At 40.0% G+C, this 71,503-nt stretch overlaps 14 non-coding genes and 1 pseudogene across 14 annotated transcripts; all 15 read right to left on the bottom strand.

Moving 5' to 3' along the window:
- Positions 1-46,968: 46,968 nt before the first annotated feature.
- On the bottom strand, positions 46,969-47,132 carry LOC134987618 (U1 spliceosomal RNA). The gene has a single exon (XR_010193216.1). It is a non-coding gene; the product is annotated as a U1 spliceosomal RNA (small nuclear RNA).
- Positions 47,133-47,803: 671 nt separating this feature from the next.
- On the bottom strand, positions 47,804-47,966 carry LOC134987646 (U1 spliceosomal RNA). Its single transcript, XR_010193243.1, has one exon. It is a non-coding gene; the product is annotated as a U1 spliceosomal RNA (small nuclear RNA).
- Positions 47,967-48,118: 152 nt separating this feature from the next.
- LOC134987632 (U1 spliceosomal RNA) lies at positions 48,119-48,282 on the bottom strand. Its single transcript, XR_010193230.1, has one exon. It is a non-coding gene; the product is annotated as a U1 spliceosomal RNA (small nuclear RNA).
- Positions 48,283-48,966: 684 nt separating this feature from the next.
- Positions 48,967-49,108, bottom strand: LOC134987647 (U1 spliceosomal RNA; annotated as a pseudogene).
- A 152-nt stretch (positions 49,109-49,260) lies between these two features.
- LOC134987631 (U1 spliceosomal RNA) lies at positions 49,261-49,424 on the bottom strand. Its single transcript, XR_010193229.1, has one exon. It is a non-coding gene; the product is annotated as a U1 spliceosomal RNA (small nuclear RNA).
- Positions 49,425-50,085: 661 nt separating this feature from the next.
- LOC134987650 (U1 spliceosomal RNA) lies at positions 50,086-50,248 on the bottom strand. The gene has a single exon (XR_010193244.1). It is a non-coding gene; the product is annotated as a U1 spliceosomal RNA (small nuclear RNA).
- A 152-nt stretch (positions 50,249-50,400) lies between these two features.
- Positions 50,401-50,563, bottom strand: LOC134987652 (U1 spliceosomal RNA). Its single transcript, XR_010193246.1, has one exon. It is a non-coding gene; the product is annotated as a U1 spliceosomal RNA (small nuclear RNA).
- A 2,627-nt stretch (positions 50,564-53,190) lies between these two features.
- Positions 53,191-53,353, bottom strand: LOC134987640 (U1 spliceosomal RNA). The gene has a single exon (XR_010193237.1). It is a non-coding gene; the product is annotated as a U1 spliceosomal RNA (small nuclear RNA).
- A 152-nt stretch (positions 53,354-53,505) lies between these two features.
- On the bottom strand, positions 53,506-53,669 carry LOC134987628 (U1 spliceosomal RNA). The gene has a single exon (XR_010193226.1). It is a non-coding gene; the product is annotated as a U1 spliceosomal RNA (small nuclear RNA).
- Positions 53,670-54,339: 670 nt separating this feature from the next.
- Positions 54,340-54,501, bottom strand: LOC134987645 (U1 spliceosomal RNA). The gene has a single exon (XR_010193242.1). It is a non-coding gene; the product is annotated as a U1 spliceosomal RNA (small nuclear RNA).
- A 152-nt stretch (positions 54,502-54,653) lies between these two features.
- On the bottom strand, positions 54,654-54,817 carry LOC134987626 (U1 spliceosomal RNA). The gene has a single exon (XR_010193223.1). It is a non-coding gene; the product is annotated as a U1 spliceosomal RNA (small nuclear RNA).
- Positions 54,818-55,487: 670 nt separating this feature from the next.
- Positions 55,488-55,650, bottom strand: LOC134987644 (U1 spliceosomal RNA). The gene has a single exon (XR_010193241.1). It is a non-coding gene; the product is annotated as a U1 spliceosomal RNA (small nuclear RNA).
- Positions 55,651-55,802: 152 nt separating this feature from the next.
- LOC134987619 (U1 spliceosomal RNA) lies at positions 55,803-55,966 on the bottom strand. Its single transcript, XR_010193217.1, has one exon. It is a non-coding gene; the product is annotated as a U1 spliceosomal RNA (small nuclear RNA).
- A 671-nt stretch (positions 55,967-56,637) lies between these two features.
- On the bottom strand, positions 56,638-56,800 carry LOC134987641 (U1 spliceosomal RNA). The gene has a single exon (XR_010193238.1). It is a non-coding gene; the product is annotated as a U1 spliceosomal RNA (small nuclear RNA).
- A 152-nt stretch (positions 56,801-56,952) lies between these two features.
- On the bottom strand, positions 56,953-57,116 carry LOC134987627 (U1 spliceosomal RNA). The gene has a single exon (XR_010193224.1). It is a non-coding gene; the product is annotated as a U1 spliceosomal RNA (small nuclear RNA).
- Between the last annotated feature and the right edge of the window lie 14,387 nt (positions 57,117-71,503).

The following is a 71,503-nucleotide window of genomic DNA, read 5'->3' as shown; positions in this document are numbered from 1 at the left end:
AACAGGAGGCTTTAAAATTTTCATTCTAGTGTCCTTCGTTTGGGAGAAAAATGCAAAGGTACAAGACAGCTTTTCCTTGCCAATATCTCTCTTTTGCAAAGAGCTGCGCATTGGAAAATTCAGGGCTATGTCGTGTAGATGATGGCCTAACAGGAGGCTTTAAAATTTTCTTTCTAGCGTCCTTCGTTTGGGAGAAAAATGCAATGGTACAAGAAAGCTTTTCCTTGCCAATATCTCTCTTTTGCAAAGAGCTGCGCATTGGAAAATTCAGGGCTATGTCGTGTAGATGATCGCCTAACAGGAGGCTTTTTAAATTTTCTTTCTAGTGTCCTTCGTTTGGGAGAACAATGCAAAGGTACAAGACAGCTTTTCCTTGCCAATATCTCTCTTTTGCAAAGAGCTACGCATTGGAAAATTCAGGGCTATGTCGTGTAGATGATGACCTAACAGGAGGCTTTAAAATTTTCTTTCTAGTGACCTTCGTTTGGGAGAAAAATGCAAAGGTACAAGACAGCTTTTCCTTGCCAATATCTCTCTTTTGCAAAGAGCTGCGCATTGGAAAATTCAGGGCTATGTCGTGTAGATGATGGCCTAACAGGAGGCTATGTCGTGTAGATGATGGCCTAACAGGAGGCTTTAAAATTTTCTTTCTAGTGACCTTCGTTTGGGAGAAAAATGCAAAGGTACAAGACAGCTTTTCCTTGCCAATATCTCTCTTTTGCAAAGAGCTGCGCATTGGAAAATTCAGGGCTATGTCGTGTAGATGATGGTCTAACAGGAGGCTTTAACATTTTCTTTCTAGTGTCCTTCGTTTGGGAGAAAAATGCAATGGTACAAGACAGCTTTTCCTTGCCAATATCTCTCTTTTGCAAAGAGCTGCGCATTGGAAAATTCAGGGCTATGTCGTGTAGATGATGGCCTAGCAGGAGGCTTTAAAATTTTAATTCTAGTGTCCTTCGTTTGGGAGAAAAATGCAAAGGTACAAGACAGCTTTTCCTTGCCAATATCTCTCTTTTGCAAAGAGCTACGCATTGGAAAATTCAGGGCTATGCCGTGTAGATGAAGCACTAACAGGAGGCTTTAAAATTTTCATTCTAGTGTCCTTCGTTTGGGAGAAAAATGCAAAGGTACAAGACAGCTTTTCCTTGCCAATATCTCTCTTTTGCAAAGAGCTGCGCATTGGAAAATTCAGGGCTATGTCGTGTAGATGATGGCCTAACAGGAGGCTTTAAAATTTTCTTTCTAGTGTCCTTCGTTTGGGAGAAAAATGCAAAGGTACAAGACAACTTTTCCTTGCCAATATCTCTCTTTTGCAAAGAGCTACGCATTGGAAAATTCAGGGCTATGGCGTGTAGATGATGGCCTAACAGGAGGCTTTAAAATTTTCTTTCTAGTGTCCTTCGTTTGGGAGAAAAATGCAATGGTACAAGACAGCTTTTCCTTGCCAATATCTCTCTTTTGCAAAGAGCTGCGCATTGGAAAATTCAGGGCTATGTCGTGTAGATGATGGCCTAACAGGAGGCTTTAAAATTTTAATTCTAGTGTCCTTCGTTTGGGAGAAAAATGCAAAGGTACAAGACAGCTTTTCCTTGCCAATATCTCTCTTTTGCAAAGAGCTACGCATTGGAAAATTCAGGGCTATGCCGTGTAGATGAAGCACTAACAGGAGGCTTTAAAATTTTCATTCTAGTGTCCTTCGTTTGGGAGAAAAATGCAAAGGTACAAGACAGCTTTTCCTTGCCAATATCTCTCTTTTGCAAAGAGCTGCGCATTGGAAAATTCAGGGCTATGTCGTGTAGATGATGGCCTAACAGGAGGCTTTAAAATTTTCATTCTAGTGTCCTTCGTTTGCGAGAAAAATGCAAAGGTACAAGACAGCTTTTCCTTGCCAATATCTCTCTTTTGCAAAGAGCTGCGCATTGGAAAATTCAGGGCTATGTCGTGTAGATGAAGGCCTAACAGGAGGCTTTAAAATTTTCTTTCTAGTGTCCTTCGTTTGGGAGAAAAATGCAAAGGTACAAGACAACTTTTCCTTGCCAATATCTCTCTTTTGCAAAGAGCTACGCATTGGAAAATTCAGGGCTATGTCGTGTAGATGATGGCCTAACAGGAGGCTTTAACATTTTCTTTCTAGTGACCTTCGTTTGGGAGAAAAATGCAAAGGTACAAGACAGCTTTTCCTTACCAATATCTCTCTTTTGCAAAGAGCTGCGCATTGGAAAATTCAGGGCTATGTCGTGTAGATGATGGCCTAACAGGAGGCTTTAAAATTTTCTTTCTAGTGACCTTCGTTTGGGAGAAAAATGCAAAGGTACAAAACAGCTTTTCCTTGCCAATATCTCTCTTTTGCAAAGAGCTGCGCATTGGAAAATTCATGGCTATGCCGTGTAGATGATGGTCTAACAGGAGGCTTTAAAATTTTCTTTCTAGTGTCCTTCGTTTGGGAGAAAAATGCAATGGTACAAGACAGCTTTACCTTGCCAATATCTCTCTTTTGCAAAGAGCTGCGCATTGGAAAATTCAGGGCTATGTCGTGTAGATGATGGCCTAACAGGAGGCTTTAAAATTTTATTTCTAGTGTCCTTCGTTTGGGAGAAAAATGCAAAGGTACAAGACAGCTTTTCCTTGCCAATATCTCTCTTTTGCAAAGAGCTACGCATTGGAAAATTCAGGGCTATGTCGTGTAGATGATGGCCTAACAGGAGGCTTTAAAATTTTCTTTCTAGTGACCTTCGTTTGGGAGAAAAATGCAAAGGTACAAGACAGCTTGCCCTTGCCAATATCTCTCTTTTGCAAAGAGCTGCGCATTGGAAAATTCAGGGATATGTCGTGTAGATGATGGCCTAACAGGAGGCTTTAAAATTTTAATTCTAGTGTCCTTCGTTTGGGAGAAAAATGCAAAGGTACAAGACAGCTTTTCATTGCCAATATCTCTCTTTTGCAAAGAGCTGCGCATTGGAAAATTCATGGCTATGCCGTGTAGATGATGGTCTAACAGGAGGCTTTAAAATTTTCTTTCTAGTGTCCTTCGTTTGGGAGAAAAATGCAATGGTACAATACAGCTTTTCCTTGCCAATATCTCTCTTTTGCAAAGAGCTGCGCATTGGAAAATTCAGGGCTATGTCGTGTAGATGATGGCCTAACAGGAGGCTTTAAAATTTTCTTTCTAGTGACCTTCGTTTGGGAGAAAAATGCAAAGGTACAAGACAGCTTTTCCTTGCCAATATCTCTCTTTTGCAAAGAGCTGCGCATTGGAAAATTCAGGGCTATGTCGTGTAGATGATGGCCTAACAGGAGGCTTTAAAATTTTAATTCTAGTGTCCTTCGTTTGGGAGAAAAATGCAAAGGTGCAAGACAGCTTTTCCTTGCCAATATCTCTCTTTTGCAAAGAGCTGCGCATTGGAAAATTCAGGGCTATGTCGTGTAGATGATGGCCTAACAGGAGGCTTTAAAAACAAATTTCTAGTGTCCTTCGTTTGGGAGAAAAATGCAAAGGTACAAGACAGCTTTTCCTTGCCAATATCTCTCGTTTGCAAAGAGCTGCGCATTGGAAAATTCAGGGCTATGTCGTGTAGATGATGGCCTAACAGGAGGCTTTAAAATTTTCTTTCTAGTGACCTTCGTTTGGGAGAAAAATGCAAAGGTACAAGACAGCTTTTCCTTGCCAATATCTCTCTTTTGCAAAGAGCTGCGCATTCGAAAATGCAGGGCTATGTCGTGTAGATGATGGCCTAACAGGAGGCTTTAAAATTTTAATTCTAGTGTCCTTCGTTTGGGAGAAAAATGCAAAGGTACAAGACAGCTTTTCCTTGCCAATATCTCTCTTTTGCAAAGAGCTACGCATTGGAAAATTCATGGCTATGCCGTGTAGATGATGGTCTAACAGGAGGCTTTAACATTTTCTTTCTAGTGTCCTTCGTTTGGGAGAAAAATGCAATGGTACAAGACAGCTTTTCCTTGCCAATATCTCTCTTTTGCAAAGAGCTGCGCATTGGAAAATTCAGGGCTATGTCGTGTAGATGATGGCCTAGCAGGAGGCTTTAAAATTTTAATTCTAGTGTCCTTCGTTTGGGAGAAAAATGCAAAGGTACAAGACAGCTTTTCCTTGCCAATATCTCTCTTTTGCAAAGAGCTACGCATTGGAAAATTCAGGGCTATGCCGTGTAGATGAAGCACTAACAGGAGGCTTTAAAATTTTCATTCTAGTGTCCTTCGTTTGGGAGAAAAATGCAAAGGTACAACACAGCTTTTCCTTGCCAATATCTCTCTTTTGCAAAGAGCTGCGCATTGGAAAATTCAGGGCTATGTCGTGTAGATGATGGCCTAACAGGAGGCTTTAAAATTTTCTTTCTAGTGTCCTTCGTTTGGGAGAAAAATGCAAAGGTACAAGACAACTTTTCCTTGCCAATATCTCTCTTTTGCAAAGAGCTATGCATTGGAAAATTCAGGGCTATGGCGTGTAGATGATGGTCTAACAGGAGGCTTTAAAATTTTCTTTCTAGTGTCCTTCGTTTGGGAGAAAAATGCAATGGTACAAGACAGCTTTTCCTTGCCAATATCTCTCTTTTGCAAAGAGCTGCGCATTGGAAAATTCAGGGCTATGTCGTGTAGATGATGGCCTAACAGGAGGCTTTAAAATTTTCTTTCTAGTGTCCTTCGTTTGGGAGAAAAATGCAAAGGTACAAGACAGCTTTTCCTTGCCAATATCTCTCGTTTGCAAAGAGCTGCGCATTGGAAAATGCAGGGCTATGTCGTGTAGATGATGGCCTAACAGGAGGCTTTAAAATTTTAATTCTAGTTTCCTTCGTTTGGGAGAAAAATGCAAAGGTACAAGACAGCTTTTCCTTGCCAATATCTCTCTTTTGCAAAGAGCTGCGCATTGGAAAATTCAGGGCTATGTGGTGTAGATGATGGCCTAACAGGAGGCTTTAAAATTTTCTTTCTAGTGTCCTTCGTTTGGGAGAAAAATGCAATGGTACAAGACAGCTTTTCCTTGCCAATATCTCTCTTTTGCAAAGAGCTGCGCATTGGAAAATTCAGGGCTATGTCGTGTAGATGATGGTCTAACAGGAGGCTTTAAAATTTTCTTTCTAGTGTCCTTCGTTTGGGAGAAAAATGCAATGGTACAAGACAGCTTTTCCTTGCCAATATCTCTCTTTTGCAAAGAGCTGCGCATTGGAAAATTCAGGGCTATGTCGTGTAGATGATGGTCTAACAGGAGGCTTTAAAATTTTCTTTCTAGTGTCCTTCGTTTGGGAGAAAAATGCAATGGTACAAGACAGCTTTTCCTTGCCAATATCTCTCTTTTGCAAAGAGCTGCGCATTGGAAAATTCAGGGCTATGTCGTGTAGATGATGGCCTAACAGGAGGCTTTAAAATTTTCTTTCTAGTGTCCTTCGTTTGGGAGAAAAATGCAAAGGTACAAGACAGCTTTTCCTTGCCAATATCTCTCGTTTGCAAAGAGCTGCGCATTGGAAAATTCAGGGCTATATCGTGTAGATGATGGCCTAACAGGAGGCTTTAAAATTTTAATTCTAGTGTCCTTCGTTTGGGAGAAAAATGCAATGGTACAAGACAGCTTTTCCTTGCCAATATCTCTCTTTTGCAAAGAGCTGCGCATTGGAAAATTCATGGCTATGTCGTGTAGATGATGGTCTAACAGGAGGCTTTAAAATTTTCTTTCTAGTGTCCTTCGTTTGGGAGAAAAATGCAATGGTACAAGACAGCTTTTCCTTGCCAAAATCTCTCTTTTGCAAAGAGCTGCGCATTGGAAAATTCAGGGCTATGTCGTGTAGATGATGGCCTAACAGGAGGCTTTAAAATTTTAATTCTAGTGTCCTTCGTTTGGGAGAAAAATGCAAAGGTACAAGACAGCTTTTCCTTGCCAATATCTCTCTTTTGCAAAGAGCTGCGCATTGGAAAATTCATGGCTATGCCGTGTAGATGATGGTCTAACAGGAGGCTTTAAAATTTTAATTCTAGTTTCCTTCGTTTGGGAGAAAAATGCAAAGGTACAAGACAGCTTTTCCTTGCCAATATCTCTCTTTTGCAAAGAGCTGCGCATTGGAAAATTCAGGGCTATGTCGTGTAGATGATGGCCTAACAGGAGGCTTTTTAAATTTTCTTTCTAGTGTCCTTCGTTTGGGAGAACAATGCAAAGGTACAAGACAGCTTTTCCTTGCCAATATCTCTCTTTTGCAAAGAGCTACGCATTGGAAAATTCAGGGCTATGTCGTGTAGATGATGACCTAACAGGAGGCTTTAAAATTTTCTTTCTAGTGACCTTCGTTTGGGAGAAAAATGCAAAGGTACAAGACAGCTTTTCCTTGCCAATATCTCTCTTTTGCAAAGAGCTGCGCATTGGAAAATTCAGGGCTATGTCGTGTAGATGATGGCCTAACAGGAGGCTATGTCGTGTAGATGATGGCCTAACAGGAGGATTTAAAATTTTCTTTCTAGTGACCTTCGTTTGGGAGAAAAATGCAAAGGTACAAGACAGCTTTTCCTTGCCAATATCTCTCTTTTGCAAAGAGCTGCGCATTGGAAAATTCAGGGCTATGTCGTGTAGATGATGGCCTAACAGGAGGCTTTAAAATTTTCTTTCTAGTGACCTTCATTTGGGAGAAAAATGCAAAGGTACAAGACAGCTTTTCTTTGCCAATATCTCTCTTTTGCATAGAGCTGCGCATTGGAAAATTCAGGGCTATGTCGTGTAGATGATGGCCTAACAGGAGGCTTTAAAATTTTAATTCTAGTGTCCTTCGTTTGGGAGAAAAATGCAAAGGTGTAAGACAGCTTTTCCTTGCCAATATCTCTCTTTTGCAAAGAGCTACGCATTGGAAAATTCAGGGCTATGCCGTGTAGACGAAGCACTAACAGGAGGCTTTAAAATTTTCATTCTAGTGTCCTTCGTTTGGGAGAAAAATACAAAGGTACAAGACAGCTTTTCCTTGCCAATATCTCTCTTTTGCAAAGAGCTGCGCATTGGAAAATTCATGGCTATGCCGTGTAGATGATGGTCTAACAGGAGGCTTTAAAATTTTCATTCTGTCATCTTTCTCCCATGCATCTGGAGAGGAAGTCATGGCCCTCATTCGTTCCTGTCCCCTCACCACCTCCCCACTTGACCCTATCCCCTCCCGCCTCCTTTGCCACCTCTCTTTTTCTACTTGTTCCCATCTTTCCCACCTTCTCAATCTCTCCCTCTCATCAGGCACTGTCCCCTCTGCCTTCAAGCACGCTCTCATCTCTCCTATTCTTAAAAAACCTACCCTTGATCCAAACACTCTCTCCAACTACCGACCCATCTCTCTCCTCCCTTTTGCCTCCAAACTCCTTGAGCGTATTGTCTACAACCGCCTTACTTCCTTTCTTTCCTCACACTCACTGCTTGACCCATTCCAGTCTGGCTTCCGTCCTCTCCACTCCACTGAAACTGCCCTTACAAAAGTATGCAATGACCTCCATGCTGCTAAATCTAAGGGACACTACTCTCTACTTATTCTACTTGATCTCTCTGCTGCTTTTGACACTGTGGACCATCCTCTCCTACTGCAAATCCTTCACTCCATTGGTCTGCGTAACACTGCCCTCTCTTGGTTGTCGTCCTACCTTTCTGACCGTTCATTCTCTGTCTCCTCTCATGACTCCACCTCCCCCTCACTTCCACTTACTGTAGGGGTACCCCAAGGTTCTGTCCTTGGTCCTCTTCTCTTCTCTCTCTATACGTCCTCACTAGGTAAGCTCATTAGTTCTTTTGGTTTCCAATATCATCTCTATTCCTCTCCAGACCTCTCCCCTACTCTCCTCACTCGTATCTCCAACTGTCTCTCTGCTATCTCTTCCTGGATGTCCCAGCGCTTTCTTAAACTTAACATGTCTAAGACCGAGCTGATCATCTTCCCTCCCTCCCGCATAATCTCACCTCCTACAATCTCATTATCTATTGATGGCACTACTATCTCCTCTACCCCCCAAGCGCGCTGTCTTGGAGTAATCCTTGACTCCTCCCTCTCCTTCAAACCACACATTCCGCACCTCTCACAAACCTGCCGTTTTCATCTAAAAAATATTTCCATGATCAGACCCTTTCTGACCCAGGATGCTACTAAGACTCTTATCCACTCACTGGTCATCTCCAGACTGGACTGCTGTAATCTCTTCCTGACTGGCATTCCTGACAAATACCTCTCTCCACTCCAATCTATCCTCAATGCTGCTGCCCGGCTCATTTTCCTCACCAAACGCACTACGTCCACCTCTCCTCTCTTACTAGTCCTTCACTGGCTCCCCTTCCCTTTCAGAATCCATTTCAAGCTTCTCACACTTGCTTACAAAGCCCTCACCCACTCCTCTCCCATCTACATCTCTGATCTTATCTCGCTTTACACTCCCACCCGTCCTCTTCGCTCTGCTAATGCACACCGACTCTCCTGCCTACGGATTACTTCCTCCCACTCCTACCTCCAAGATTTTTCACGTGCTGCACCACTTCTCTGGAATTCCCTACCTCTCCCCCTCAGACTCTCCACCTCTCTACAAAACTTCAAACGGGCTCTCAAGACCCACTTCTTCACCAAACCCAGCCAAATCTAATCCTAAACCTCTGTTCCATGCTCTCTATGTACCCCATCTATCTCACCCCTGTCTGTCTACCCCTCCCTTTTAGAATGTAAGCTCTCACGAGCAGGGCCCTCTTCCCTCATGTGCTTACTCTTTTCTTACTTTAATAATCTTCAGCTGCACCAAATTCAGCAGTCTTCTGCCACCTGATACTTATTCCAGTGTCATCTGCTGATGTAGCTATGTTTATTTACCCTGTACTTGTCCTATATTGTCGTCCTGAATTTTCCAATGCGTAGCTCTTTGCAAAAGAGAGATATTGGCAAGGAAAAGCTGTCTTGTACCTTTGCATTTTTCTCCCAAACGAAGGACACTAGAATTAAAATTTTAAAGCCTCCTGTTAGGCCATCATCTACACGATATAGCCCTGAATTTTCCAATGCGCAGCTCTTTGCAAAAGAGAGATATTGGCAAGGAAAAGCTGTCTTGTACCTTTGCATTTTTCTCCCAAACGAAGGACACTAGAAAGAAAATTGTAAAGCCTCCTGTTAGGCCATCATCTACACGACATAGCCCTGAATTTTCCAATGCGCAGCTCTTTGCAAAAGAGAGATATTGGCAAGGAAAAGCTGTCTTGTACCTTTGCATTTTTCTCCAAAACGTTATGAGCCCAGCATGCTTCCATTGCTGTACTCTGCTGCACATGTAAGTGCAAGAGATCCTGAAGCACTCACTCATCATGGGAAAGTACCAATGTGTTTCTTCGTTGGTTGATGGAAGAAACAACCTACAAAAACTCTCCAGATTATTGACTTTTTAAAGTTTTTCTAGGAAACGTTTTAGATGAATGCTTATTAGCCTTTGTCAGTATGGACTTTTGCAAAGAGTCTCTGTGGCGCAATCAGTTAGTATGTACGGCTATTAACCAAATGGTTGGTGGTTCAATCCCACCCAGGGACCTAATTGACCTTGTTATCAGATTTTGGTGATCTTTAAGTAGACAAGTCAAAATTTCAAACCCCCTCTTATGGTGTAGGGTACCTGGCCTTCTCTGATATAATCAGAGTTAGATTTGATTCATTGATTTTATAAAAACAGCTAGGAAGCACAATTTAGCAGTGGTTTGCAGAGAAAAAAAAATATGCTGGCAGAAAAATCCAATTGAGTGATTAAACAGCTCTTCATTTTCTGGCTTTATTTTTATGCTAACAAATTTGTTCTCTGAAAAGTGTCCACAAAGCCAAGTCTCTGATTAACACCTTTGTAAGGATGGTTTTTCACCTATTACTAAATTAAACTTGCTTCATTGGAAAGGCAGCAAGATGCATCCTCATTTCAATGTCTACTGAAATAATACAAGTTGACACCAGGAAACATTAACGCCACTGCAACCTTGCTGTTTTCTCATGTGGAAGTCTGTTTAATGCGAAAACAAGGTGATATCTAATTATCACACAGGTAAGGAATTAAGAAAATCTTTATTTAAGGGTGAAGATATTTCTCACAAAATCGTTGCCCCAATGCATCATTGAAATTCAAGCTGGAAAGATGATTTTAATATATCACTTGTACATTTTGTATTGCTCTTCTGGTGACAATGTAGTTTGTTTTTGTCAATTACCATTTTAATAATAGGGTAAAGAAAATTAAGTGGATTTTTGAAAGAAAACAATACTGTCAATATACTATTAAAACAAATTAAAATGGTAAAAGTTATTGTACTTTAAGAAAAAATAAAAGAGCCAAAATATCAATCCCAGTTTTGGATTACTTTAATTAACAAAAAAAAAGCATATAGCAGAGGATAGTTTCAATCTGCCTACCTCTGGGTTATGGGCCCAGCATGCTTCCATTGCTGTACTCTGCTGCACATGTAAGTGCAAGAGATCCTGAAGCACTCACTCATCATGGGAAAGTACCAATGTGTTTCTTCGTTGGTTGATAGAAGAAACATCTTACAAAAACTCTACAGATTATTGACTTTTCAAAGTTTTTCTAGGAAACGTTTTAGATGAATGCTTATTAGCCCTTGTCAGTATATAATTTTGCAATGTGTCTCTGTGGCGCAATCAGTTAGTGTGTACGGCTATTAACCAAAAGGTTGGTGGTTCAATCCCACCCAGGTACGTAATTGACCTTGTTATCAGATTTTGGTGATCTTTAAGAAGACAAGTCAAAATTTCAAACCCACTGTTATGGTGTAGGGTACCTGGCCTTCTCTGATGTAATCAGAGTTAGATTTGATTCAGTGATTTTATAAAAACAGCTAGGAAGCACAATTTAGCAGTGGGTTGCAGAGAAAAAGAAATATGCTGGCAAAAAAATCCAATTGAGTGATTAAACAGCTCTTCATTTTCTGGCTTTATTTTTATGCTAACAAATTTGTTCTCTGAAAAGTGTCCACAAAGCAAAGTCTCTGATTAACACCTTTGTAGGGATGGTTTTTCACCTATTACTAAATTAAACTTGCTTCATTGGAAAGGCAGCAAGATGCATCCTCATTTCAATGTCTACTGAAATAATACAGGTTGACACCAGGAAACATTAACGCCACTGCATCCTTGCTGCTTTCTCATGTGGAAGTCTGTTTAATGTGAAAACAAGGTGATATCTAATTAGCACACAGGTAAGGAATTAAGAAAATCTTTATTTAAGGGTGAAGATGTTTCTCACAAAATCGTTGCCCCAATGCATCATTGAAATTCAAGCTGGAAAGATGATTTTAATATATCACTTGTACATTTTGTATTGCTCTTCTGGTGACAATGTAGTTTGTTTTTGTCAATTACCATTTTAATAATAGGGTATAGAAAATGAAGTGGATTTTTGAAAGAAAACAATACTGTCAATATACTATTAAAACAAATTAAAATGGTAAAAGTTATTGTACTTTAAGTAAAAATAAAAGAGCCAAAATATCAATCCCAGTTTTGGATTACTTTAATTAACAAAAAAAATGCATATAGCAGAGGATAGTTTCAATCTGCCTACCTCTGTGTTATGGGCCCAGCATGCTTCCATTGCTGTACTCTGCTGCACATGTAAGTGCAAGAGATCCTGAAGCACTCACTCATCATGGGAAAGTACCAATGTGTTTCTTCGTTGGTTGATAGAAGAAACATCTTACAAAAACTCTCCAGATTATTGACTTTTTAAAGTTTTTCTAGGAAACGTTTTAGATGAATACTTATTAGCATTTGTCAGTATGTACTTTTGCAAAGTGTCTCTGTGGCGCAATCAGTTAGTGTGTACGGCTATTAACCAAAAGGTTGGTGGTTCAATCCCACCCAGGGACGTAATTGACCTTGTTATCAGATTTTGGTGATCTTTAAGTAGACAAGTCAAATTTCATACCCCCTGTTATTGTGTAGGGTACCTGGCCTTCTCTGATGTAATCAGAGTTAGATTTGATTCAGTGATTTTATAAAAACATCTAGGAAGCACAATTTAGCAGTGGGTTGCAGAGAAAAAGAAATATGCTGGCAAAAAAATCAAATTGCGTGATTAAACAGCTCTTAATTTTCTTGCTTTATTTTTATGCTAACAAATTTGTTCTCTGAAAAGTGTCCACAAAGCCAAGTCTCTGATTAACACCTTTGTAGGGATGGTTTTTCACCTATTACTAAATTAAACTTGCTTCATTGGAAAGGCAGCAAGATGCATCCTCATTTCAATGTCTACTGAAATAATACAAGTTGACACCAGGAAACATTAACGCCACTGCATCCTTGCTGCTTTCTCATGTGGAAGTCTGTTTAATGTGAAAACAAGGTGATATCTAATTAGCACACAGGTAAGGAATTAAGAAAATCTTTATTTAAGGGTGAAGATGTTTCTCATAAAATCGTTGCCCCAATGCATCATTGAAATTCAAGCTGGAAATATGATTTTAATATATCACTTGTACATTTTGTATTGCTCTTCTGGTGACAATGTAGTTTGTTTGTGTCAATTACCATTTTAATAATAGGGTAAAGAAAATTAAGTGGATTTTTGAAAGAAAACAATACTGTCAATATACTATTAAAACAAATTAAAATGGTAAAAGTTATTGTACTTTAAGTAAAAATAAAAGAGACAAAATATCAATCCCAGTTTTGGATTACTTTAATTAACAAAAAAAAATGCATATAGCAGAGGATAGTTTCAATCTGCCTACCTCTGGGTTATGGGCCCAGCATGCTTCCATTGCAGTACTCTGCTGCACATGTAAGTGCAAGAGATTCTGAAGCACTCACTCATCATGGGAAAGTACCAATGTGTTTCTTCGTTGGTTGATGGAAGAAACATCTTACAAAAACTCTCCAGATTATTGACTTTTTAAAGTTTTGCTAGGAAACGTTTTAGATGAATGCTTATTAGCCTTTGTCAGTATGGACTTTTGCAAAGTGTCTCTGTGGCGCAATCAGTTAGTATGTACGGCTATTAACCAAAAGGTTGGTGGTTCAATCCCACCCAGGGACCTAATTGACCTTGTTATCAGATTTTGGTGATCTTTAATTAGACAAGTCAAAATTTCAAACCCCCTGTTATGGTGTAGGGTACCTGGCCTTCTCTGATGTAATCAGAGTTAGATTTGATTCAGTGATTTTATAAAAACAGCTAGGAAGCACAATTTAGCAGTGGGTTGCAGAGAAAACAAATATGCTGGCAGAAAAATCCAATTGAGTGATTAAACAGCTCTTTATTTTCTGGCTTTATTTTTATGCTAACAAATTTGTTCTCTGAAAAGTGTCCACAAAGCCAAGTCTCTGATTAACACCTTTGTAAGGATGGTTTTTCACCTATTACTAAATTAAACTTGCTTCATTGGAAAGGCAGCAAGATGCATCCTCATTTCAATGTCTACTGAAATAATACAAGTTGACACCAGGAAACATTAACGCCACTGCAACCTTGCTGTTTTCTCATGTGGAAGTCTGTTTAATGCGAAAACAAGGTGATATCTAATTATCACACAGGTAAGGAATTAAGAAAATCTTTATTTAAGGGTGAAGATATTTCTCACAAAATCGTTGCCCCAATGCATCATTGAAATTCAAGCTGGAAAGATGATTTTAATATATCACTTGTACATTTTGTATTGCTCTTCTGGTGACAATGTAGTTTGTTTTTGTCAATTACCATTTTAATAATAGGGTAAAGAAAATTAAGTGGATTTTTGAAAGAAAACAATACTGTCAATATACTATTAAAACAAATTAAAATGGTAAAAGTTATTGTACTTTAAGAAAAAATAAAAGAGCCAAAATATCAATCCCAGTTTTGGATTACTTTAATTAACAAAAAAAAAGCATATAGCAGAGGATAGTTTCAATCTGCCTACCTCTGGGTTATGGGCCCAGCATGCTTCCATTGCTGTACTCTGCTGCACATGTAAGTGCAAGAGATCCTGAAGCACTCACTCATCATGGGAAAGTACCAATGTGTTTCTTCGTTGGTTGATAGAAGAAACATCTTACAAAAACTCTACAGATTATTGACTTTTCAAAGTTTTTCTAGGAAACGTTTTAGATGAATGCTTATTAGCCCTTGTCAGTATATAATTTTGCAATGTGTCTCTGTGGCGCAATCAGTTAGTGTGTACGGCTATTAACCAAAAGGTTGGTGGTTCAATCCCACCCAGGTACGTAATTGACCTTGTTATCAGATTTTGGTGATCTTTAAGTAGACAAGTCAAAATTTCAAACCCACTGTTATGGTGTAGGGTACCTGGCCTTCTCTGATGTAATCAGAGTTAGATTTGATTCAGTGATTTTATAAAAACAGCTAGGAAGCACAATTTAGCAGTGGGTTGCAGAGAAAAAGAAATATGCTGGCAAAAAAATCCAATTGAGTGATTAAACAGCTCTTCATTTTCTGGCTTTATTTTTATGCTAACAAATTTGTTCTCTGAAAAGTGTCCACAAAGCAAAGTCTCTGATTAACACCTTTGTAGGGATGGTTTTTCACCTATTACTAAATTAAACTTGCTTCATTGGAAAGGCAGCAAGATGCATCCTCATTTCAATGTCTACTGAAATAATACAGGTTGACACCAGGAAACATTAACGCCACTGCATCCTTGCTGCTTTCTCATGTGGAAGTCTGTTTAATGTGAAAACAAGGTGATATCTAATTAGCACACAGGTAAGGAATTAAGAAAATCTTTATTTAAGGGTGAAGATGTTTCTCACAAAATCGTTGCCCCAATGCATCATTGAAATTCAAGCTGGAAAGATGATTTTAATATATCACTTGTACATTTTGTATTGCTCTTCTGGTGACAATGTAGTTTGTTTTTGTCAATTACCATTTTAATAATAGGGTATAGAAAATGAAGTGGATTTTTGAAAGAAAACAATACTGTCAATATACTATTAAAACAAATTAAAATGGTAAAAGTTATTGTACTTTAAGTAAAAATAAAAGAGCCAAAATATCAATCCCAGTTTTGGATTACTTTAATTAACAAAAAAAATGCATATAGCAGAGGATAGTTTCAATCTGCCTACCTCTGGGTTATGGGCCCAGCATGCTTCCATTGCTGTACTCTGCTGCACATGTAAGTGCAAGAGATCCTGAAGCACTCACTCATCATGGGAAAGTACCAATGTGTTTCTTCGTTGGTTGATAGAAGAAACATCTTACAAAAACTCTCCAGATTATTGACTTTTTAAAGTTTTTCTAGGAAACGTTTTAGATGAATACTTATTAGCATTTGTCAGTATGTACTTTTGCAAAGTGTCTCTGTGGCGCAATCAGTTAGTGTGTACGGCTATTAACCAAAAGGTTGGTGGTTCAATCCCACCCAGGGACGTAATTGACCTTGTTATCAGATTTTGGTGATCTTTAAGTAGACAAGTCAAATTTCATACCCCCTGTTATTGTGTAGGGTACCTGGCCTTCTCTGATGTAATCAGAGTTAGATTTGATTCAGTGATTTTATAAAAACATCTAGGAAGCACAATTTAGCAGTGGGTTGCAGAGAAAAAGAAATATGCTGGCAAAAAAATCAAATTGCGTGATTAAACAGCTCTTAATTTTCTTGCTTTATTTTTATGCTAACAAATTTGTTCTCTGAAAAGTGTCCACAAAGCCAAGTCTCTGATTAACACCTTTGTAGGGATGGTTTTTCACCTATTACTAAATTAAACTTGCTTCATTGGAAAGGCAGCAAGATGCATCCTCATTTCAATGTCTACTGAAATAATACAAGTTGACACCAGGAAACATTAACGCCACTGCATCCTTGCTGCTTTCTCATGTGGAAGTCTGTTTAATGTGAAAACAAGGTGATATCTAATTAGCACACAGGTAAGGAATTAAGAAAATCTTTATTTAAGGGTGAAGATGTTTCTCACAAAATCGTTGCCCCAATGCATCATTGAAATTCAAGCTGGAAATATGATTTTAATATATCACTTGTACATTTTGTATTGCTCTTCTGGTGACAATGTAGTTTGTTTGTGTCAATTACCATTTTAATAATAGGGTAAAGAAAATTAAGTGGATTTTTGAAAGAAAACAATACTGTCAATATACTATTAAAACAAATTAAAATGGTAAAAGTTATTGTACTTTAAGTAAAAATAAAAGAGACAAAATATCAATCCCAGTTTTGGATTACTTTAATTAACAAAAAAAAATGCATATAGCAGAGGATAGTTTCAATCTGCCTACCTCTGGGTTATGGGCCCAGCATGCTTCCATTGCAGTACTCTGCTGCACATGTAAGTGCAAGAGATTCTGAAGCACTCACTCATCATGGGAAAGTACCAATGTGTTTCTTCGTTGGTTGATGGAAGAAACATCTTACAAAAACTCTCCAGATTATTGACTTTTTAAAGTTTTGCTAGGAAACGTTTTAGATGAATGCTTATTAGCCTTTGTCAGTATGGACTTTTGCAAAGTGTCTCTGTGGCGCAATCAGTTAGTATGTACGGCTATTAACCAAAAGGTTGGTGGTTCAATCCCACCCAGGGACGTAATTGACCTTGTTATCAGATTTTGGTGATCTTTAATTAGACAAGTCAAAATTTCAAACCCCCTGTTATGGTGTAGGGTACCTGGCCTTCTCTGATGTAATCAGAGTTAGATTTGATTCAGTGATTTTATAAAAACAGCTAGGAAGCACAATTTAGCAGTGGGTTGCAGAGAAAACAAATATGCTGGCAGAAAAATCCAATTGAGTGATTAAACAGCTCTTTATTTTCTGGCTTTATTTTTATGCTAACAAATTTGTTCTCTGAAAAGTGTCCACAAAGCCAAGTCTCTGATTAACACCTTTGTTATGATGGTTTTTCACCTATTACTAAATTAAACTTGCTTCATTGGAAAGGCAGCAAGATGCATCCTCATTTCAATGTCTACTGAAATAATACAGGTTGACACCAGGAAACATTAACGCCACTGCATCCTTGCTGCTTTCTCATGTGGAAGTCTGTTTAATGTGAAAACAAGGTGATATCTAATTAGCACACAGGTAAGGAATTAAGAAAATCTTTATTTAAGGGTGAAGATGTTTCTCATAAAATTGTTGCCCCAATGCATCATTGAAATTCAAGCTGGAAAGATGATTTTAATATATCACTTGTACATTTTGTATTGCTCTTCTGGTGACAATGTAGTTTGTTTTTGTCAATTACCATTTTAATAATAGGGTAAAGAAAATTAAGTGGATTTTTGAAAGAAAACAATACTGTCAATATACTATTAAAACAAATTAAAATGGTAAAGTTATTGTACTTTAAGTAAAAATAAAAGAGCCAAAATATCAATCCCAGTTTTGGATTACTTTAATTAACAAACAAAAAAATGCATATAGCAGAGGATAGTTTCAATCTGCCTACCTCTGGGTTATGGGCCCAGCATGCTTCCATTGCAGTACTCTGCTGCACATGTAAGTGCAAGAGATCCTGAAGCACTCACTCATCATGGGAAAGTACCAATGTGTTTCTTCGTTGGTTGATGGAAGAAACAACCTACAAAAACTCTCCAGATTATTGACCTTTTAAAGTTTTTCTAGGAAACGTTTTAGATGAATGCTTATTAGCCTTTGTCAGTATGGACTTTTGCAAAGAGTCTCTGTGGCGCAATCAGTTAGTATGTACGGCTATTAACCAAATGGTTGGTGGTTCAATCCCACCCAGGGACCTAATTGACCTTGTTATCAGATTTTGGTGATCTTTAAGTAGACAAGTCAAAATTTCAAACCCCCTCTTATGGTGTAGGGTACCTGGCCTTCTCTGATATAATCAGAGTTAGATTTGATTCATTGATTTTATAAAAACAGCTAGGAAGCACAATTTAGCAGTGGTTTGCAGAGAAAAAAAATATGCTGGCAGAAAAATCCAATTGAGTGATTAAACAGCTCTTCATTTTCTGGCTTTATTTTTATGCTAACAAATTTGTTCTCTGAAAAGTGTCCACAAAGCCAAGTCTCTGATTAACACCTTTGTAAGGATGGTTTTTCACCTATTACTAAATTAAACTTGCTTCATTGGAAAGGCAGCAAGATGCATCCTCATTTCAATGTCTACTGAAATAATACAAGTTGACACCAGGAAACATTAACGCCACTGCATCCTTGCTGTTTTCTCATGTGGAAATCTGTTTAATGCGAAAACAAGGTGATATCTAATTATCACACAGGTAAGGAATTAAGAAAATCTTTATTTAAGGGTGAAGATGTTTCTCACAAAATCGTTGCCCCAATGCATCATTGAAATTCAAGCTGGAAAGATGATTTTAATATATCACTTGTACATTTTGTATTGCTCTTCTGGTGACAATGTAGTTTGTTTTTGTCAATTACCATTTTAATAATAGGGTAAAGAAAATTAAGTGGATTTTTGAAAGAAAACAATACTGTCAATATACTATTAAAACAAATTAAAATGGTAAAAGTTATTGTACTTTAAGAAAAAATAAAAGAGCCAAAATATCAATCCCAGTTTTGGATTACTTTAATTAACAAAAAAAAAGCATATAGCAGAGGATAGTTTCAATCTGCCTACCTCTGGGTTATGGGCCCAGCATGCTTCCATTGCTGTACTCTGCTGCACATGTAAGTGCAAGAGATCCTGAAGCACTCACTCATCATGGGAAAGTACCAATGTGTTTCTTCGTTGGTTGATGGAAGAAACATCTTACAAAAACTCTCCAGATTATTGACTTTTTAAAGTTTTTCTAGGAAACGTTTTAGATGAATGCTTATTAGCCCTTGTCAGTATATAATTTTGCAATGTGTCTCTGTGGCGCAATCAGTTAGTGTGTACGGCTATTAACCAAAAGGTTGGTGGTTCAATCCCACCCAGGTACGTAATTGACCTTGTTATCAGATTTTGGTGATCTTTAAGTAGACAAGTCAAAATTTCAAACCCCCTGTTATGGTGTAGGGTACCTGGCCTTCTCTGATGTAATCAGAGTTAGATTTGATTCAGTGATTTTATAAAAACAGCTAGGAAGCACAATTTAGCAGTGGGTTGCAGAGAAAAAGAAATATGCTGGCAAAAAAATCCAATTGAGTGATTAAACAGCTCTTCATTTTCTGGCTTTATTTTTATGCTAACAAATTTGTTCTCTGAAAAGTGTCCACAAAGCAAAGTCTCTGATTAACACCTTTGTAGGGATGGTTTTTCACCTATTACTAAATTAAACTTGCTTCATTGGAAAGGCAGCAAGATGCATCCTCATTTCAATGTCTACTGAAATAATACAGGTTGACACCAGGAAACATTAACGCCACTGCATCCTTGCTGCTTTCTCATGTGGAAGTCTGTTTAATGTGAAAACAAGGTGATATCTAATTAGCACACAGGTAAGGAATTAAGAAAATCTTTATTTAAGGGTGAAGATGTTTCTCACAAAATCGTTGCCCCAATGCATCATTGAAATTCAAGCTGGAAAGATGATTTAAATATATCACTTGTATATTTTGTATTGCTCTTCTGGTGACAATGTAGTTTGTTTTTGTCAATTACCATTTTAATAATAGGGTAAAGAAAATGAAGTGGATTTTTGAAAGAAAACAATACTGTCAATATACTATTAAAACAAATTAAAATGGTAAAAGTTATTGTACTTTAAGTAAAAATAAAAGAGCCAAAATATCAATCCCAGTTTTGGATTACTTTAATTAACAAAAAAAATGCATATAGCAGAGGATAGTTTCAATCTGCCTACCTCTGGGTTATGGGCCCAGCATGCTTCCATTGCTGTACTCTGCTGCACATGTAAGTGCAAGAGATCCTGAAGCACTCACTCATCATGGGAAAGTACCAATGTGTTTCTTCATTGGTTGATAGAAGAAACATCTTACAAAAACTCTCCAGATTATTGACTTTTCAAAGTTTTTCTAGGAAACGTTTTAGATGAATGCTTATTAGCCCTTGTCAGTATATAATTTTGCAATGTGTCTCTGTGGCGCAATCAGTTAGTGTGTACGGCTATTAACCAAAAGGTTGGTGGTTCAATCCCACCCAGGTACGTAATTGACCTTGTTATCAGATTTTGGTGATCTTTAAGTAGACAAGTCAAAATTTCAAACCCCCTGTTATGGTGTAGGGTACCTGGCCTTCTCTGATGTAATCAGAGTTAGATTTGATTCAGTGATTTTATAAAAACAGCTAGGAAGCACAATTTAGCAGTGGGTTGCAGAGAAAAAGAAATATGCTGGCAAAAAAATCCAATTGAGTGATTAAACAGCTCTTCATTTTCTGGCTTTATTTTTATGCTAACAAATTTGTTCTCTGAAAAGTGTCCACAAAGCAAAGTCTCTGATTAACACCTTTGTAGGGATGGTTTTTCACCTATTACTAAATTAAACTTGCTTCATTGGAAAGGCAGCAAGATGCATCCTCATTTCAATGTCTACTGAAATAATACAGGTTGACACCAGGAAACATTAACGCCACTGCATCCTTGCTGCTTTCTCATGTGGAAGTCTGTTTAATGTGAAAACAAGGTGATATCTAATTAGCACACAGGTAAGGAATTAAGAAAATCTTTATTTAAGGGTGAAGATGTTTCTCACAAAATCGTTGCCCCAATGCATCATTGAAATTCAAGCTGGAAAGATGATTTTAATATATCACTTGTACATTTTGTATTGCTCTTCTGGTGACAATGTAGTTTATTTTTGTCAATTACCATTTTAATAATAGGGTAAAGAAAATGAAGTGGATTTTTGAAAGAAAACAATACTGTCAATATACTATTAAAACAAATTAAAATGGTAAAAGTTATTGTACTTTAAGTAAAAATAAAAGAGCCAAAATATCAATCCCAGTTTTGGATTACTTTAATTAACAAAAAAAAATGCATATAGCAGAGGATAGTTTCAATCTGCCTACCTCTGGGTTATGGGCCCAGCATGCTTCCATTGCTGTACTCTGCTGCACATGTAAGTGCAAGAGATCCTGAAGCACTCACTCATCATGGGAAAGTACCAATGTGTTTCTTCGTTGGTTGATAGAAGAAACATCTTACAAAAACTCTCCAGATTATTGACTTTTTAAAGTTTTTCTAGGAAACGTTTTAGATGAATACTTATTAGCATTTTTCAGTATGTACTTTTGCAAAGTGTCTCTGTGGCGCAATCAGTTAGTGTGTACGGCTATTAACCAAAAGGTTGGTGGTTCAATCCCACCCAGGGACGTAATTGACCTTGTTATCAGATTTTGGTGATCTTTAAGTAGACAAGTCAAATTTCATACCCCCTGTTATTGTGTAGGGTACCTGGCCTTCTCTGATGTAATCAGAGTTAGATTTGATTCAGTGATTTTATAAAAACATCTAGTAAGCACAATTTAGCAGTGGGTTGCAGAGAAAAAGAAATATGCTGGCAAAAAAATCAAATTGCGTTATTAAACAGCTCTTAATTTTCTTGCTTTATTTTTATGCTAACAAATTTGTTCTCTGAAAAGTGTCCACAAAGCCAAGTCTCTGATTAACACCTTTGTAGGGATGGTTTTTCACCTATTACTAAATTAAACTTGCTTCATTGGAAAGGCAGCAAGATGCATCCTCATTTCAATGTCTACTGAAATAATACAGGTTGAAACCAGGAAACATTAACGCCACTGCATCCTTGCTGCTTTCTCATGTGGAAGTCTGTTTAATGTGAAAACAAGGTGATATCTAATTAGCACACAGGTAAGGAATTACGAAAATCTTTATTTAAGGGTGAAGATGTTTCTCACAAAATTGTTGCCCCAATGCATCATTGAAATTCAAGCTGGAAAGATGATTTTAATATATCACTTGTACATTTTGTATTTCTCTTCTGGTGACAATGTAGTTTTTTTTGTCAATTACCATTTTAATAATAGGGTAAAGAAAATTAAGTGGATTTTTGAAAGAAAACTATACTGTCAATATACTATTAAAACAAATTAAAATGGTAAAAGTTATTGTACTTTAAGTAAAAATAAAAGAGCAAAAATATCAATCCCAGTTTTGATTACTTAAATTAACAAAAAAAAATGCATATAGCAAAGGATAGTTTCAATCTGCCTACCTCTGGGTTATAGGTCCAGCATGCTTCCATTGCAGTACTCTGCTGCACATGTAAGTGCAAGAGATCCTGAAGCACTCACTCATCATGGGAAAGTACAAATGTGTTTATTCGTTGGTTGATGGAAGAAACATCTTACAAAAACTCTCCAGATTATTGATTTTTTTATGTTTTTCTAGGAAACGTTCTAGATGTATGCTTTTTAGCAGTTGTCAGTAGGTACTTTTTGCAAAGTGTCTCTGTGGCGCAATCGGTTAGTGTGTTCGGCTATTAACCAAAAAGTTGGTGGTTCAATCCCACCCAGGGACGTAATTGACCTTGTGATCAGATTTTGGTGATATTTAAGTAGACAAGTCAAAATTTCAAACCCCCTCTTATTGTGTAGGGTACCTGGCCTTCTCTGATGTAATCAGAGTTAGATTTGATTCAGTGATTTTATAAAAAAACAGCTAGGAAGCACAATTTAGCAGTGGGTTGCAGAGAAAAAAAATATGCTGGCAGAAAAATCCAATTGAGTGATTAAACAGCTCTTCATTTTCTGGCTTTATTTTTATGCTAACAAATTTGTTCTCTGAAAAGTGTCCACAAAGCCAAGTCTCTGATTAACACCTTTGTAAGGATGGTTTTTCACCTATTACTAAATTAAACTTGCTTCATTGGAAAGGCAGCAAGATGCATCCTCATTTCAATGTCTACTGAAATAATACAAGTTGACACCAGGAAACATTAACGCCACTGCATCCTTGCTGCTTTCTCATGTGGAAGTCTGTTTAATGTGAAAACAAGGTGATATCTATCTAGCACACAGGTAAGGAATTAAGAAAATCTTTATTTAAGGGTGAAGATGTTTCTCACAAAATTGTTGACCCAATGCATCATTGAAATTCAAGCTGGAAATATGAATTTAATATATCACTTGTACATTTTGTATTGCTCTTCTGGTGACAATGTAGTTTGTTTTTGTCAATTACCATTTTAGTAATAGGGTAAAGAAAATTAAGTGGATTTTTGAAAGAAAACAATACTGTCAATATACTATTAAAACAAATTAAAATGGTAAAAGTTATTGTACTTTAAGTAAAAATAAAAGAGACAAAATATCAATCCCAGTTTTGGATTACTTTAATTAACAAAAAAAAATGCATATAGCAGAGGATAGTTTCAATCTGCCTACCTCTGGGTTATGGGCCCAGCATGCTTCCATTGCAGTACTCTGCTGCACATGTAAGTGCAAGAGATCCTGAAGCACTCACTCATCATGGGAAAGTACCAATGTGTTTCTTCGTTGGTTGATGGAAGAAACATCTTACAAAAACTCTCCAGATTATTGACTTTTTAAAGTTTTGCTAGGAAACGTTTTAGATGAATGCTTATTAGCCTTTGTCAGTATGGACTTTTGCAAAGTGTCTCTGTGGCGCAATCAGTTAGTATGTACGGCTATTAACCAAAAGGTTGGTGGTTCAATCCCACCCAGGGACCTAATTGACCTTGTTATCAGATTTTGGTGATCTTTAATTAGACAAGTCAAAATTGCAAACCCCCTGTTATGGTGTAGGGTACCTGGCCTTCTCTGATGTAATCAGAGTTAGATTTGATTCAGTGATTTTATAAAAACAGCTAGGAAGCACAATTTAGCAGTGGGTTGCAGAGAAAACAAATATGCTGGCAGAAAAATCCAATTGAGTGATTAAACAGCTCTTTATTTTCTGGCTTTATTTTTATGCTAACAAATTTGTTCTCTGAAAAGTGTCCACAAAGCCAAGTCTCTGATTAACACCTTTGTTATGATGGTTTTTCACCTATTACTAAATTAAACTTGCTTCATTGGAAAGGCAGCAAGATGCATCCTCATTTCAATGTCTACTGAAATAATACAGGTTGACACCAGGAAACATTAACGCCACTGCATCCTTGCTGCTTTCTCATGTGGAAGTCTGTTTAATGTGAAAACAAGGTGATATCTAATTAGCACACAGGTAAGGAATTAAGAAAATCTTTATTTAAGGGTGAAGATGTTTCTCATAAAATCGTTGCCCCAATGCATCATTGAAATTCAAGCTGGAAAGATGATTTTAATATATCACTTGTACATTTTGTATTTCTCTTCTGGTGACAATGTAGTTTGTTTTTGTCAATTACCATTTTAATAATAGGGTAAAGAAAATTAAGTGGATTTTTGAAAGAAAACAATACTGTCAATATACTATTAAAACAAATTAAAATGGTAAAAGTTATTGTACTTTAAGTAAAAATAAAAGAGCCAAAATATCAATCCCAGTTTTGGATTACTTTAATTAACAAACAAAAAAATGCATATAGCAGAGGATAGTTTCAATCTGCCTACCTCTGGGTTATGGGCCCAGCATGCTTCCATTGCAGTACTCTGCTGCACATGTAAGTGCAAGAGATCCTGAAGCACTCACTCATCATGGGAAAGTACCAATGTGTTTCTTTGTTGGTTGATAGAAGAAACATCTTACAAAAACTCTCCAGATTATTGACTTTTTTAAGTTTTTCTAGGAAACGTTTTAGATGAATGCTTATTAGCCTTTGTCAGTATGTACTTTTGCAAAGTGTCTCTGTGGCGCAATCAGTTAGTGTGTACGGCTATTAACCAAAAGGGTGGTGGTTCAATCCCACCCAGGGACGTAATTGACCTTGTTATCAGATTTTGGTGATCTTTATGTAGACAAGTCAAATTTCATAGCCCCTGTTATGGTTTAGGGTACCTGGCCTTCTCTGATGTAATCAGAGTTAGATTTGATTCAGTGATTTTATAAAAACATCTAGGAAGCACAATTTAGCAGTGGGTTGCAGAGAAAAAGAAATATGCTGGCAAAAAAATCAAATTGCGTGATTAAACAGCTCTTAATTTTCTTGCTTTATTTTTATGCTAACAAATTTGTTCTCTGAAAAGTGTCCACAAAGCCAAGTCTCTGATTAACACCTTTGTAGGGATGGTTTTTCACCGATTACTAAATTAAACTTGCTTCATTGGAAAGGCAGCAAGATGCATCCTCATTTCAATGTCTACTGAAATAATACAGGTTGACACCAGGAAACATTAACGCCACTGCATCCTTGCTGCTTTCTCATGTGGAAGTCTGTTTAATGTAAAAACAAGGTGATATCTAATTAGCACACAGGTAAGGAATTACGAAAATCTTTATTTAAGGGTGAAGATGTTTCTCACAAAATTGTTGCCCCAATGCATCATTGAAATTCAAGCTGGAAAGATGATTTTAATATATCACTTGTACATTTTGTATTGCTCTTCTGGTGACAATGTAGTTTTTTTGTCAATTACCATTTTAATAACAGGGTAAAAAAAATTAAGTGGATTTTTGAAAGAAAACTATACTGTCAATATACTATTAAAACAAATTAAAATGGTAAAAGTTATTGTACTTTAAGTAAAAATAAAAGAGCAAAAATATCAATCCCAGTTTTGATTACTTAAATTAACAAAAAAAATGCATATAGCAAAGGATAGTTTCAATCTGCCTACCTCTGGGTTATGGGTCCAGCATGCTTCCATTGCAGTACTCTGCTGCACATGTAAGTGCAAGAGATCCTGAAGCACTCACTCATCATGGGAAAGTACCAATGTGTTTATTCGTTGGTTGATGGAAGAAACATCTTACAAAAACTCTCCAGATTATTGATTTTTTAATGTTTTTCTAGGAAACGTTCTAGATGTATGCTTATTAGCCTTTGTCAGTATGCAATTTTTGCAAAGTGTCTCTGTGGCGCAATCGGTTAGTGTGTTCGGCTATTAACCAAAAAGTTGGTGGTTCAATCCCACCCAGGGACGTAATTAAACTTGTGATCAGATTTTGGTGATATTTAAGTAGACAAGTCAAAATTTCAAACCCACTCTTATGGTGTAGGGTACATGGCCTTCTCTGATGTAATCAGAGTTAGATTTGATTCAGTGATTTTATAAAAAACAGCTAGGAAGCACAATTTAGCAGTGGGTTGCAGAGAAAAAAAATATGCTGGCAGAAAAATCCAATTGAGTGATTAAACAGCTCTTCATTTTCTGGCTTTATTTTTATGCTAACAAATTTGTTCTCTGAAAAGTGTCCACAAAGCCAAGTCTCTGATTAACACCTTTGTAAGGATGGTTTTTCACCTATTACTAAATTAAACTTGCTTCATTGGAAAGGCAGCAAGATGCATCCTCATTTCAATGTCTACTGAAATAATACAGGTTGACACCAGGAAACATTAACGCCACTGCATCCTTGCTGCTTTCTCATGTGGAAGTCTGTTTAATGTGAAAACAAGGTGATATCTAATTAGCACACAGGTAAGGAATTAAGAAAATCTTTATTTAAGGGTGAAGATGTTTCTCACAAATTTGTTGACCCAATGCATCATTGAAATTCAAGCTGGAAAGATGATTTTAATATATCACTTGTACATTTTGTATTGCTCTTCTGGTGACAATGTAGTTTGTTTTTGTCAATTACCATTTTAATAATAGGGTAAAGAAAATGAAGTGGATTTTTGAAAGAAAACAATACTGTCAATATACTATTAAAACAAATTAAAATGGTAAAAGTTATTGTACTTTAAGTAAAAATAAAAGAGACAAAATATCAATCCCAGTTTTGGATTACTTTAATTAACAAAAAAAATGCATATAGCAGAGGATAGTTTCAATCTGCCTACCTCTGGGTTATGGGCTCAGCATGCTTCCATTGCAGTACTCTGCTGCACATGTAAGTGCAAGAGATCCTGAAGCACTCACTCATCATGGGAAAGTACCAATGTGTTTCTTCGTTGGTTGATGGAAGAAACATCTTACAAAAACTCTCCAGATTATTGACTTTTTAAAGTTTTTCTAGGAAACGTTTTAGATGAATGCTTATTAGCCTTTGTCAGTATGGACTTTTGCAAAGAGTCTCTGTGGCGCAATCAGTTAGTATGTACAGCTATTAACCAAAAGGTTGGTGGTTCAATCCCACCCAGGGACCTAATTGACCTTGTTATCAGATTTTGGTGATCTTTAAGTAGACAAGTCAAAATTTCAAAGTCCCTGTTATGGTGTAGGGTACCTGGCCTTCTCTGATGTAATCAGAGTTAGATTTGATTCAGTGATTTTATAAAAACAGCTAGGAAGCACAATTTAGCAGTGGGTTGCAGAGAAAAAAAATATGCTGTCAGAAAAATCCAATTGAGTGATTAAACAGCTCTTCATTTTCTGGCTTTATTTTTATGCTAACAAATTTGTTCTCTGAAAAGTGTCCACAAAGCCAAGTCTCTGATTAACACCTTTGTAAGGATGGTTTTTCACCTATTACTAAATTAAACTTGCTTCATTGGGAAGGCAGCAAGATGCATCCTCATTTCAATGTCTACTGAAATAATACAGGTTGACACCAGGAAACATTAACGCCACTGCATCCTTGCTGCTTTCTCATGTTGAAGTCTGTTTAATGTGAAAACAAGGTGATATCTAATTAGCACACAGGTAAGGAATTAAGAAAATCTTTATTTAAAGGTGAAGATGTTTCTCACAAAATCGTTGCCCCAATGCATCATTGAAATTCAAGCTGGAAAGATGATTTTAATATATCACTTGTACATTTTGTATTGCTCTTCTGGTGACAATGTAGTTTGTTTTTGTCAATTACCATTTTAATAATAGGGTAAAGAAAATTAAGTGGATTTTTGAAAGAAAACAATACTGTCAATATACTATTAAAACAAATTAAAATGGTAAAAGTTATTGTACTTTAAGTAAAAATAAAAGAGCCAAAATATCAATCCCAGTTTTGGATTACCTTAATTAACAAAGAAAAAAATGCATATAGCAGAGGATAGTTTCAATCTGCCTACCTCTGGGTTATGGGCCCAGCATGCTTCCATTGCTGTACTCTGCTGCACATGTAAGTGCAAGAGATCCTGAAGCACTCAATCATCATGGGAAGTACCAATGTGTTTCTTCGTTGGTTGATAGAAGAAACATCTTACAAAAACTCTCCAGATTATTGACTTTTTTAAGTTTTTCTAGGAAACGTTTTAGATGAATACTTATTAGCATTTGTCAGTATGTACTTTTGCAAAGTGTTTCTGTGGCGCAATCAGTTAGTGTGTACGGCTATTAACCAAAAGGTTGGTGGTTCAATCCCACCCAGGGACGTAATTGACCTTGTTATCAGATTTTGGTGATCTTTAAGTAGACAAGTCAAATTTCATACCCCCTGTTATGGTGTAGGGTACCTGGCCTTCTCTGATGTAATCAGAGTTAGATTTGATTCAGTGATTTTATAAAAACATCTAGGAAGCACAATTTAGCAGTGGGTTGCAGAGAAAAAAAATATGCTGGCAGAAAAATCCAATTGAGTGATTAAACAGCTCTTTATTTTCTGGCTTTATTTTTATGCTAACAAATTTGTTCTCTGAAAAGTGTCCACAAAGCCAAGTCTCTGATTAACACCTTTGTAAGGATGGTTTTTCACCTATTACTAAATTAAACTTGCTTCATTGGAAAGGCAGCAAGATGCATCCTCATTTCAATGTCTACTGAAATAATATAGGTTGACACCAGGAAACATTAACGCCACTGCATCCTTGCTGCTTTCTCATGTGGAAGTCTGTTTAATGTGAAAACAAGGTGACATCTAATTAGCACACAGGTAAGGAATTAAGAAAATCTTTATTTAAGGGTGAAGATGTTTCTCACAAAATCGTTGCCCCAATGCATCATTGAAATTCAAGCTGGAAAGATGATTTTAATATATCACTTGTACATTTTGTATTGCTCTTCTGGTGACAATGTAGTTTGTTTTTGTCAATTACCATTTTAATAATAGGGTAAAGAAAATTAAGTGGATTTTTGAAAGAAAACAATACTGTCAATATACTATTAAAACAAATTAAAATGGTAAAAGTTATTGTACTTTAAGTAAAAATAAAAAAGAGCCAAAATATCAATCCCAGTTTTGGATTACCTTAATTAACAAACAAAAAAATGCATATAGCAGAGGATAGTTTCAATCTGCCTACCTCTGGGTTATGGGCCCAGCATGCTTCCATTGCTGTACTCTGCTGCACATGTAAGTGCAAGAGATCCTGAAGCACTCAATCATCATGGGAAAGTACCAATGTGTTTCTTTGTTGGTTGATAGAAGAAACATCTTACAAAAACTCTCCAGATTATTGACTTTTTTAAGTTTTTCTAGGAAGCGTTTTAGATGAATGCTTATTAGCATTTGTCAGTATGTACTTTTGCAAAGTGTTTCTGTGCCGCAATCAGTTAGTGTGTACGGCTATTAACCAAAAGGTTGGTGGTTCAATCCCACCCAGGGACGTAATTGACCTTGTTATCAGATTTTGGTGATCTTTAAGTAGACAAGTCAAATTTCATACCCCTTGTTATGGTGTAGGGTACCTGGCCTTCTCTGATGTAATCAGAGTTAGATTTGATTCAGTGATTTTATAAAAACATCTAGGAAGCACAATTTAGCAGTGGGTTGCAGAGAAAAAGAAATATGCTGGCAAAAAAATCAAATTGCGTGATTAAACAGCTCTTCATTTTCTGGCTTTATTTTTATGCTAACAAATTTGTTCTCTGAAAAGTGTCCACAAAGCCAAGTCTCTGATTAACACCTTTGTAGGGATGGTTTTTCACCTATTACTAAATTAAACTTGCTTCATTGGAAAGGCAGCAAGATGTATCCTCATTTCAATGTCTACTGAAATAATACAGGTTGACACCAGGAAACATTAACGCCACTGCATCCTTGCTGCTTTCTCATGTGGAAGTCTGTTTAATGTGAAAACAAGGTGATATCTAATTAGCACACAGGTAAGGAATTAAGAAAATCTTTATTTAAGGGTGAAGATGTTTCTCACAAAATTGTTGACCCAATGCATCATTGAAATTCAAGCTGGAAAGATGATTTTAATATATCACTTGTACATTTTGTATTGCTCTTCTGGTGACAATGTAGTTTGTTTTTATCAATTACCATTTTAATAATAGGGTAAAGAAAATGAAGTGGATTTTTGAAAGAAAACAATACTGTCAATATACTATTAAAACAAATTAAAATGGTAAAAGTTATTGTACTTTAAGTAAAAATAAAAGAGACAAAATATCAATCCCAGTTTTGGATTACTTTAATTAACAAAAAAAAATGCATATAGCAGAGGATAGTTTCAATCTGCCTACCTCTGGGTTATGGGCCCAGCATGCTTCCATTGCAGTACTCTGCTGCACATGTAAGTGCAAGAGATCCTGAAGCACTCACTCATCATGGGAAAGTACCAATGTGTTTCTTCGTTGGTTGATAGAAGAAACATCTTACAAAAACTCTCCAGATTATTGACTTTTTAAAGTTTTTCTAGGAAACGTTTTAGATGAATGCTTATTAGCATTTGTCAGTATGTACTTTTGCAAAGTGTTTCTGTGGCGCAATCAGTTAGTGTGTACGGCTATTAACCAAAAGGTTGGTGGTTCAATCCCACCCAGGGACGTAATTGACCTTGTTATCAGATTTTGGTGATCTTTAAGTAGACAAGTCAAATTTCATACCCCCTGTTATGGTGTAGGGTACCTGGCCTTCTCTGATGTAATCAGAGTTAGATTTGATTCAGTGATTTTATAAAAACATCTAGGAAGCACAATTTAGCAGTGGGTTGCAGAGAAAAAGAAATATGCTGGCAAAAAAATCAAATTGCGTGATTAAACAGCTCTTCATTTTCTGGCTTTATTTTTATGCTAACAAATTTGTTCTCTGAAAAGTGTCCACAAAGCCAAGTCTCTGATTAACACCTTTGTAGGGATGGTTTTTCACCTATTACTAAATTAAACTTGCTTCATTGGAAAGGCAGCAAGATGTATCCTCATTTCAATGTCTACTGAAATAATACAGGTTGACACCAGGAAACATTAACGCCACTGCATCCTTGCTGCTTTCTCATGTGGAAGTCTGTTTAATGTGAAAACAAGGTGATATCTAATTAGCACACAGGTAAGGAATTAAGAAAATCTTTATTTAAGGGTGAAGATGTTTCTCACAAAATTGTTGACCCAATGCATCATTGAAATTCAAGCTGGAAAGATGATTTTAATATATCACTTGTACATTTTGTATTGCTCTTCTGGTGACAATGTAGTTTGTTTTTGTCAATTACCATTTTAATAATAGGGTAAAGAAAATGAAGTGGATTTTTGAAAGAAAACAATACTGTCAATATACTATTAAAACAAATTAAAATGGTAAAAGTTATTGTACTTTAAGTAAAAATAAAAGAGACAAAATATCAATCCCAGTTTTGGATTACTTTAATTAACAAAAAAAATGCATATAGCAGAGGATAGTTTCAATCTGCCTACCTCTGGGTTATGGGCTCAGCATGCTTCCATTGCAGTACTCTGCTGCACATGTAAGTGCAAGAGATCCTGAAGCACTCACTCATCATGGGAAAGTACCAATGTGTTTCTTCGTTGGTTGATGGAAGAAACATCTTACAAAAACTCTCCAGATTATTGACTTTTTAAAGTTTTTCTAGGAAACGTTTTAGATGAATGCTTATTAGCCTTTGTCAGTATGGACTTTTGCAAAGAGACTCTGTGGCGCAATCAGTTAGTATGTACAGCTATTAACCAAAAGGTTGGTGGTTCAATCCCACCCAGGGACCTAATTGACCTTGTTATCAGATTTTGGTGATCTTTAAGTAGACAAGTCAAAATTTCAAACCCCCTGTTATGGTGTAGGGTACCTGGCCTTCTCTGATGTAATCAGAGTTAGATTTGATTCAGTGATTTTATAAAAACAGCTAGGAAGCACAATTTAGCAGTGGGTTGCAGAGAAAAAAAATATGCTGTCAGAAAAATCCAATTGAGTGATTAAACAGCTCTTCATTTTCTGGCTTTATTTTTATGCTAACAAATTTGTTCTCTGAAAAGTGTCCACAAAGCCAAGTCTCTGATTAACACCTTTGTAAGGATGGTTTTTCACCTATTACTAAATTAAACTTGCTTCATTGGGAAGACAGCAAGATGCATCCTCATTTCAATGTCTACTGAAATAATACAGGTTGACACCAGGAAACATTAACGCCACTGCATCCTTGCTGCTTTCTCATGTTGAAGTCTGTTTAATGTGAAAACAAGGTGATATCTAATTAGCACACAGGTAAGGAATTAAGAAAATCTTTATTTAAAGGTGAAGATGTTTCTCACAAAATCGTTGCCCCAATGCATCATTGAAATTCAAGCTGGAAAGATGATTTTAATATATCACTTGTACATTTTGTATTGCTCTTCTGGTGACAATGTAGTTTGTTTTTGTCAATTACCATTTTAATAGTAGGGTAAAGAAAATTAAGTGGATTTTTGAAAGAAAACAATACTGTCAATATACTATTAAAACAAATTAAAATGGTAAAAGTTATTGTACTTTAAGTAAAAATAAAAGAGCCAAAATATCAATCCCAGTTTTGGATTACCTTAATTAACAAAGAAAAAAATGCATATAGCAGAGGATAGTTTCAATCTGCCTACCTCTGGGTTATGGGCCCAGCATGCTTCCATTGCTGTACTCTGCTGCACATGTAAGTGCAAGAGATCCTGAAGCACTCAATCATCATGGGAAGTACCAATGTGTTTCTTCGTTGGTTGATAGAAGAAACATCTTACAAAAACTCTCCAGATTATTGACTTTTTTAAGTTTTTCTAGGAAACGTTTTAGATGAATACTTATTAGCATTTGTCAGTATGTACTTTTGCAAAGTGTTTCTGTGGCGCAATCAGTTAGTGTGTACGGCTATTAACCAAAAGGTTGGTGGTTCAATCCCACCCAGGGACGTAATTGACCTTGTTATCAGATTTTGGTGATCTTTAAGTAGACAAGTCAAATTTCATACCCCCTGTTATGGTGTAGGGTACCTGGCCTTCTCTGATGTAATCAGAGTTAGATTTGATTCAGTGATTTTATAAAAACATCTAGGAAGCACAATTTAGCAGTGGGTTGCAGAGAAAAAAAATATGCTGGCAAAAAAATCAAATTGCGTGATTAAACAGCTCTTCATTTTCTGGCTTTATTTTTATGCTAACAAATTTGTTCTCTGAAAAGTGTCCACAAAGCCAAGTCTCTGATTAACACCTTTGTAGGGATGGTTTTTCACCTATTACTAAATTAAACTTGCTTCATTGGAAAGGCAGCAAGATGTATCCTCATTTCAATGTCTACTGAAATAATACAGGTTGACACCAGGAAACATTAACGCCACTGCATCCTTGCTGCTTTCTCATGTGGAAGTCTGTTTAATGTGAAAACAAGGTGATATCTAATTAGCACACAGGTAAGGAATTAAGAAAATCTTTATTTAAGGGTGAAGATGTTTCTCACAAAATTGTTGACCCAATGCATCATTGAAATTCAAGCTGGAAAGATGATTTTAATATATCACTTGTACATTTTGTATTGCTCTTCTGGTGACAATGTAGTTTGTTTTTATCAATTACCATTTTAATAATAGGGTAAAGAAAATGAAGTGGATTTTTGAAAGAAAACAATACTGTCAATATACTATTAAAACAAATTAAAATGGTAAAAGTTATTGTACTTTAAGTAAAAATAAAAGAGACAAAATATCAATCCCAGTTTTGGATTACTTTAATTAACAACAAAAAATGCATATAGCAGAGGATAGTTTCAATCTGCCTACCTCTGGGTTATGGGCCCAGCATGCTTCCATTGCAGTACTCTGCTGCACATGTAAGTGCAAGAGATCCTGAAGCACTCACTCATCATGGGAAAGTACCAATGTGTTTCTTTGTTGGTTGATAGAAGAAACATCTTACAAAAACTCTCCAGATTATTGACTTTTTAAAGTTTTTCTAGGAAACGTTTTAGATGAATGCTTATTAGCATTTGTCAGTATGTACTTTTGCAAAGTGTTTCTGTGGCGCAATCAGTTAGTGTGTACGGCTATTAACCAAAAGGTTGGTGGTTCAATCCCACCCAGGGACGTAATTGACCTTGTTATCAGATTTTGGTGATCTTTAAGTAGACAAGTCAAATTTCATACCCCCTGTTATGGTGTAGGGTACCTGGCCTTCTCTGATGTAATCAGAGTTAGATTTGATTCAGTGATTTTATAAAAACATCTAGGAAGCACAATTTAGCAGTGGGTTGCAGAGAAAAAGAAATATGCTGGCAAAAAAATCAAATTGCGTGATTAAACAGCTCTTCATTTTCTGGCTTTATTTTTATGCTAACAAATTTGTTCTCTGAAAAGTGTCCACAAAGCCAAGTCTCTGATTAACACCTTTGTAGGGATGGTTTTTCACCTATTACTAAATTAAACTTGCTTCATTGGAAAGGCAGCAAGATGTATCCTCATTTCAATGTCTACTGAAATAATACAGGTTGACACCAGGAAACATTAACGCCACTGCATCCTTGCTGCTTTCTCATGTGGAAGTCTGTTTAATGTGAAAACAAGGTGATATCTAATTAGCACACAGGTAAGGAATTAAGAAAATCTTTATTTAAGGGTGAAGATGTTTCTCACAAAATTGTTGACCCAATGCATCATTGAAATTCAAGCTGGAAAGATGATTTTAATATATCACTTGTACATTTTGTATTGCTCTTCTGGTGACAATGTAGTTTGTTTTTATCAATTACCATTTTAATAATAGGGTAAAGAAAATGAAGTGGATTTTTGAAAGAAAACAATACTGTCAATATACTATTAAAACAAATTAAAATGGTAAAAGTTATTGTACTTTAAGTAAAAATAAAAGAGACAAAATATCAATCCCAGTTTTGGATTACTTTAATTAACAAAAAAAAATGCATATAGCAGAGGATAGTTTCAATCTGCCTACCTCTGGGTTATGGGCCCAGCATGCTTCCATTGCAGTACTCTGCTGCACATGTAAGTGCAAGAGATCCTGAAGCACTCACTCATCATGGGAAAGTACCAATGTGTTTCTTCGTTGGTTGATAGAAGAAACATCTTACAAAAACTCTCCAGATTATTGACTTTTTAAAGTTTTTCTAGGAAACGTTTTAGATGAATGCTTATTAGCATTTGTCAGTATGTACTTTTGCAAAGTGTTTCTGTGGCGCAATCAGTTAGTGTGTACGGCTATTAACCAAAAGGTTGGTGGTTCAATCCCACCCAGGGACGTAATTGACCTTGTTATCAGATTTTGGTGATCTTTAAGTAGACAAGTCAAATTTCATACCCCCTGTTATGGTGTAGGGTACCTGGCCTTCTCTGATGTAATCAGAGTTAGATTTGATTCAGTGATTTTATAAAAACATCTAGGAAGCACAATTTAGCAGTGGGTTGCAGAGAAAAAGAAATATGCTGGCAAAAAAATCAAATTGCGTGATTAAACAGCTCTTCATTTTCTGGCTTTATTTTTATGCTAACAAATTTGTTCTCTGAAAAGTGTCCACAAAGCCAAGTCTCTGATTAACACCTTTGTAGGGATGGTTTTTCACCTATTACTAAATTAAACTTGCTTCATTGGAAAGGCAGCAAGATGTATCCTCATTTCAATGTCTACTGAAATAATACAGGTTGACACCAGGAAACATTAACGCCACTGCATCCTTGCTGCTTTCTCATGTGGAAGTCTGTTTAATGTGAAAACAAGGTGATATCTAATTAGCACACAGGTAAGGAATTAAGAAAATCTTTATTTAAGGGTGAAGATGTTTCTCACAAAATTGTTGACCCAATGCATCATTGAAATTCAAGCTGGAAAGATGATTTTAATATATCACTTGTACATTTTGTATTGCTCTTCTGGTGACAATGTAGTTTGTTTTTGTCAATTACCATTTTAATAATAGGGTAAAGAAAATGAAGTGGATTTTTGAAAGAAAACAATACTGTCAATATACTATTAAAACAAATTAAAATGGTAAAAGTTATTGTACTTTAAGTAAAAATAAAAGAGACAAAATATCAATCCCAGTTTTGGATTACTTTAATTAACAAAAAAAATGCATATAGCAGAGGATAGTTTCAATCTGCCTACCTCTGGGTTATGGGCTCAGCATGCTTCCATTGCAGTACTCTGCTGCACATGTAAGTGCAAGAGATCCTGAAGCACTCACTCATCATGGGAAAGTACCAATGTGTTTCTTCGTTGGTTGATGGAAGAAACATCTTACAAAAACTCTCCAGATTATTGACTTTTTAAAGTTTTTCTAGGAAACGTTTTAGATGAATGCTTATTAGCCTTTGTCAGTATGGACTTTTGCAAAGAGTCTCTGTGGCGCAATCAGTTAGTATGTACAGCTATTAACCAAAAGGTTGGTGGTTCAATCCCACCCAGGGACCTAATTGACCTTGTTATCAGATTTTGGTGATCTTTAAGTAGACAAGTCAAAATTTCAAACCCCCTGTTATGGTGTAGGGTACCTGGCCTTCTCTGATGTAATCAGAGTTAGATTTGATTCAGTGATTTTATAAAAACAGCTAGGAAGCACAATTTAGCAGTGGGTTGCAGAGAAAAAAAATATGCTGTCAGAAAAATCCAATTGAGTGATTAAACAGCTCTTCATTTTCTGGCTTTATTTTTATGCTAACAAATTTGTTCTCTGAAAAGTGTCCACAAAGCCAAGTCTCTGATTAACACCTTTGTAAGGATGGTTTTTCACCTATTACTAAATTAAACTTGCTTCATTGGGAAGGCAGCAAGATGCATCCTCATTTCAATGTCTACTGAAATAATACAGGTTGACACCAGGAAACATTAACGCCACTGCATCCTTGCTGCTTTCTCATGTTGAAGTCTGTTTAATGTGAAAACAAGGTGATATCTAATTAGCACACAGGTAAGGAATTAAGAAAATCTTTATTTAAAGGTGAAGATGTTTCTCACAAAATCGTTGCCCCAATGCATCATTGAAATTCAAGCTGGAAAGATGATTTTAATATATCACTTGTACATTTTGTATTGCTCTTCTGGTGACAATGTAGTTTGTTTTTGTCAATTACCATTTTAATAATAGGGTAAAGAAAATTAAGTGGATTTTTGAAAGAAAACAATACTGTCAATATACTATTAAAACAAATTAAAATGGTAAAAGTTATTGTACTTTAAGTAAAAATAAAAGAGCCAAAATATCAATCCCAGTTTTGGATTACCTTAATTAACAAAGAAAAAAATGCATATAGCAGAGGATAGTTTCAATCTGCCTACCTCTGGGTTATGGGCCCAGCATGCTTCCATTGCTGTACTCTGCTGCACATGTAAGTGCAAGAGATCCTGAAGCACTCAATCATCATGGGAAGTACCAATGTGTTTCTTCGTTGGTTGATAGAAGAAACATCTTACAAAAACTCTCCAGATTATTGACTTTTTTAAGTTTTTCTAGGAAACGTTTTAGATGAATACTTATTAGCATTTGTCAGTATGTACTTTTGCAAAGTGTTTCTGTGGCGCAATCAGTTAGTGTGTACGGCTATTAACCAAAAGGTTGGTGGTTCAATCCCACCCAGGGACGTAATTGACCTTGTTATCAGATTTTGGTGATCTTTAAGTAGACAAGTCAAATTTCATACCCCCTGTTATGGTGTAGGGTACCTGGCCTTCTCTGATGTAATCAGAGTTAGATTTGATTCAGTGATTTTATAAAAACATCTAGGAAGCACAATTTAGCAGTGGGTTGCAGAGAAAAAAAATATGCTGGCAGAAAAATCCAATTGAGTGATTAAACAGCTCTTTATTTTCTGGCTTTATTTTTATGCTAACAAATTTGTTCTCTGAAAAGTGTCCACAAAGCCAAGTCTCTGATTAACACCTTTGTAAGGATGGTTTTTCACCTATTACTAAATTAAACTTGCTTCATTGGAAAGGCAGCAAGATGCATCCTCATTTCAATGTCTACTGAAATAATATAGGTTGACACCAGGAAACATTAACGCCACTGCATCCTTGCTGCTTTCTCATGTGGAAGTCTGTTTAATGTGAAAACAAGGTGACATCTAATTAGCACACAGGTAAGGAATTAAGAAAATCTTTATTTAAGGGTGAAGATATTTCTCACAAAATCGTTGCCCCAATGCATCATTGAAATTCAAGCTGGAAAGATGATTTTAATATATCACTTGTACATTTTGTATTGCTCTTCTGGTGACAATGTAGTTTGTTTTTGTCAATTACCATTTTAATAATAGGGTAAAGAAAATTAAGTGGATTTTTGAAAGAAAACAATACTGTCAATATACTATTAAAACAAATTAAAATGGTAAAAGTTATTGTACTTTAAGTAAAAATAAAAAAGAGCCAAAATATCAATCCCAGTTTTGGATTACCTTAATTAACAAACAAAAAAATGCATATAGCAGAGGATAGTTTCAATCTGCCTACCTCTGGGTTATGGGCCCAGCATGCTTCCATTGCTGTACTCTGCTGCACATGTAAGTGCAAGAGATCCTGAAGCACTCAATCATCATGGGAAAGTACCAATGTGTTTCTTTGTTGGTTGATAGAAGAAACATCTTACAAAAACTCTCCAGATTATTGACTTTTTTAAGTTTTTCTAGGAAACGTTTTAGATGAATGCTTATTAGCATTTGTCAGTATGTACTTTTGCAAAGTGTTTCTGTGCCGCAATCAGTTAGTGTGTACGGCTATTAACCAAAAGGTTGGTGGTTCAATCCCACCCAGGGACGTAATTGACCTTGTTATCAGATTTTGGTGATCTTTAAGTAGACAAGTCAAATTTCATACCCCTTGTTATGGTGTAGGGTACCTGGCCTTCTCTGATGTAATCAGAGTTAGATTTGATTCAGTGATTTTATAAAAACATCTAGGAAGCACAATTTAGCAGTGGGTTGCAGAGAAAAAGAAATATGCTGGCAAAAAAATCAAATTGCGTGATTAAACAGCTCTTCATTTTCTGGCTTTATTTTTATGCTAACAAATTTGTTCTCTGAAAAGTGTCCACAAAGCCAAGTCTCTGATTAACACCTTTGTAGGGATGGTTTTTCACCTATTACTAAATTAAACTTGCTTCATTGGAAAGGCAGCAAGATGTATCCTCATTTCAATGTCTACTGAAATAATACAGGTTGACACCAGGAAACATTAACGCCACTGCATCCTTGCTGCTTTCTCATGTGGAAGTCTGTTTAATGTGAAAACAAGGTGATATCTAATTAGCACACAGGTAAGGAATTAAGAAAATCTTTATTTAAGGGTGAAGATGTTTCTCACAAAATTGTTGACCCAATGCATCATTGAAATTCAAGCTGGAAAGATGATTTTAATATATCACTTGTACATTTTGTATTGCTCTTCTGGTGACAATGTAGTTTGTTTTTATCAATTACCATTTTAATAATAGGGTAAAGAAAATGAAGTGGATTTTTGAAAGAAAACAATACTGTCAATATACTATTAAAACAAATTAAAATGGTAAAAGTTATTGTACTTTAAGTAAAAATAAAAGAGACAAAATATCAATCCCAGTTTTGGATTACTTTAATTAACAAAAAAAAATGCATATAGCAGAGGATAGTTTCAATCTGCCTACCTCTGGGTTATGGGCCCAGCATGCTTCCATTGCAGTACTCTGCTGCACATGTAAGTGCAAGAGATCCTGAAGCACTCACTCATCATGGGAAAGTACCAATGTGTTTCTTCGTTGGTTGATAGAAGAAACATCTTACAAAAACTCTCCAGATTATTGACTTTTTAAAGTTTTTCTAGGAAACGTTTTAGATGAATGCTTATTAGCATTTGTCAGTATGTACTTTTGCAAAGTGTTTCTGTGGCGCAATCAGTTAGTGTGTACGGCTATTAACCAAAAGGTTGGTGGTTCAATCCCACCCAGGGACGTAATTGACCTTGTTATCAGATTTTGGTGATCTTTAAGTAGACAAGTCAAATTTCATACCCCCTGTTATGGTGTAGGGTACCTGGCCTTCTCTGATGTAATCAGAGTTAGATTTGATTCAGTGATTTTATAAAAACATCTAGGAAGCACAATTTAGCAGTGGGTTGCAGAGAAAAAGAAATATGCTGGCAAAAAAATCAAATTGCGTGATTAAACAGCTCTTAATTTTCTGGCTTTATTTTTATGCTAACAAATTTGTTCTCTGAAAAGTGTCCACAAAGCCAAGTCTCTGATTAACACCTTTGTAGGGATGGTTTTTCACCTATTACTAAATTAAACTTGCTTCATTGGAAAGGCAGCAAGATGTATCCTCATTTCAATGTCTACTGAAATAATACAGGTTGACACCAGGAAACATTAACGCCACTGCATCCTTGCTGCTTTCTCATGTGGAAGTCTGTTTAATGTGAAAACAAGGTGTTATCTAATTAGCACACAGGTAAGGAATTAAGAAAATCTTTATTTAAGGGTGAAGATGTTTCTCACAAAATTGTTGACCCAATGCATCATTGAAATTCAAGCTGGAAAGATGATTTTAATATATCACTTGTACATTTTGTATTGCTCTTCTGGTGACAATGTAGTTTGTTTTTGTCAATTACCATTTTAATAATAGGGTAAAGAAAATGAAGTGGATTTTTGAAAGAAAACAATACTGTCAATATACTATTAAAACAAATTAAAATGGTAAAAGTTATTGTACTTTAAGTAAAAATAAAAGAGACAAAATATCAATCCCAGTTTTGGATTACTTTAATTAACAAAAAAAAATGCATATAGCAGAGGATAGTTTCAATCTGCCTACCTCTGGGTTATGGGCCCAGCATGCTTCCATTGCAGTACTCTGCTGCACATGTAAGTGCAAGAGATCCTGAAGCACTCACTCATCATGGGAAAGTACCAATGTGTTTCTTCGTTGGTTGATGGAAGAAACATCTTACAAAAACTCTCCAGATTATTGACTTTTTAAAGTTTTTCTAGGAAATGTTTTAGATGAATGCTTATTAGCCTTTGTCAGTATGGACTTTTGCAAAGTGTCTCTGTGGCGCAATCAGTTAGTATGTACGGCTATTAACCATAAGGTTGGTGGTTCAATCCCACCCAGGGACCTAATTGACCTTGTTATCAGATTTTGGTGATCTTTAAGTAGACAAGTCAAAATTTCAAACCCCCTGTTATGGTTTAGGGTACCTGGCCTTCTCTGATGTAATCAGAGTTAGATTTGATTCAGTGATTTTATAAAAACAGCTAGGAAGCACAATTTAGCAGTGGGTTGCAGAGAAAAAAAATATGCTGGCAGAAAAATCCAATTGAGTGATTAAACAGCTCTTCATTTTCTGGCTTTATTTTTATGCTAACATATTTGTTCTCTGAAAAGTGTCCACAAAGCCAAGTCTCTTATTAACACCTTTGTAAGGATGGTTTTTCACCTATTACTAAATTAAACTTGCTTCATTGGAAAGGCAGCAAGATGCATCCTCATTTCAATGGTAAGTCAACCTTCTTGCCCTATGTTCCCTCTCAACGGAAGAAGACGCATCATTATCTACCGCAGTCATTTTGGCCCAATAGATATGCAAGAAGTTAAGATTCCCCTTTCTTTGCAGGTAGATGAAGGAAAAGGAAGAGGTCTGTAGCCTCTTCAAGATCGCAGGACCAGAGATTGTCCTCTGCTTCTGCCAAATCCACTGCATGACACTGGGGCTTTCTTGCAGGAGCCCACACCAGTGGGGGCACGTCTAAAACTCTTCAGTCAGTTCTGGATTCATTCGGACCTGGACTCGTGGGTTTTACAAATAGTGTCCCAAGGGTACAAACTGGGGTTTCAAGACGTTCCCCCTCACCGATTGTTCAAATTGGCCTTAGTCAGCAGGGAGAAGGTTTTTATTCAAGCCTCTTCGTGGTCCCGAAGCCGGACGGCTCAGTCAGACCAATCTTAAATCTGAAATCCCTCAATTTCTTCCTAAAGAAATTCAATTTCAAGATGGAATTTCTCAGGGCAGTGATCTCCAGTCCGGAGGACGGAGATTTCATGGTTTTGGTAGACATAAAGGATGCCTACTTACATGTTCCCATTTAGCCACTGCCTCAAGCTACCTAAGGTTTGCAATTCAGGATTGTCATTACCAATTTCAGACATTGCCGTTTGGTCTGTCCACGGCTCCGAGGATTTTCACCAGGGTGATGGCGGAAATGATGGTTCTCCTTCGCAAGCAAGGAGTCACAATTATCCCGTACTTGGATGATCTCCTGATAAAGGCGAGATCCAGGGACCAGTTGGTGCAAAACATTGCACTCTCCCTGACAGTTCTTCAACAACATGGTTGGCTCCTAAACTTGCCAAAATCGCAGTTGGTCCCAATGACGCGGTTGTTGTTTTTGGGAGTCATACTGTTAGGCGCCGGGGTCCGCTTGATGGTCTGCGCGGCCCGGCGCCTAGCAACTAGAGACGCCGTGCACGTACAGCCGCCGGCTCCCTAGCAACGCTAGACGCCGGGCGCGCTGAGCCGCACGGACCCTAGCAACGGGGACGCCACTGGCGGACCGCGTTCCCCATTGCTAGGCTTTAGGAAATTAAGATATTCACCTGCTCTCTGGCCGTTCAGCAAGGCAGCTGCACGGCATTTATTCTAATCAGCCTTTAGCAGCTGATTGGAGGACTCCTTGTTAAATACACTCCCAGAGCTTCTCACAGACGCCGGTAATAGCTTCCTGCATGCTGCCTTTGTTTGCTGAGAGTCTGTTTCCAGTCCTGCTGTATCCGGTCATTCCAGTCCGCAGAAGTCCGGTATTCGGGAGTTGTCATCTCATCCCAAGAGGTCGTTTGGTTCCCTGGAGTCCTGACTGATCACCGTTTTATATCCAATGGTGTTCGTGAGTTGCGGCTCTGCCGTGTGTTGCGGCTCAGCCGCTTTACCTTTTATATTTTGTGTTTGGAGCATTTGCGGAGGGTTCCGCTTCCACAAGTCCTCTCTGGTACTTGGCGGTGCCGGGTAGGAGAATTGGACAAGTGGATATTTTGGTTGTCCTTTTTCCTGGCGGTTTCTCCGCACATATTATAGTTTTGAGTTTGCTTAGCCCCTGGCCTGGTTGTTTAGTTAGAGGGCCTCTTGTTATCACCCTGTCTCGGGTTTCCCTTTGTCTCTCATTAAGACCGGGGGGCATCGAAGTTGGGCAGACATAATCCGCCCTTCAAACGCGGCTGCCAAGGGCTCAAGAAACCATAGTCTCGCAGGGGATTTCTGACAACACGGGTGAGACAACAGAGTTAGGGCGCCAGGGGCTATTTTCCTGTCCTGCTCCCTTCCCCAGCATTCCGTTCCAGTGCTCCAGTCCTTGCCATAAGATCTTCTCTGACCAGAGTGCTGGAATCATAACATTATTACCGGCCATACCAAAAATTAAAATTAAACAGGGTTTAATTTTTTCTCATTCAGTTTTGTGAGAGTTTATCGGCCTCATGAATCCAACAGGTTTAGGGCCAAATCCTGGTCAGCTCTTAGTCAGCCAGAGTCAAGAACTTACTCAGATGGTTCAGGATCTTTCTCTTCGGGTGAAGTCGCAGGAAGATCTTTTGCGAGCTTCCCCAAGGGTAGTCCCTGAACCAAAGATGCATTTGCCTGACCGTTTTTCTGGTGATAGAAAAGAGTTTTTTAATTTTAAAGAATCCTGTAAACTTTATTTTCGTTTAAGACCGACTTCCTCGGGTACTGAATCTCAGCGGGTCGGGTTTATTATTTCTTTGCTCCAGGGGGATCCTCAGACCTGGGCATTAGGTTTAAGAGCAGAGGATCCGGCATTGTTGTCAGTTGACGCTTTTTTTGAGTCTTTAGGGCTCTTGTATGATGACCCTGATAGAGAGGCGTCCGCTGAAAGTCAGTTGCGCGCTCTCAGACAGGGTAGAAATCCTGCAGAGGTTTATTGTACGGAGTTTCGCCGTTGGTCGAACGACTGTGGCTGGAATGACCCAGCCCTGCGCAGTCAGTTTCGCCTCAGCTTATCAGAGTCTATAAACGACAGTCTCCTTCAGTACCCCGCTCCTGAGACTCTCGATAAACTCATGGAGCTTTCTATTAAGATTGATCGTCGTCTCAGAGAGCGGAGGGCTGAAAAAGGAGCACCTGTAAGGTCAAGTCCGTGTGTATATTCCATTCCTGAAGACGTAGAGGAGACCATGCAGATGGGTCTCTCCCGGCTGTCTCCTGAAGAAAGAGCCAGAAGGCAAAATTCTGGTCTTTGTCTGTACTGTGGGGATAAGGGACATTTTGCTCGTAATTGTCCGAACAAGTCGGGAAACGCTTTGACCAGGTGAATTGTGAGGGGGTTCACCTAGGTCTGCAGCTTATCTCCTCGAATAACTCCCTTTTAGTCCCAGTTAAAGTTTCCTTTGGCAGCCTCAGTTCTTCGGTGTCGGCTTTTGTTGACAGTGGAGCTGCAGGAAACTTTATGGATTTAACTTGGGCTAAGGCCTTAGGCATTCCTCAGTTACCTTTGGGTAGGTGTGTCACCATGCATGGCTTAGATGGGAGTCCGCAGTCTAATGGGATTATTTCTCTCCGTACACCCCCTGTACTACTTACAGTAGGAGCTCTACATTCCGAGAAAATCGAGTTCTTTCTTACACATTGCCCAGCAGTTCCAGTTGTTCTGGGTCACCCTTGGCTGGCCTTTCATAATCCCACCATTGATTGGCGGTCGGGGGAGATTTCACATTGGGGTACTTTTTGTGATAAGGAATGTATCACGTTTCCAGTCAGAGTAGCAGCTATCATTCCAGAACTCATTCCGGTGGAATACCAGGAGTTTGCTGATGTTTTCTCCAAAGGCAATGCGGACATTCTGCCTCCCCATCGGCCTTATGATTGTGCTATTGAGTTAATTCCTGGTGCCGCATTGCCAAAGGGAAGATTATATGCATTATCCGGGCCAGAAACTGCGGCTATGAATGATTATGTAAAGGAGAGCCTTGAGAAAGGATTTATTAGACCATCAAAATCTCCTTTAAGTGCAGGCTTCTTCTTTGTGGAGAAAAAGGATGGCTCACTTAGACCTTGCATTGATTTTAGAGCCCTGAATAAGATCTCAGTTAAAAACACCTATCCTTTGCCGTTGATTTCTGTACTCTTTGATCAGTTACGTTCTGCTGTGATTTTTTTCTAAAATTAACCTTAGAGGAGCGTACAACCTCATCCGAATTAAATCTGGAGATGAGTGGAAAACGGCCTTCAGTACTCAGTCGGGTTACTACGAATACCTGGTGATGCCGTTCGGCCTGTCCAATTCTCCGGCAGTTTTTCAAGACCTCATTAACGATGTGCTCCGTGACTTCCTAGGGAAATTCGTGGTCGTTTACTTAGACGACATCCTGATTTTTTCTAAATCAATGGAACAACATGTTACCCAGGTGCGTCTGGTTCTTCAAAAGTTATGTGAGAATCATTTATATGCCAAGCTGGAGAAGTGTGAGTTTCATGTCACGGAAGTATCTTTTTTAGGGTACATAATTTCCCCTCAGGGATTTTCCATGGAACCAAAGAAACTCCAGGCCATCCTTAGTTGGGCGCAACCCACCAATTTAAAAGCAATTAAGCGTTTTTTAGGGTTTGCGAATTATTATAGGATGTTCATTCATTCTTTTTCTGACCTGGTTGCTCCCATTGTAGCTCTGACAAAGAAAGGAGCGGATCCTACCAACTGGTCGCGTGAAGCTGAGTTGTCCTTCCGGGCCTTGAAACAAGCCTTTGTCTCGGCTCCAGTCCTCAGACATCCTAATCCGGAATTGCCCTTTGTGGTGGAGGTTGATGCCTCGGAGGTTGGAGTGGGGGCTATCCTTTCTCAAAAGGATCCGGAGTCTCTGGAGTTACATCCTTGTGCCTTTATGTCCAGGAAATTCTCCTCCGCTGAATCCAACTATGACGTTGGTAATCGGGAGTTACTGGCGGTAAAATGGGCTTTCGAGGAGTGGAGGCATTGGCTGGAGGGAGCAAAACATACTATTTCGGTATTGACTGACCATAAGAACCTGCAATACATTGAATCGGCTAAGCGGCTTAATGCCCGGCAGGCACGTTGGGCATTATTTTTTACGCGTTTCAAATTTATAATCACTTTCAGGCCTGGTTCCAAGAATACTAAGGCTGATGCCCTGTCACATAGCTTTCTTCCGGTTCACAATAACAATCCTGTTACCCCCATACTTCCATCTTCGGTCATCTGGGCGGGCCTCACACAAGATTTATTTACCCAGTTAAAACAGCTTCAACACCAAGCTCCTAGAATTACTCCTGCTGGTCGTCTTTACGTCCCTGAGTTTTTGAGAGTTACTGTTTTAACGGAATTCCATGATAACAAAGTTTCAGGGCATCCAGGAGTCTCTAAGACATTGGAGTTAGTCTCTCGCTCAGTATGGTGGCCTGGTCTTTCTAAAGACGTCAAGGAATTTGTTTATTCATGTCAGGTTTGTGCACAGCATAAGGTTCCCCGTTCCTTGCCCATCGGGCAACTTATGCCCTTAAATGTTCCTCTCAGGCCGTGGTCTCATATTTCCATGGATTTTGTGGTTGACCTTCCCCTTTCAGCCGGATTCCGAGTCATATGGGTGGTAGTGGACCGTTTTAGTAAAATGGCTCATTTTATTGCTCTTCCCCGATTGCCTTCTGCCCAAGGGTTGGCAGTTTTGTATCTCCGCCATGTATTCAGGCTTCATGGGTTGCCTACTGATATTGTTTCTGATCGGGGTCCACAATTCATCGCACAATTCTGGAAATGTTTTTGTGCCTCATTGAAGATGAAATTGTCGTTAACATCCGGTTACCACCCACAATCCAACGGGCAAACCGAACGAGTTAACCAATCATTGAAACAATATTTGCGCTTGTATTCAGCCAAACTCCAGAATGATTGGTCCGAGTTTCGAAGAAGATCCAACTGAGGCAGCACAAGGGAACTCTCGAAAGAAGAACAAGGCTAGAGGAAGATCTGAGACAAAGAAATCTGACTTTTACCAGAGCTGACCAGAGGAAAGCACAAACACAGTCCCCCACTACCACAAATAATGCAGTCGAGTTTCCAACATTTGGGGAAATCACAGGGGTCAGCATACCCAGAATGCAATGAATAAACCTCACCCTGGGAGAACAATCTTCATGACCATGGTATCTCCTATGCAAAATAAGTATGATTTGGGATAGAGCTGGGGAGGGCCACTGCTCAGGCACATCTCTGTCAAGTAAATGCGATTCAACTGAGGCAGCACAAGGGAACTCTCATCTGGGGACAACAACTCCAGGGAGAACACAAATTTTCAGATGAACATGGGAGGGCAGAAGGCTGCCTAATACTGAAGCACCCCCAAACAACAAACCAAATGCAACAACTAGTGCAAGCATTCCTGGGGGAAGGCCTGCAGCAGATGGATTTGCATATGGTGATGTCATCCAAGCAGTGAGTCAAAGTTGGCTTCAACCCTCGTCTGCATATGAAAAGAGAAAAGGGGCGTGCAGGGCATGGCGGCCTTTTGCGGCGCTTGGATGACCCCTAGTTCGCATTAAACGCCTCCACCCTCCTTCGGTGTGGGGCTCATGTTGGCTATGCCCCAGCCCCTGAAGCATTCAAGCTGATTTCTTGCAGCAGCTGGGCACTGTAACAGCTCCAGAGCTGCTCTGTAAGGCAAGTAAAAGGGTGTGGGCCCTGCAGCACTACCTGTAGTTCGCATTGTGCGTTGGAAGGCACAAATTAAGCAGACGGGAGAAGTCAGGATAGTGCGCAAGGGCATAGAAGGGAGCGGCTCAAGAAAAGAGAAGTAGAAACAGACAGCAAACTAGGCTGGAGAGAGACCTGAGACAAAGAGATCTGAATTATACGAGAGCCGACCAGGGGAAACACAAATTATGCAGTCAAGTTTGCCACATTTGGAAAAATCACAGGAGCAGCACACCCAGAGTGCAATGAGTGAGCCTTGCCCTGGGAGAAGCACCTTCATGATCATAGTATATCACCTGGCAGGTAAGTAGGAGTTGGGCTAGAGCTGGGGAGGGTCGCTGCTCGGGCACCCCCCTGTCAAGTGAAGGAGATCCAACTGAGGCAGCACAAGGAATCTCTCGAAAGAAGAACAAGGCTAGAGGAAGATCTGAGACAAATAAATCTGACTTTTACCAGAGCTGACCAGAGGAAAGAACAAACACAGTCATCCACTACCACAAATAATGCAGTCGAGTTTCCCACATTTGGGGAAATCATACGGGTCAGCATACCCAGAATGCAATGAATGAACCTCACCCTGGGAGAACAATCTTCATGACCATGGTATCTCCTATGCAAAATAAGTATGATTTGGGATAGGGCTGGGGAGGGCCGCTGCTCAGGCACATCTCTGTCAAGTAAAGGAGATTCAACTGAGGCAGCACAAGGGAACTCTCATCTGGGGACAACAACTGCAGGGAGAACACATATTTTCAGATGAACATGGGAGGGCAGAAGGCTGCCTAATACTGAAGCACCCCCAAACAACAAACCAAATGCAACAACTAGTGCAAGCATTCCTGGGGGAAGGCCTGCAGCAGATGGATTTGCATATGGTGATGTCATCCAAGCAGTTGGCTTCAACCCTCGTCTGCATATGAAAAGAGAAAAGGGGCGTGCAGGGCATGGCAGCATTTTTCGGCGCTTGGATGACCCCTAGTTCGCATTAAACACCTCCACCCTCCTTCGGTGTGGGGCTTATGTTGGCTATGCCCCAGCCCCGAAGCATTCAAGCTGATTTCTTGCAGCAGCTGGGCACTGTAACAGCTCCAGAGCTTCTCTGTAAGGCAAGTAAAAGGGTGTGGGCCCTGCAGCACTACCTGTAGTTTGCATTGTTCATTGTAAGGCACTAAGTAAGCAGACGGGAGGAGAAGTCAGGATAGTGCACAAGGGTATAGAAAGGAGGGGCTCAAGAAAAAAGAAGTGGAAACAGACAGCAAACTAGGCTGGAGAGAGACCCGAGACAAAGAGATCTGAATTATATGAGAGCTGACCAGGGGAAACACAAATTATGCAGTCAAGTTTCCCACATTTGGGGAAACTGCAGGAGCAGCACACCCAGAGTGCAATGGGTGAAACTTGCCCTGGGAGAAGCACCTTCATGATCATAGTATCTCACCTCGCAGGTAAGTAGGATTTGGGATAGAGCTGGGGAGGGTCGCTGCTCGGGCACCCCCCTGTCAAGTGAAGGAGATCCAACTGAGGCAGCACAAGGAAACTCTCGATAGAAGAACAAGGCTAGAGGAAGATCTGAGACAAATAAATCTGACTTTTACCAGAGCTGACCAGAGGAAAGAACAAACACAGTCCCCCACTACCACAAATAATGCAGTCGAGTTTCCCACATTTGGGGAAATCATAGGGGTCAGCATACCCAGAATGCAATGAATGAACCTCACCCTGGTAGAACAATCTTCATGACCATGGTATCTCCTATGCAAAATAAGTATGATTTGGGATAGGGCTGGGGAGGGCCGCTGCTCAGGCACATCTCTGTCAAGTAAAGGAGATTCAACTGAGGCAGCACAAGGGAACTCTTATCTGGGGACAACAACTGCAGGGAGAACACATATTTTCAGATGAACATGGTAGGGCAGAAGGCTGCCTAATACTGAAGCACCCCCAAACAACAAACCAAATGCAACAACTAGTGCAAGCATTCCTGGGGGAAGGCCTGCAGCAGATGGATTTGCATATGGTGATGTCATCCAAGCAGTGGGTCAAAGTTGGCTTCAACCCTCGTCTGCATATGAAAAGAGAAAAGGGGCGTGCAGGGCATGGCGGCCTTTTGCGGCGCTTGGATGACCCCTAGTTCACATTAAACACCTCCACCCTCCTTCGGTGTGGGGCTATGCCCCAGCCCCTGAAGCATTCAAGCTGATTTCTTGCAGCAGCTGGGCACTGTAACAGCTCCAGAGCTGCTCTGTAAGGCAAGTAAAAGGGTGTGGGCCCTGCAGCACTACCTGTAGTTTGCATTGTGCGTTGGAAGGCACAAAGTAAGCAGACGAGAGAAGTCAGGATAGTGCGCAAGGGCATAGAAGGGAGCAACTCAAGAAAAGAGAAGTGGAAACAGACAGCAAACTAGGCTGGAGAGAGACCTGAGACAAAGAGATCTGAATTATACGAGAGCCGACCAGGGGAAACACAAATTATGCTGTCAAATGTCCAACATTTATGGAAACCGCAGGAGCAGCACACCCAGAGTGCAATGGGTGAGCCTTGCCCTGGGAGAAGCACCTTCATGGTCATAGTATCTCACCTGGCAGGTAAGTAGGAGTTGGGCTAGAGCTGGGGAGGGTCGCTGCTAGGGCACCCCCCTGTCAAGTGAAGGAGATCCAACTGAGGCAGCACATGGAAACTCTCGAAAGAAGAACAAGGCTAGAGGAAGATCTGAGACAAATAAATCTGACTTTTACCAGAGCTGACCAGAGGAAAGCACAAACACAGTCCCCCACTACCACAAATAATGCAGTCGAGTTCCCACATTTAGGGAAATCACAGGGGTCAGCATACCCAGAATGCAATGAATGAACCTCACCCTGGGAGAACAATCTTCATGACCATGGTATCTCCTATGCAAAATAAGTATGATTTGGGATAGGGCTGGGAAGGGCCGCTGCTCAGGCACATCTCTGTCAAGAATTTATAAAGTCTATACATATATATAACCAAATGTCAATATATATATATATATAGAACCCAGCGCTCCTATCAAAACTTATCTATTTCACCAATTTGTTGCTTATTTAATCTTTATACATCTATTAATTTACACCATATATTATAAAATGCTGCTCCCATAGGTAGTACTGTTCTACCAATAATAAACCAAATTTTAAAGATAATCACACTTGTTATCAAGGGAGCGCAAAAAATAAAATATACAAGCTCTTTATTTTTAAAAAATATATATAGACAGAAGAAACCCACATTCAATAAAATACAATGGAGTCAACATATATAGGCACCACTATCCATATCTAAATGTAATCAGGATCTATTTCATATTGCCCTTGATGAAAACGGAATGTTTATTAAAGTGTCCAAAAAATCCTCCTGGATACAGCTGTTGTAATTTAATCGTTACTTTCCAATTGTAATTGATACATTAAATTCCTTCTTGTGGATGAACAGCAACAGTTGTAACCAACGCCTCTTATTTACTGCAGTTAAAGTTCATATGTAACTCACGTGAGTAATGAAAGAAAACAGGGGGAGAGCGCTGTGATGGTTGGTGAAACACAGCGGTATGCTACGACCCCCGTTAACCGTGGCTGGATCTTATTGGCACTCGCGGTCGGGATATTTCTCCCTGCCGTGGGGTAGAGACCTCCTTTTGCTCGGTCTCAAATTGCTTTTTCCCCTTCACCGCTGCCTATACATCAGACGTCCGCCGTGATGTAGCTCGTTCATGAACGGGCTTATATCTCAGCAATCAGAGTGTCCGGTAATCACCTTCCTTACGCGTTTCTCCGCTGTTATCCAAGAGCGGTTTCGTCAGAGGATACATCAGCAGCCTAGCAGGCTCTTTTTAAAATGCACCGGACCAATAGCATTACTAATTAGTTGATTGGATACATACATGTACTAATTGGATGCATACATGTAATGACTCACATATGGAACAACTTTCTAATTGCAATTGCACATATAAAGGCATTTCATAATATAAAAATAAGCAACATGGTGATTAAAAATAATAATAAAATAAGCAACAAGGTGGTTTAAAAAATAACAGAAAATATATAATCTATATACAGATTAACCTATAATCTTTCAATCAATACCTCATATCTATAATCACATATACATAATTCAGAGACTCAGCACTAAGGATCCCCATTTACTTATATAAAACCTTTTAGGGTAACATAAATCCATGCCACTACTAAAGCAGTTCTTGTGGTGCAGGGGAAACATCACCTGCACTCTATGCAGCTAGTCCCATGTTCGAATCCAACCCGCTCAGCTTAACATCCATATTATTTATTTACTTTTAATGGGATCATTCTATCAATTCATTTTTACCTTTAATTTTTGTTAATATTATTTCTATATTTCATTATTTTAACCCCTGGAATAATTACATTGCTGTTTAAAAAACAAAAAGAATTGAAGAAAAAATAAATATTAAACAGACAATTTAAGGATTCGAAGATTTAAAGATTTAAAGATTTTAAAATTTAAAACAGGGAGGGGGGGGAGGGAGGGGGGCCTTTTGGGAGAATGAGGGGAAAAAATTAAAAATAGAAATAATATATATATATATAGAACCAAGAGAAAGTGTAAAAAGAGGATGGAGGAAGAAATCTGATGTTCATCATTACTAGTGGATTTTACTAAAGAACTTTAAAGGAACACACACAACAGGATTATACAGTTTCATCCTAAGAGGAAAGCTGTTTCCAAAATAGCTACTTCTAATAATTTTGTTTATTTATTAAACATACAATAAATGGATATTCAATAAATAATATATTAGGTAAATCAATAGATAAAATCTTCAGAGACTGCCAATGTTGTTCAGTTCGATGCTCTCATTCAGACCATCAGGTGTAAGGGTACCCAAAGAAAAAATCCAAAATGCCTCCCTTGTCAAGTAAAGGAGATTCAAATGAGGCAGCACAAGGGAACTCTCATCTGGGGACAACAACTGCAGGGAGAACACATATTTTCAGATGAACATGGGAGGGCAGAAGGCTGCCTAATACTGAAGCACCCCAAACAACAAACCAAATGCAACAACTAGTACAAGCATTCCTGGGGGAAGGCCTGCAGCAGATGGATTTGCATATGGTGATGTCATCCAAGCAGTGGGTCAAAGTTGGCTTCAACCCTCGTCTGCATATGAAAAGAGAAAAGGGGCGTGCAGGGCATGGCGGCCTTTTGCGGCGCTTGGATGACCCCTAGTTCGCATTAAACACCTCCACCCTACTTCGGTGTGGGGCTCATGTTGGCTATGCCCCAGCCCCTGAAGCATTCAAGCTGATTACTTGCAGCTGGGCACTGTAATAGCTCCAGAGCTGCTCTGTAAGGCAACTAAAAGGGTGTGGGCCCTGCAGCACTACCTGTAGTTCGCATTGTGCGTTGGAAGGCACAAAGTAAGCAGAAGGGAGAAGTCAAGATAGTGCGCAAAGGCATAGAAGGGAGTGGCTCAAGAAAAGAGAAGTGTAAACAGACAGCAAACTAGGCTGGAGAGAGACATGAGAGAAAGAGATCTGAATTATACGAGAGCCGACCAGGGGAAACACAAATTATGCAGTCAAGTTTCCCACATTTGGGGAAATCGCAGGAGCAGCACACCCAGAGTGCAATGGGTGAGCCTTGCCCTGGGAGAAGCACCTTCATGATCATAGTATCTCACCTAGCAGGTAAGTAGGAATTGGGCTAGAGCTGGGGAGGGTCGCTGCTCGGGCACCCCCCTGTCAAGTGAAGGAGATCCAACTGAGGCAGCACAAGGGAACTCTCAAAAGAAGAACAAGGCTAGAGGAAGATCTGAGACAAAGAAATCAGACTTTTACCAGAGCTGACCAGAGGAAAGCACAAACACAGTCCCCCACTACCACAAATAATGCTGTCAAGTTTACCACATTTGGGGAAATAACAGGGGTCAGCATACCCAGAATGCAATGAATGAACCTCACCCTGGGAGAACAATCTTCATGACCATGGTATCTCCTATGCAAAATAAGTATGATTTGGGATAGGGCTGGAGAGGGCCGCTGCTCAGGCACATCTCTGTCAAGTAAAGGAGATTCAACTGAGGCAGCACAAGGGAACTCTCATCTGGGGACAACAACTGCAGGAGGTACACATATTTTCAGATGAACATGGGAGGGCAGAACGCTGCCTAATACTGAAGCACCCCCAAACAACAAACCAAATGCAACAACTAGTACAAGCATTCCTGGGGAAGGCCTGCAGCAGATGGATTTGCATATGGTGATGTCATCCAAGCAGTGGGTCAAAGTTGGCTTCAACCCTCGTCTGCATATGAAAAGAGAAAATTGGCATGCAGGGCATGGTGGCCTTTTGCGGTGCTTGGATGACCCCTAGTTCGCATTAAACACCTCCACCCTCCTTCGGTGTGGGGCTCATGATGGCTATGCCCCAGCCCCTGAAGCATTCAAGCTGATTTCTTGCAGCAGCTGGGCACTGTAACAGCTCCAGAGCTGCTCTGTAAGGCAAGAAAAAGGGTGTGGGCCCTGCAGCACTACCTGTAGTTTGCATTGTGCGTTGGAAGGCACAAAGTAAGCAGACGGGAGAAGTCATGATAGTGCGCAAGGGCATAGAAGGGAGCAACTCAAGAAAAGAGAAGTGGAAACAGACTGCAAACTAGGCTGGAGAGAGACCTGAGACAAAGAGATCTGAATTATACGAGAGCCGACCAGGTGAAACACAAATTATGCAGTCAAGTGTCCAACATTTGGGGAAACCGCAGGAGTAGCACACCCAGAGTGCAATGGGTGAGCCTTGCCTGGGAGAAGCACCTTCATGATCATAGTATCTCACCTGGCAGGTAAGTAGGAGCTGGGCTAGAGCTGGGGAGGGTCGCTGCTCGGGCACCCCCCTGTCAAGTGAAGGAGATCCAACTGAGGCAGCACAAGGGAACTCTCGAAAGAAGAACAAGGCTAGAGGAAGATCTGAGACAAAGAAATCTGACTTTTACCAGAGCTGACCAGAGGAAAGCACAAACACAGTCCCCCACTACCACAAATAATGCAGTCGAGTTTCCAACATTTGGGGAAATCACAGAGGTCAGCATACCCAGAATGCAATGAATGAACCTCACCCTGGGAGAACAATCTTCATGACCATGGTATCTCCTATGCAAAATAAGTATGATTTGGGATAGGGCTGGGGAGGGCCGCTGCTCAGGCACATCTCTGTCAAGTAAAGGTGATTCAACTGAGGCAGCACAAGGGAACTCTCATCTGGGGACAACAACTGCAGGGAGAACACATATTTTCAGATGAACATGGGAGGGCAGAAGGCTGCCTAATACTGAAGCACCCCCAAACAACAAACCAAATGCAACAACTAGTGCAAGCATTCCTGGGGAAGGCCTGCAGCAGATGGATTTGCATATGGTGATGTCATCCAAGCAGTGGGTCAAAGTTGGCTTCAACCCTCGTCTGCATATGAAAAGAAAAAAGGGATGTGCAGGGCATGGCGGCCTTTTGCGGCGCTTGGATGACCCCTAATTCGCATTAAACATCTCCACCCTCCTTCGGTGTGGGGCTCATGTCGGCTATGCCCCAGCCCCTGAAGCATTCAAGCTGATTTCTTGCAGCAGCTGGGCACTGTAACAGCTCCAGAGCTGCTCTGTAAAGCATGTAAAAGGGTGTGGGCCCTGCAGCACTACCTGTAGTTTGCATTGTGCATTGGAAGGCACAAAGTAAGCAGACAGGAGAGGTCAGAATAGTGCGCAAGGGCATAGAAGGGAGCGGCTCAAGAAAAGAGAAGTGGAAACAGACAGCAAACTAGGCTGGAGAGAGACCTGAGACAAAGAGATCTGAATTATACGAGAGCCGACCAGGGGAAACACAAATTATGCAGTCAAGTTTCCCACATTTGGGGAAATCACAGGGGCAGCACACCCAGAGTACAATGGGTGAGCCTTGCCCTGGGAGAAGCACCTACATGATCATAGTATCTCACCTGGCAGGTAAGTAGGAGTTGGGCTAGAGCTGGGGAGGGTCGCTGCTCGGGCACCCCCCTGTCAAGTGAAGGAGATCCAACTGAGGCAGCACAAGGGAACTCTCGAAAGAAGAACAAGGCTAGAGGAAGATCTGAGACAAAGAAATCTGACTTTTACCAGAGCTGACCAGAGGAAAGCACAAACACAGTCCCCCACTACCACAAATAATACAGTCAAGTTTCCCACATTTGGGGAAATCACAGGGGTCAGCATACCCAGAATGCAATGAATGAACCTCACCCTGGGAGAACAATCTTCATGACCATGGTATCTCCTATGCAAAATAAGTATGATTTGGGATAGGGCTGGGGAGGGCCGCTGCTCAGGCACATCTCTGTCAAGCAAAGAAGATTCAACTGAGGCAGCACAAGGGAACTCTCATCTGGGGACAACAACTGCAGGGAGAACACATATTTTCAGATGAACATGGGAGGGCAGAAGGCTGCCTAATACTGAAGCACCCCCAAACAACAAACCAAATGCAACAACTAGTGCAAGCATTCCTGGGGGAAGGCCTGCAGCAGATGGATTTGCATATGGTGATGTCATCCAAGCAGTGGGTCAAAGTTGGCTTCAACCCTCGTCTGCATATGAAAAGAGAAAAGGGGCGTGCAGGGCATGGCGGCCTTTTGCGGCGCTTGGATGACCCCTAGTTCGCATTAAACACCTCCACCCTCCTTCGGTGTGGGGCTCATGTTGGCTATGCCCCAGCCCCTGAAGCATTCAAGCTGATTTCTTGCAGTAGCTGGGCACTGTAACAGCTCCAGAGCTGCTCTGTAAGGCAAGTAAAAGGGTGTGGGCCCTGCAGCACTACCTGTAGTTCGCATTGTGCGTTGCAAGGCACAAAGTAAGCAGATGGGAGAAGTCAGGATAGTGCGCAAGGGCATAGAAGGGAGCGGCTCAAGAAAAGAGAAGTGGAAACAGACAGCAAACTAGGCTGGAAAGAGACCTGAGACAAAGAGATCTGAATTATACGAGAGCCGACCAGGGGAAACACAAATTATGCAGTCAAGTGTCCCACATTTGGGGAAATCGCAGGAGCAGCACACCCAGAGTGCAATGGGTGAGCCTTGCTCTGGGAGAAGCACCTTCATGATCATAGTATCTCACCTGGCAGGTAAGTAGGAGTTGGGCTAGAGCTGGGGAGGATCGCTGCTCAAGCACCCCCCTGTCAAGTGAAGGAGATCCAACTGAGGCAGCACAAGGGAACTCTCAAAAGAAGAATAAGACTAGAGGAAGAAATGAGACAAAGAAATCTGACTTTTACCAGAGCTGACCAGAGGAAAGCACAAACACAGTCCCCCACTACTACAAATCATGCAGTCAAGTTTCCCACATTTGGGGAAATCACAGGGGTCAGCATACCCAGAATGCAATGAATGAACCTCACCCTGGGAGAACAATCTTAATGACCATGGAATCTCCTATGCAAGATAAGTATGATTTGGGATAGGGCTGGAGAGGGCCGCTGCTCAGGCACATCTCTGTCAAGTAAAGGAGATTCAACTGAGGCAGCACAAGGGAACTCTCATCTGGGGACAACAACTGCAGGGAGAACACATATTTTCAAATGAACATGGGAGGGCAGAAGGCTGCCTAATACTGAAGCACCCCCAAACAACAAACCAAATGCAACAACTAGTGCAAGCATTCCTGGGGGAAGGCCTGCAGCAGATTGATTTGCATATGGTAATGCCATCCAAGCAGTGGGTCAAAGTTGGCTTTAACCCTCGTCTGCATATGAAAAGAGAAAAGGGGCGTGCAGGGCATGGCGGCCTTTTGCGGCGCTTGGATGACCCCTAGTTCGCATTAAACACCTCCACCCTCCTTCGGTGTGGGGCTCATGTTGGCTATGCCCCAGCCCCTGAAGCATTCAAGCTGATTTCTTGCAGCAGCTGGGCACTGTAACAGCTCCAGAGCTGCTCTGTAAGGCAAGTAAAAGGGTGTGGGCCCTGCAGCACTACCTGTAGTTTGCATTGTGCATTGGAAGGCACAAAGTAAGCAGACGGGAGAAGTCAGGATAGTGCGCAAGGGCATAGAAGGGAGCGGCTCAAGAAAAGAGAAGTGGAAACAGACAGCAAACTAGGCTGGAGAGCTCTTCTGTCTATATTTTGCAAACCTGCTCTTGTCCTCTCCAGCTGCTCCATGTAGATTTGACGTCTGGCAAGGTGCATAACCCACTGACAAGCAAACACACTCCTGCATGAGTTTTCTCTCTCACTAGCTGGATGATACACAATCATTTGCATGTGCTCCACCTCCGACACACCACCCACCCAACCACCCAGTGACCAGAGCCACCCACAAGCCAACTGGCTACGTGATTTAATTTGCACAGTGTAGTCATCCAGGCAGCATGTCCTTCTCAATGGAAGGATCTCTGGTTCCATGGAATCTTCCACATTGGAATGCTGCGGAACAAAAAGGATTTAAATATTCAGCTTGCTAGCATTCAATGTAGCTGCGGCTTGGCTCTAGCACATGGGTCTTCATCCTGTGGCCCTCCAGCTGCTGTGAAACTACACATCCCAGCATGCCCTGCCGCAGTTTTGCTATTAAGGTATGCTAAAACTGAGGCAGGGCATGCTGGGATGTGTAGTTCCACAGCAGCTGGAGGGTAGCAGGTTGAAGACCCATGTTCTAGCATGCCTGTTCTATGATGTATGTTCCGTGATTTCACAATCAGCTTGGAATGGGGTATCTAGCAGGCATTTGCTGACAGCCACTTGAGGGAGACACACATCAGGAGATGCAGCATATCGGAGGTCTTCGATGCCTTTCCAGCAAATGCACACCACCTGCTGCTGGTCTGGACACAAAACAATGCCCACAATCGAAGTCCCAAAATGCCCAACTACAGGATTCATGTAAGTAGTGAATTTAGGAATGAATTTAGAAGTAGGAAATTCAGTTAGTTCACAAGTACATTCAAATTCAGATCTAAAGTCTAGGTAGGCCACACGTCCTGGCAGCCCCCAGCATTTAAAAATGCCTTGATTAGAGGTAGGGAATTAAATGTAGATAAGAAGTAGACGCAAAATAAGACTCCACAGAGCAGTTATCAGGTGTCTTTATCAATTGTTGCATTTAAAAAATCAAGCAATTAGGGAACACAATGTTGCAACAATGTAACCCTATTTGCAAAATAGTACTAAATAAGTTTGTCGATGTAAGACATTTGCAAAGGCGCATTTAAAACACGCTGGAAAATGCAACTAAATCTGTTTTTGGAGGCTAGAATAGGAAATGTGCATCGGTCCTACAAGTACTGAAAGCTCTTCTACCATCTTCCTTTTCTGAAAAGCCATTTAATATATGGTTCCCAGATAGGGGACATATCAGATATTGCCTTTCAAAAGCAGCAAATATCATACCACTTCTATTGCCATCAAAGATAAACATTGATTGTTTTCAGATATTGGATTGAAAAAGCAGTCTTTATTGACATAAAGAAGCAAAAAAACATACATAAACATTACACACATAAGTACTGTGTTGCAGCACAGCCAAAACACAATACAAATGCTGTCGGTATAGTACAGTTCAAGAACTACAGCACAGGCCAGCCTACACTATAAATCATGAACTGCACTATACATTTAAACTATACAATAATACAACAGTTAATAAGGCTATGTGTGTGGAGTGTAAGAGTGTGAGGGAATCACAAGACCGAAGCTTTATTGTAACACAGACACATATAAGGGGAGGGGCAATAAATAGAAAGGTATCCTTTACTATAGAATGTAGTCCAATCCGACCTCTGTGCCCTTGCACAACTGAAAAACGGATAGTGTTCCCAAGCCTTCCATCCTGGAATATCTTTGGTCTTTCGCCAATGAAGAAAACAATCCCTCCCTCCAGCAGACCCTTCAACCACGATACAAGATCACAGCCAAAAGGCTGAGAAGCAACTACACTTGAGCTTAACAAAAATGGCTAAAACTTAGTGGAGGAAAGTGCAGTGCACCAAAACATAAGCTGACACAATCATGGAGAATGTGCCAGCATATATGCTCTTCTATCTGTATTTTGCAAACCTGCTCTTTTCCCCTCCAGCTGCTCTATGTAGATTTTACGTCTGGCAAGGTGCATAACCCACTGACAAGCAGGCACACTCCTGCATGAGTTTTCTCTCTCACTAGCTGGATGATACACAATCATTTGCATGTGCTTCACCTCCGACACACCACCCACCCAACCACCCAGTCACCAGAGCCACCCACAAACCAACTGGCTCCGTGATTTAATTTGCACAGTGTAGTCATCCAGGCAGCATGTCCTTCTCAATGGAAGGATCTCTGGTTCCATGGAATCTTCCACATTGGAATGCTGCGGAACAAAAAGGATTTAAATATTCAGCTTGCTAGCATTCAATGTACCTGCGGCTTGGCTCTAGCACATGGGTCTTCATCCTGTGGAACTCCAGCTGCTGTGAAACTACACATCCCAGCATGCCCTGCCACAGTTTTGCTATTAAGGTATGCTAAAACTGAGGCAGGGCATGCTGGGATGTGTAGTTCCACAGCAGCTGGAGGGTCGCAGGTTGAAGACCCATGTTCTAGCATGCCTGTTCTATGATGCATGTACCGTAATGTCACAATCAGCTTGGAATGGGGTGTCTAGCAGGCATTTGCTGACAGACACTTGAGGGAGACACACATCAGGAGATGCAGCATATCGGAGGTCTTCGATGCCTTTCCAGCAAATGCACACCACCTGCTGCTGGTCTGGACACAAAACAATGCCCACAATCGAAGTCCCAAAATGCCCAACTACAGGATTCATGTAAGTAGTGAATTTAGGAATGAATTTAGAAGTAGGAAATTAAGTTAGTTCACAAGTACATTCAAATTCAGATCTAAAGTCTAGGTAGGCCTCACGTCCTGGCAGCCCCCAGCATTTAAAAATGCATTGATTAGAGGTAGAGAATTAAATGTAGATAAGAAGTAGACACAAAATAAGACTCCACAGAGCAGTTATCAGGTGTCTTTATCAATTGTTGCATTTAAAAAATCAAGCAATTAGGGAACACAATGTTGCAACAATGTAACCCTATTTGCAAAATAGTACTAAATAAGTTTGTCGGTGTAAGACATTTGCAAAGGCGCATCCAAAACACGCTGGAAAATGCAACTGAATCTGTTTTTGGAGGCTAGAATAGGAAATGTGCATCGGTCCTACAAGTACTGAAAGCTCTTCTCCCATCTCCCTTTTCTGAAAAGCCATTTAATATATGGTTCCCAGATAGGGGACATATCAGATATTGCCTTTCAAAAGCAGCAAATATCATACCACTTCTATTGCCATCAAAGATAAACATTGATTGTTTTCAGATATTGGATTGAAAAAGCAGTCTTTATTGACATAAAGAAGCAAAAAAACATACATAAACATTACACACATAAGTACCGTGTTGCAGCACAGCCAAAACACAATACAAATGCTGTCGGTATAGTACAGTTCAAGAACTACAGCACAGGCCAGCCTACACTATAAATCATGAACTGTACTATACATTTAAACAATACAATAATACAACAGTTAATAAGGCTATGGGTGTGGAGTGTAAGAGGGTGAGGGAATCACAAGCCCGAAGCTTTATTGAAAGACAGACACATATAAAGGGAGGATTAATAAATACAAAGACTTTACTATAGAATGTAGTCCAATCCGGTCTTTCAACTCTTCCACAACTGAAAAACGTATAGTGTTCCCAAGCCTTGTATCCTGGAATATCTTCAGTCTCTCGCCAATGAAGAAAACAATCCCTCCAGCAGACTCTTCAACCACGATACAAGATCACAGCCAAAAGGGCAAGAAGCAACTACACTTGCGTTTAACCAAAATAGCTAAAACTTAGTGGAGGAAAGTGCAGTGCACCAAAACATAAGCTGACACAATCATGGAGAATGCGCCAGCATATATGCTCTTCTATCTATATTTTGCAAACCTGCTCTTGTCCCCTCCAGCTGCTCCATGTAGATTTGACGTCTGGCAAGGTGCATAACCCAATGACAAGCAGGCACACTCCTGCATGAGTTTTCACTCTCACTAGCTGGATGATACACATTCATTTGCATGTGCTCCACCTCCGACACACCGCCCACCCAACCACCCAGTCACCAGAGCCACCCACAAGCCAACTGGCTCCGTGATTTTATTTGCACAGTGCAGTCATCCAGGCAGCATGTCCTTCTCAATGGAATAATCTCTGGTTCCATGGAATCTTCCGCATTGGAATGCTGCGGAAGAAAAAGGATTTAAACATTCAGCTTGCTAGCATTCAATGTACCTGCGGCTTGGCTCTAGCACATGGGTCTTCATCCTGTGGCCATCCAGCTGCTGTGAAACTACACATCCCAGCATGCCCTGCCACAGTTTTGCTATTAAGGTATGCTAAAACTGAGGCAGGGCATGCTGGGATGTGTAGTTCCACAGCAGCTGGAGGGTCGCAGGTTGAAGACCCATGTTCTAGCATGCCTGTTCTATGATGTATGTTCCGTGATGTCACAATCAGCTTGGAATGGGGTATCTAGCAGGCATTTGCTGACAGCCACTTGAGGGAGACACACATCAGGAGATGCAGCATATTGGAGGTCTTCGATGCCTTTCCAGCAAATGCACACCACCTGCTGCTGGTCTGGACACAAAACAATGCCCACAATCGAAGTCCCAAAATGCCCAACTACAGGATTCATGTAAGTAGTGAATTTAGGAATGAATTTAGAAGTAGGAAATTAAGTTAGTTCACAAGTACATTCAAATTCAGATCTAAAGTCTAGGTAGGCCTCACGTCCTGGCAGCCCCCAGCATTTAAAAATGCCTTGATTAGAGGTAGGGAATTAAATGTAGATAAGAAGTAGACGCAAAATAAGACTCCACAGAGCAGTTATCAGGTGTCTTTATCAATTGTTGCATTTAAAAAATCAAGCAATTAGGGAACACAATGTTGCAACAATGTAACCCTATTTGCAAAATAGTACTAAATAAGTTTGTCGGTGTAAGACATTTGCAAAGGCGCATCCAAAACACGCTGGAAAATGCAACTGAATCTGTTTTTGGAGGCTAGAATAGGAAATGTGCATCGGTCCTACAAGTACTGAAAGCTCTTCTACCATCTTCCTTTTCTGAAAAGCCATTTAATATATGGTTCCCAGATAGGGGACATATCAGATATTGCCTTTCAAAAGCAGCAAATATCATACCACTTCTATTGCCATCAAAGATAAACATTGATTGTTTTCAGATATTGGATTGAAAAAGCAGTCTTTATTGACATAAAGAAGCAAAAAAACATACATAAACATTACACACATAAGTACTGTGTTGCAGCACAGCCAAAACACAATACAAATGCTGTCGGTATAGTACAGTTCAAGAACTACAGCACAGGCCAGCCTACACTATAAATCATGAACTGCACTATACATTTAAACTATACAATAATACAACAGTTAATAAGGCTATGTGTGTGGAGTGTAAGAGTGTGAGGGAATCACAAGACCGAAGCTTTATTGTAACACAGACACATATAAGGGGAGGGGCAATAAATAGAAAGGTATCCTTTACTATAGAATGTAGTCCAATCCGACCTCTGTGCTCTTGCACAACTGAAAAACGGATAGTGTTCCCAAGCCTTCCATCCTGGAATATCTTTGGTCTTTCGCCAATGAAGAAAACAATCCCTCCCTCCAGCAGACCCTTCAACCACGATACAAGATCACAGCCAAAAGGCTGAGAAGCAACTACACTTGAGCTTAACAAAAATGGCTAAAACTTAGTGGAGGAAAGTGCAGTGCACCAAAACATAAGCTGACACAATCATGGAGAATGTGCCAGCATATATGCTCTTCTATATATATTTTGCAAACCTGCTCTTGTCCCCTCCAGCTGCTCTATGTAGATTTGACGTCTGGCAAGGTGCATAACCCACTGACAAGCAGGCACACTCCTGCATGAGTTTTCTCTCTCACTAGCTGGATGATACACAATCATTTGCATGTGCTCCACCTCTAACACACCACCCACCCAACCACCCAGTCACCAGAGCCACCCACAAACCAACTGGCTCCGTGATTTAATTTGCACAGTGTAGTCATCCAGGCAGCATGTCCTTCTCAATGGAAGGATCTCTGGTTCCATGGAATCTTCCACATTGGAATGCTGCGGAACAAAAAGGATTTAAATATTCAGCTTGCTAGCATTCAATGTACCTGCGACTTGGCTCTAGCACATGGGTCTTCATCCTGTGGCCCTCCAGCTGCTGTGAAACTACACATCCCAGCATGCCCTGCCGCAGTTTTGCTATTAAGGTATGCTAAAACTGAGGCAGGGCATGCTGGGGTGTGTAGTTCCACAGCAGCTGGAGGGTCGCAGGTTGAAGACCCATGTTCTAGCATGCCTGTTCTATGATGTATGTTCCGTGATTTCACAATCAGCTTGGAATGGGGTATCTAGCAGGCATTTGCTGACAGCCACTTGAGGGAGACACACATCAGGAGATGCAGCATATCGGAGGTCTTCGATGCCTTTCCAGCAAATGCACACCACCTGCTGCTGGTCTGGACACAAAACAATGCCCCCAATCGAAGTCCCAAAATGCCCAACTACAGGATTCATGTAAGTAGTGAATTTAGGAATGAATTTAGAAGTAGGAAATTCAGTTAGTTCACAAGTACATTCAAATTCAGATCTAAAGTCTAGGTAGGCCACACGTCCTGGCAGCCCCCAGCATTTAAAAATGCCTTGATTAGAGGTAGGGAATTAAATGTAGATAAGAAGTAGACGCAAAATAAGACTCCACAGAGCAGTTATCAGGTGTCTTTATCAATTGTTGCATTTAAAAAATCAAGCAATTAGGGAACACAATGTTGCAACAATGTAACCCTATTTGCAAAATAGTACTAAATAAGTTTGTCGATGTAAGACATTTGCAAAGGCGCATTTAAAACACGCTGGAAAATGCAACTGAATCTGTTTTTGGAGGCTAGAATAGGAAATGTGCATCGGTCCTACAAGTACTGAAAGCTCTTCTACCATCTTCCTTTTCTGAAAAGCCATTTAATATATGGTTCCCAGATAGGGGACATATCAGATATTGCCTTTCAAAAGCAGCAAATATCATACCACTTCTATTGCCATCAAAGATAAACATTGATTGTTTTCAGATATTGGATTGAAAAAGCAGTCTTTATTGACATAAAGAAGCAAAAAAACATACATAAACATTACACACATAAGTACTGTGTTGCAGCACAGCCAAAACACAATACAAATGCTGTCGGTATAGTACAGTTCAAGAACTACAGCACAGGCCAGCCTACACTATAAATCATGAACTGCACTATACATTTAAACTATACAATAATACAACAGTTAATAAGGCTATGTGTGTGGAGTGTAAGAGTGTGAGGGAATCACAAGACCGAAGCTTTATTGTAACACAGACACATATAAGGGGAGGGGCAATAAATAGAAAGGTATCCTTTACTATAGAATGTAGTCCAATCCGACCTCTGTGCTCTTGCACAACTGAAAAACGGATAGTGTTCCCAAGCCTTCCATCCTGGAATATCTTTGGTCTTTCGCCAATGAAGAAAACAATCCCTCCCTCCAGCAGACCCTTCAACCACGATACAAGATCACAGCCAAAAGGCTGAGAAGCAACTACACTTGAGCTTAACAAAAATGGCTAAAACTTAGTGGAGGAAAGTGCAGTGCACCAAAACATAAGCTGACACAATCATGGAGAATGTGCCAGCATATATGCTCTTCTATCTGTATTTTGCAAACCTGCTCTTTTCCCCTCCAGCTGCTCTATGTAGATTTTACGTCTGGCAAGGTGCATAACCCACTGACAAGCAGGCACACTCCTGCATGAGTTTTCTCTCTCACTAGCTGGATGATACACAATCATTTGCATGTGCTTCACCTCCGACACACCACCCACCCAACCACCCAGTCACCAGAGCCACCCACAAACCAACTGGCTCCGTGATTTAATTTGCACAGTGTAGTCATCCAGGCAGCATGTCCTTCTCAATGGAAGGATCTCTGGTTCCATGGAATCTTCCACATTGGAATGCTGCGGAACAAAAAGGATTTAAATATTCAGCTTGCTAGCATTCAATGTACCTGCGGCTTGGCTCTAGCACATGGGTCTTCATCCTGTGGCCCTCCAGCTGCTGTGAAACTACACATCCCAGCATGCCCTGCCACAGTTTTGCTATTAAGGTATGCTAAAACTGAGGCAGGGCATGCTGGGATGTGTAGTTCCACAGCAGCTGGAGGGTCGCAGGTTGAAGACCCATGTTCTAGCATGCCTGTTCTATGATGCATGTACCGTAATGTCACAATCAGCTTGGAATGGGGTGTCTAGCAGGCATTTGCTGACAGTCACTTGAGGGAGACACACATCAGGAGATGCAGCATATCGGAGGTCTTCGATGCCTTTCCAGCAAATGCACACCACCTGCTGCTGGTCTGGACACAAAACAATGCCCACAATCGAAGTCCCAAAATGCCCAACTACAGGATTCATGTAAGTAGTGAATTTAGGAATGAATTTAGAAGTAGGAAATTAAGTTAGTTCACAAGTACATTCAAATTCAGATCTAAAGTCTAGGTAGGCCTCACGTCCTGGCAGCCCCCAGCATTTAAAAATGCATTGATTAGAGGTAGAGAATTAAATGTAGATAAGAAGTAGACACAGAATAAGACTCCACAGAGCAGTTATCAGGTGTCTTTATGAATTGTTGCATTTAAAAAATCAAGCAATTAGGGAACACAATGTTGCAACAATGTAACCCTATTTGCAAAATAGTACTAAATAAGTTTGTCGGTGTAAGACATTTGCAAAGGCGCATCCAAAACACGCTGGAAAATGCAACTGAATCTGTTTTTGGAGGCTAGAATAGGAAATGTGCATCGGTCCTACAAGTACTGAAAGCTCTTCTCCCATCTCCCTTTTCTGAAAAGCCATTTAATATATGGTTCCCAGATAGGGGACATATCAGATATTGCCTTTCAAAAGCAGCAAATATCATACCACTTCTATTGCCATCAAAGATAAACATTGATTGTTTTCAGATATTGGATTGAAAAAGCAGTCTTTATTGACATAAAGAAGCAAAAAAACATACATAAACATTACACACATAAGTACCGTGTTGCAGCACAGCCAAAACACAATACAAATGCTGTCGGTATAGTACAGTTCAAGAACTACAGCACAGGCCAGCCTACACTATAAATCATGAACTGCACTATACATTTAAACAATACAATAATACAACAGTTAATAAGGCTATGGGTGTGGAGTGTAAGAGGGTGAGGGAATCACAAGCCCGAAGCTTTATTGAAAGACAGACACATATAAAGGGAGGATTAATAAATACAAAGACTTTACTATAGAATGTAGTCCAATCCGGTCTTTCAACTCTTCCACAACTGAAAAACGGATAGTGTTCCCAAGCCTTCCATCCTGGAATATCTTCAGTCTCTCGCCAATGAAGAAAACAATCCCTCCAGCAGACTCTTCAACCACGATACAAGATCACAGCCAAAAGGGCGAGAAGCAACTACACTTGCGTTTAACCAAAATGGCTAAAACTTAGTGAAGGAAAGTGCAGTGCACCAAAACATAAGCTGACACAATCATGGAGAATGCGCCAGCATATATGCTCTTCTATCTATATTTTGCAAACCTGCTCTTGTCCCCTCCAGCTGCTCCATGTAGATTTGACGCCTGGCAAGGTGCATAACCCACTGACAAGCAGGCACACTCCTGCATGAGTTTTCACTCTCACTAGCTGGATGATACACATTCATTTGCATGTGCTCCACCTCTGACACACCGCCCACCCAACCACCCAGTCACCAGAGCCACCCACAAGCCAACTGGCTCCGTGATTTAATTTGCACAGTGCAGTCATCCAGGCAGCATGTCCTTCTCAATGGAATAATCTCTGGTTCCATGGAATCTTCCGCATTGGAATGCTGCGGAAGAAAAAGGATTTAAACATTCAGCTTGCTAGCATTCAATGTACCTGCGGCTTGGCTCTAGCACATGGGTCTTCATCCTGTGGCCCTCCAGCTGCTGTGAAACTACACATCCCAGCATGCCCTGCCACAGTTTTGCTATTAAGGTATGCTAAAACTGAGGCAGGGCATGCAGGGATGTGTAGTTCCACAGCAGCTGGAGGGTCGCAGGTTGAAGACCCATGTTCTAGCATGCCTGTTCTATGATGTATGTTCCGTGATTTCACAATCAGCTTGGAATGGGGTATCTAGCAGGCATTTGCTGACAGCCACTTGAGGGAGACACACATCAGGAGATGCAGCATATCGGAGGTCTTCGATGCCTTTCCAGCAAATGCACACCACCTGCTGCTGGTCTGGACACAAAACAATGCCCACAATCGAAGTCCCAAAATGCCCAACTACAGGATTCATGTAAGTAGTGAATTTAGGAATGAATTTAGAAGTAGGAAATTCAGTTTGTTCACAAGTACATTCAAATTCAGATCTAAAGTCTAGGTAGGCCTCACGTCCTGGCAGCCCCCAGCATTTAAAAATGGCTTGATTAGAGGTAGGGAATTAAATGTAGATAAGAAGTAGACGCAAAATAAGACTCCACAGAGCAGTTATCAGGTGTCTTTATCAATTGTTGCATTTAAAAAATCAAGCAATTAGGGAACACAATGTTGCAACAATGTAACCCTATTTGCAAAATAGTACTAAATAAGTTTGTCGATGGAAGACATTTGCAAAGGCGCATTTAAAACACGCTGGAAAATGCAACTGAATCTGTTTTTGGAGGCTAGAATAGGAAATGTGCATCGGTCCTACAAGTACTGAAAGCTCTTCTACCATCTTCCTTTTCTGAAAAGCCATTTAATATATGGTTCCCAGATAGGGGACATATCAGATATTGCCTTTCAAAAGCAGCAATTATCATACCACTTCTATTGCCATCAAAGATAAACATTGATTGTTTTCAGATATTGGATTGAAAAAGCAGTCTTTATTGACATAAAGAAGCAAAAAAACATACATAAACATTACACACATAAGTACTGTGTTGCAGCACAGCCAAAACACAATACAAATGCTGTCGGTATAGTACAGTTCAAGAACTACAGCACAGGCCAGCCTACACTATAAATCATGAACTGCACTATACATTTAAACTATACAATAATACAACAGTTAATAAGGCTATGTGTGTGGAGTGTAAGAGTGTGAGGGAATCACAAGACCGAAGCTTTATTGTAACACAGACACATATAAGGGGAGGGGCAATAAATAGAAAGGTATCCTTTACTATAGAATGTAGTCCAATCCGACCTCTGTGCTCTTGCACAACTGAAAAACGGATAGTGTTCCCAAGCCTTCCATCCTGGAATATCTTTGGTCTTTCGCCAATGAAGAAAACAATCCCTCCCTCCAGCAGACCCTTCAACCACGATACAAGATCACAGCCAAAAGGCTGAGAAGCAACTACACTTGAGCTTAACAAAAAATGGCTAAAACTTAGTGGAGGAAAGTGCAGTGCACCAAAACATAAGCTGACACAATCATGGAGAATGTGCCAGCATATATGCTCTTCTATCTGTATTTTGCAAACCTGCTCTTTTCCCCTCCAGCTGCTCTATGTAGATTTTACGTCTGGCAAGGTGCATAACCCACTGACAAGCAGGCACACTCCTGCATGAGTTTTCTCTCTCACTAGCTGGATGATACACAATCATTTGCATGTGCTTCACCTCCGACACACCACCCACCCAACCACCCAGTCACCAGAGCCACCCACAAACCAACTGGCTCCGTGATTTAATTTGCACAGTGTAGTCATCCAGGCAGCATGTCCTTCTCAATGGAAGGATCTCTGGTTCCATGGAATCTTCCACATTGGAATGCTGCGGAACAAAAAGGATTTAAATATTCAGCTTGCTAGCATTCAATGTACCTGCGACTTGGCTCTAGCACATGGGTCTTCATCCTGTGGCCCTCCAGCTGCTGTGAAACTACACATCCCAGCATGCCCTGCCGCAGTTTTGCTATTAAGGTATGCTAAAACTGAGGCAGGGCATGCTGGGGTGTCTAGTTCCACAGCAGCTGGAGGGTCGCAGGTTGAAGACCCATGTTCTAGCATGCCTGTTCTATGATGTATGTTCCGTGATTTCACAATCAGCTTGGAATGGGGTATCTAGCAGGCATTTGCTGACAGCCACTTGAGGGAGACACACATCAGGAGATGCAGCATATCGGAGGTCTTCGATGCCTTTCCAGCAAATGCACACCACCTGCTGCTGGTCTGGACACAAAACAATGCCCACAATCGAAGTCCCAAAATGCCCAACTACAGGATTCATGTAAGTAGTGAATTTAGGAATGAATTTAGAAGTAGGAAATTCAGTTAGTTCACAAGTACATTCAAATTCAGATCTAAAGTCAAGGTAGGCCACACGTCCTGGCAGCCCCCAGCATTTAAAAATGCCTTGATTAGAGGTAGGGAATTAAATGTAGATAAGAAGTAGACGCAAAATAAGACTCCACAGAGCAGTTATCAGGTGTCTTTATCAATTGTTGCATTTAAAAAATCAAGCAATTAGGGAACACAATGTTGCAACAATGTAACCCTATTTGCAAAATAGTACTAAATAAGTTTGTCGATGTAAGACATTTGCAAAGGCGCATTTAAAACACGCTGGAAAATGCAACTGAATCTGTTTTTGGAGGCTAGAATAGGAAATGTGCATCGGTCCTACAAGTACTGAAAGCTCTTCTACCATCTTCCTTTTCTGAAAAGCCATTTAATATATGGTTCCCAGATAGGGGACATATCAGATATTGCCTTTCAAAAGCAGCAAATATCATACCACTTCTATTGCCATCAAAGATAAACATTGATTGTTTTCAGATATTGGATTGAAAAAGCAGTCTTTATTGACATAAAGAAGCAAAAAAACATACATAAACATTACACACATAAGTACTGTGTTGCAGCACAGCCAAAACACAATACAAATGCTGTCGGTATAGTACAGTTCAAGAACTACAGCACAGGCCAGCCTACACTATAAATCATGAACTGCACTATACATTTAAACTATACAATAATACAACAGTTAATAAGGCTATGTGTGTGGAGTGTAAGAGTGTGAGGGAATCACAAGACCGAAGCTTTATTGTAACACAGACACATATAAGGGGAGGGGCAATAAATAGAAAGGTATCCTTTACTATAGAATGTAGTCCAATCCGACCTCTGTGCTCTTGCACAACTGAAAAACGGATAGTGTTCCCAAGCCTTCCATCCTGGAATATCTTTGGTCTTTCGCCAATGAAGAAAACAATCCCTCCCTCCAGCAGACCCTTCAACCACGATACAAGATCACAGCCAAAAGGCTGAGAAGCAACTACACTTGAGCTTAACAAAAATGGCTAAAACTTAGTGGAGGAAAGTGCAGTGCACCAAAACATAAGCTGACACAATCATGGAGAATGTGCCAGCATATATGCTCTTCTATCTGTATTTTGCAAACCTGCTCTTTTCCCCTCCAGCTGCTCTATGTAGATTTTACGTCTGGCAAGGTGCATAACCCACTGACAAGCAGGCACACTCCTGCATGAGTTTTCTCTCTCACTAGCTGGATGATACACAATCATTTGCATGTGCTTCACCTCCGACACACCACCCACCCAACCACCCAGTCAAGAGAGCCACCCACAAACCAACTGGCTCCGTGATTTAATTTGCACAGTGCAGTCATCCAGGCAGCATGTCCTTCTCAATGGAATAATCTCTGGTTCCATGGAATC

This window comes from Pseudophryne corroboree, unplaced genomic scaffold, assembly GCF_028390025.1.
Source record: "Pseudophryne corroboree isolate aPseCor3 unplaced genomic scaffold, aPseCor3.hap2 scaffold_1014, whole genome shotgun sequence".
NCBI lineage: Eukaryota > Metazoa > Chordata > Amphibia > Anura > Myobatrachidae > Pseudophryne > Pseudophryne corroboree.
This window is presented reverse-complemented; position numbering and strand designations above follow the sequence as displayed.